Raw genomic sequence first — 56,536 nt, 5'->3', positions numbered from 1 at the left:
ATGAACTGAAATAGAAAGTCCCCAGAGAGACTGGAAAATGTGGAATAATTTAAGGTATAAGAAAGGCAAGTTTCCAGTCATTGAGGGAAAGATGGATTGTTCAATAAATGTTGTTGGGAAAACTGGCTGACCAGAGAGGGAAAGTTCAACTAAATCCTCCTTCCTGCCTTTATACTAAAATTAATTAATTACAATTTATACTAAAATTAATAAAAAAAAAACAGAAAAACTGTAAAAGTACTAGAAAAGGACATGAGTTAATTTTTTCATATCCGATTATGAGAGGAAAAAGCTTTTATAATTCAGACAAATTTTTTTTGTCTGAATTAGACAAATATTGATGAGGCTGACTGTAAAAATATTTTAAAGTTTATGCATTTCAAAAGTACTAAAATGGAATCAAAATACAAAGGAAAGGTTGGGAAATATTGGAAAGACGGGTTATGAACAAAGGACTGAAGAGCTTAGTACAAAAAGAGGACTTGAGAGCCACAAGTAAAAGGCCGTTAATTTTTTTTAATCAGTAAAACATATTTTAAAAATGGTTCACAGAGAGAGCATTAGAAATGGTGAATAAACAAATGCAAAGAAAGAAAAGGCACATTAAAATCTGTAAAATTTTTACTAATTAGGTCAAAAGTGAAAGTGTTAGTCGCTCAGCTGTGTCCTCCTCTTTGCGATCCCCTTGACTGTAGCCCTCCATGCTCCTCTGTCCACAGAATTCTCCAGGCAAGAATATTGGACTAGCCATTCCCTTCTCCAGGGGATCCTCCCAACCCAGGGATCAAACCCTGGTCTCTGCATTGCAGGTGGATCCTTTACTATCTGAGCCATCAGGGAAGTCTTTTAGTAAAGACCAAAAATTTATTAACAAATGTGCCGATTAGGAAGTGGGGGAAACGGGCTTCTCACAACTGTAGGGGGAGTGTGAATAGGTGTGACCTTTTCTGAGGTCAATTTGGTAATAGTTTCTGTCCAGATAAGAATGAACCAGGGCAGCTGCACTCCAGGAATTCACCTTGCTGATGTGCCCCTCGTGTGAGCAGAGACACAGCAGCTCTGCGTCCAGGAACCACCAAATGTCCACTATGGGGAGGCCAGCTAAAGAGCTATATTCATGGTGGACATACAACAACATTACACTCTGCAGCTGCTTAAAAGGATGCGGTGATTCTATGTGCCCAGAGAAACCACCTCCAAGATGGCTAAATGGGAAAAGCACCAAGCAGGACGCTGTGTATTATACAACATGTTGGGGGGGTGGGGGGAGTGTGCTCATGCACGCACATGTGCATTCATTCAGCAAAGCTTTGCCAAGCAGCTGCCTGATATGGAAACTGTTCCAAGAGCCGGGGACCCAGCGGTAAACACAACAACAGACCCTCTGCTCTCCTGAGAATGTATCCTCCTGGGAGAATGACAAGCAGTAAGTAGGTGGGGGGGCTGGCCACCAGGTGGAAAGTGACGTAGAAAAAAACGAAGAGATATGAGGGATGCAGGGGACAGGCTGGAGCTTTACCAAGAAGAGGGTATTTGAGCCAAGACTCCTACGATGCGGGAGAGAAAGAGTGAGGATGGGGTGGGAGCGTTTCAGCCAGGAGGGCGCAGAGAAGCCTGACAGTCCAGGCAGGCTGGAGCTGCCAGTTGGAAGGAGAACGTGGAGAAGAGGAACAGAAAAGAGGCCAGAAGAGCTTGCTGGTTGTACAAAGGATTCTGGTCTCTTACTGAGAGGAGATGTGACATGACCTGACTTCAGGGTTTAAGAGCACACAGAGAAAAATCCCCCAAGGCATGCACACACACACACACAGAAGTTGCTCAGTCATGTCTGATTCTTTGTGACCCCCATGGATTGTAGCCCACCAGGCTCCTCGGTCCATGGGATTTTCCAGTCATGAATACTGGAGTGGGTTGCCGTTGCACATCCACCCGTTAATGGTGGTCACCTCCAGGCAGAGGAACGGCAGGAGGCCGGCAGGGAGGTGGGGGCGGAGAATGATTTCTCATCATATTCCGTGGATGTCTTTTTTGTTTCTTGACCGCAAACATGCACGCCTTGCTTTTTTTTCACGTTTCAAAGAGCCCTTGTGCCCTGAGTGAAACACAAAATAAAGAACTTCCCCCGCAAAGGGCCTCCTTTATTCCTGGGTGGCTGGATAAGCCAGGGGTTGCCTGCATGATGTTTTAGCTTGGGTTCCCCAAAAGCAGACTCTGAGATGAGGATTGGAGAACAAGGAGCCTACTGGGGGGTGTAAACCCGGAGACACAGGCAGGGGAGTGGAGAAGTGGGCAGAGGAAGAACACAGACTGAGGTACAGGGCGTCCTTGAGCAGATGGCCGCTCAAATACTCAAGTCTGTCACCAGCATGGGACTCCCTCACTTACATGCCCGAACTGGGGAGTGGGGGAGGGGTAGGAAGCTGGGCTATTTTTCCTCCCCCTCCTGTTGGCCATTCTGAGGGCATTTCCCAGGACCTTAACTCCTTGTCCCCTCCAGGGCATTGAGAGAAAGCTCCAGGTGGAGAGTTATTGGCGCCTGGAGTGCGGGCAGGGGAGGGGATGTGAATGTTGCCTTTAAAAAGTCCTGGCAGGGGGTTGCCCCATGGGTATTTTCACCCTGTGTTTTGTAAAGGATGCTGGTCTTTAACTCATTCCACATGAAGATGAAATCAGTAAAGGAGAACCAGGTGGGCTTGGAACTGTTTCAGAAAACTCTCCTAGAGCACAAGGAACTAGAACCACCTTGGAAGGAGGGTGTGCACGCAAACACAACTTTCCTGGGGCGCTCTGCTGGGAAAATAAGTTTCAACAAAATCTCTGGGGAAAACTATATTTGGCGATTTTCTTAAGAAAAGGAATTGCAGATAGTGGTCCACTCCACAAAGAAATTCCAGCGGCGCGCTCAAGGCTATCTGGAGAGGCCCCCTTCCCTGATCCATGGCAGACGTCAGCAGTGGATCAGGAAGACCAGGATGGACTGCTTTCAAATCCTCCAGAAATCACTGGGCCTCTCTGACCTTGTCTTCTTATCTTCAGAATGATTGGGGGAGATTAAAGGAGCCACTCTTATAGGCCCTCCCTCATTCTGTGGTCCTAGCGCAGCTGAGTTTTGCTACAGCCCGTGAACTGAATCAGAAAATGACAACGAAAGTGGAGCTCAGAAGGCTCCAAGCAGAGCCAGCTTGTTGAACAGGACACAACTTCTCAGGTTGAGGACACGGCACCACATGGATGACTTGGAGGGGATAGCTCTCACTTGAGAACAAAATTCATGTATATATAATACTCTTTACTCCTCAGAGGTGGGCCTCATATCCCCCTTTTCCTCACCTCTTGATATTTAAGGTGGTTGGTGAGCTCATGTTCATGGTACCAGGCCAGGGAGCCAGGAATCCAGAGTTTAGCCTCATAGATCTCGCTATTTCCCTGCCTGAAACCCTGCTGTAGCTGTTGGTCATTCTTAGGGGGAAAATGGTCTTTCATTTTTGTGTCCTGAGTTGACCCACTCTTACCCCCTTACTTCCCAACTTCTACTTGGATCCCTCACCCCACCCCACCCACTCATACTGGGGCTTCTCAGAATGCATTCTTCAGTCCTCCTTCAAACATTTACATGGTATTATTAGCTATAATCAGCATCCTGTACATTAGGTCTCATCAATCTTATAACTGGAAGTTTTACCCTTGGACTAATATCTACTCCTCCCCCACCTCCAACCCCCGGGGAACCACCACTCCACTCTCCTGTTTCTGAGTTCAGCATTCTTAGATTCTACCTAAGGGCTTCCCTGATGGCTCAGATGGTAAAGAATCTGCCTGCAATGCAGGAGACCTGAGTTCGATCTCTGGGTTGGATAGATCTCCTGGAGAAGGAAATGGCAACCCATTCCAGTATTTTGCCTAGAGAAGTCCATGAAGAAAGGAGTCTGGTGGGCTGTAGTCCATGGGGTCCCAAAAGAGTCAGACATGACTGAGTGACTAAGCACTCACACACTCTACAGTATTTGTCTTCCTCTGTCTACCTTATCAATAGGCCCTTTAATGAGACTGTGTCTTTGCTGGTTTCATAATTGTTCAATAAATAAGGGCTGCACTTTCATAAGTTTGTTCAGAGGTGACGTGGCCTGATGGAGGTGGTGAAGGTGAAAGCGGTGGTGGTGATGGAGATGGTGGTGGTGGTGGTCACGGTCCTGGTGATGGATTTGCAGGTGGAAATGGTGGTGGTGGTGCGGTAGTGTGTGTTCTGCCAGGAGCTCCCCACTCTGGCACATCAGAAGGCAAAGTTTGCCCAAATTCTGCCAGCAGGACCCTAAAGAGGACTAGACAAAAGCCCCCTGCTAACCATTCTGAGCTCTTAATTGCAGTGTGTTCTGTTGAACATTGGGACTGCCTTCTCCAGGTCAGAACTACTAAACCTCTTCTTAGAAATGGGGTACTTGGTATCCTAGCAGCAATTCGGCGATCAAGAGGGAAAGCTATTGATGCAGGAAGGGAAGATGAAGGATTCAGGGGGAACTGGTTCTGGAATCTGAGTTAACGGAGATGCCCTGAGATCCATGTTGGAACTGGAGCTGGTCCTCACTAGGGAATACCACTCAGAATTAGGCTGTGGGCCTCCCAAAATACACACTTCCAGTAGAATTGTAATTTATTCTGTTGAGTTTCTGCCACCCCCAGGCCCCCAGGGCAGATTTACTGATGTGTGTCAACCTGGGGGAGCCATGCCCTGGGAAACCATAGGGGGACCCAGTGGAGAAGAGGGACAGCAGTGGCCTGGCACCTTGGAGCAATGGCCCTGGAGAGAACGGCCAGGGTGACCTCAGGTGACGCACAGTCCTCAGAGTTTCCCAGGGTGCACCTGAGCACATCTCACCTCCTCAGGATGGAGGCTCAGACCCAGGATCTGAGCATAAAGGGACCTGCTTCTCCAAAATTTGTGCAGCCCAGGCCATCTCAGTCACTCCTACCGCAGCGAGACCGTCACAACAAGCATCATTTCATTTTGCAATGACAAAAAAATAAACAATGAAAATCAGATGGAAAGGAAGGAGGAAAAGGGAGGGAGAGAGGCAAGCGGAGAGGGAGGGCTCTGCAGGTATGACCAGGACGACGACGAGGTGGAGCCGGGGACCACGCCTCATCCCTTTGTTGAAGGGCACCCCTCGCCCTGGTCTACAGAGGGGTCCCCCAAAACCCAGAAAGGCAGGTAGAAACCATGGAAAGCCAGACCTGGTCTGGCTTTGCTCTGAGACCTGGGGAAGTTCAGGTGAGGCTCATGTGCCTGGGGGCCCAGATGCTAAGGGCTTGGACCTGACCACCACCCGGTGGGGAAAGTACAGGCACTGGAGGGGGCCCCCCACATCTGAAGCTGCCTTGCCCAGCCCCAGCCCTCCAGCCAGGAAGGTGAGAGGTAAGAGTCCTAGGGCGAGCAGCCTGCAGATGTGGGTGCTGCCTCTGTTCTGCTGTGAGGGGCCGGTCGGGAGAGAGAGGCCACACCCCGGGGACAGCTCCATGGTGCTACAGAAACAAACACGGCAGCGGGGTAAGCGTAAACTGAAGGCAGCTTGGCAAAGCTCAAAAAACTCACCAGGCCGCCAAACTTCAGTTTGGCCAAAAATTCGACATGACCTCACCCCTTTTTATAAGCAGCTGTCCTGATACTAATCCTGCCTCTTCCCTAATCCCTTTCTCATGAGCCTGGGGAGAACACACCAGGTGCTTCAAGCAAGAGCACTCCACAGAACCCCAAGCTTCTCTGTAACATGCAAGGGCGATGGATCAGGGTCTACACCGCCAGACGGAAGACCGAGTGTCTGCCATGCTCACGCTGGGCCCCCATGGGGTCCCTGGCACAAGCCAGCACCCAGCACATATTTGTCAGGTGCCCATTGGATGGCTGCTGATGTCGGAAAGGGAGATGGCGTTAGGTCTGTGAATTTACATCCCTTCTGATAAAGGATGGAGAAAATACATTAACTTGGACTTCCATCAGATTGGCATGGGCTGGTCATTTTAAGAGGACAGAGTAACTAGATGCTGAATTTTGAAAGACTGTGCCTGCTGCTCCTCCATGTCCTTCAGGGAAGGGCACATCCAGGGTACCACCTGGGTCTTTTATTCAAATCACACCATCAGGACCAAAAGGAGCTTTCCAGCAAAGCTGCCTGCCCCTTGCCTCAAACCTTTTACACAACCCCGGCCAAGCAGTTTCTCTAGCCTCTGGACATTACAAAATATACCACCACATTGCAATTCATTCTGTTCCAGGTGTTGGTAACTGCTGTTGAAAATTATTTGTAATTGAGCTCAAATCATGTGTCAGGCCATGGGCCATGTTCTAGGAAAATGACCATGAGCATGGCTGACCTTGTCTGGCTCTCGCGACACTTTCAGAGCCTCCTTCCCAACTTGGCTGGTCCGGTGGCAGGTGAGTTGGCCCTGGGGAATGGGCCATGAAGGATGGGCTTTTGGTAAAGCCACTCACAAGGAAGAGTGCATGCCTTCCAAAAGGATGCCTGGCACTGACGCTGAGGGTCAAAGCCACAGGCCAAGCTCACCTGGCCCTTCTGAGGATACACCAGCAGGACTGCCAGTGATGAAAACAAGGAGGAAGAGAAGGAAGAGGGGGGAAGGGGACCCAGGTACAGGGAAGGTAGCCAGGAATTAGACCTGAGGGCTTGGGTCCAGTCCCAGAAGGGCTCCCTTCTAGCCAGGACAGCAGACAGAAGCCCCCAGGCAGTGAATGGACCTGGACGAGCTGGAACACACAGAAGTGGGCACAGAGGGCCTGGTGCACTCAGGGCCCACAGGGCAATCGTCCTTCCAGTGGTCACTTTCCCTGGGACCAGTTCGCCTCTCTGCAACACCCCTCCCGACTGGTGGACCCACAGAAACCATTCTGACTTGTCTGAAATGCAGAAGCTTCCTGCCTGCCTTGTCTACCAAAAAATGATGGAGGTTACCGGGTGGCTGGAAACTGGACCTGAAGGGGAAGTGTGTTACCTGGAACTTTGCTGGGCCTCAGAACTAGGAGCTTCCTAGAAAGGCCTTGGGTGGGGTGGGAATTCTTTGCCCTGGAACAGAGAGCCTAGGAGAAGAGACGGGGCTCTCGGCACGAAGTCCAAGGTCATCTCCACATCACTGTTTTTCCTGCCTGTCCCATGCGGAAACTGGATCATGGTCGGGACCAAGGCATAGAATGTGGGGGCAGTGGTGGGCTCCACCTAAAACTGGGGTGTTCCCGCATCCCCTGCCTGCCCCCCATGCCCATCCCAATGCCCCAGAGGAAGCCCCCTGCATATGCCCAGCCATGCCTCGCTGGTTTAGGGCAGCACAGTGTGAGTTCCAAGTACCTAAGCAGATGGCACTAGTGGTAAAGAACACGCCTGCCAATGCAGGAGACATAAAAGACACAGGTTCACTCTCTGGGTCAGGAAGAACCCCCGGAGGAGGGCATAGCAACCCACTCCAGTATTCTTGCCTGGAGAATCCCATGGACAGAGGAGCCTGGAGGGCCATAATCCATGGGGTCGCAAAGAGTCGGACATGACTGAAGCAGCTTAGAAGGAAAGCAGGTGGCTGAGGCTTTGGGTCCCTGGTGAGAGTTGGGGCTGGGGAAGGGGGTAGTGAGCAAGGAAGAGGGAAGATTTCCTGATTGTCTGAGCTTCAGTCGAGGCTCAGCGACACTGCTGCTGCTGTTGCTGCCAAGTCGCTTCAGTCGTGTCCGACTCTGTGTGACCCCATAGGCAGCAGCCCACCAGGCTTCCCCGTCCCTGGGATTCTCCAGGCAAGAACACTGGAGTGGGTTGCCATTTCCTTCTCCAATGCATGAAAGTGAAAAGTGAAAGTGAAGTCACTCAGTCGTGTCCAACTCTTCGTGAGACCATCTCTCAAATATAGTCCTGAAGCTACTGCTTATCCAGCATCTCCCAAACTTTGTTAGCCAAATATTACAAACCAACTAACCATCACACTTATTTTTACCTTATTAGATAGTTTTCAGTCCCCTTAAATCCCAGGATCAATGTTATTCTAGCCAGCTCTCTATCATTAACTATGCATCTCTACTCCTTTATATTCAATACCTTATACCTGACTCCATAATAGCCATGTAATTAATATATATCCAAACAAAAACAGAAGACCTACTTACATGAATTCCACTCTATAGGATGGTCATAAAGTCTGAAAACATAGGTATTATGTTAACATATTCTATAACATCAATAAACCATTTATTGTGTATGGTTTTTTATTGTTGTTGTTTCCAGATTTGGTGGCCACCCTGTACTTAAAAAAAAAGCAAGTAAGCAGAGACAGAGGCAGAAAGAGCAACATAAATCAAAAGCCCAACAGCAAATAAACTGAACTAAAATACAAACCTATCACTGAGAAAAAGACTCAAGATGTTACGAGTAATAACATCCTAAACTATCACTAATCCTTAGAAGCCTCTACTTCCCTTACAAACTAGAGTCAGATTTTATAAAACAAAAACAAAATGAAAGTATAACTAAATCTATTATGTCTTAAGCTAAAAGTTACTATTTCACTTTCACATTCTGATTCAAAACACTCCAAAACAGTTGAATAGAAAGAAGCTAAACTCAATTTCCTTACATTTAGGACCTAGAGTCACCAACACTTTATAAAAGATAATTTTAGAAATCAATTAAGGTTATTTTTGCTTCATTTTTCAGTCTAAAATATAGGCACTCAAAGATGTCCAGATGTTGAACAGCTTAATGAACCTTGTCTGAATTACAGTCTTAAATTTAATATATTCAAAAGTTTAAGTTCTGCACATCAGAGTTTTGATAAAAGTGATAAATACAGTTACAAAAATACATTAAAAGTGAAACCAGTACTCTGAAGGCTTATTCGGGTGTTATAAAGGGAGTCTCTTAGGTCATGAATGGAACTAGTGTTCATTTTCATATTGGAGCACTGAAATAAACAGAAGTTGATTTCCTTTAAAATAAAAAAATCATTAAAAAATCTATCTCAATTCACTGCAGCAAGCAAGATCACATGAGACTCTGACGGAATGACTCATAAATGAAAGCAAAAAACAATTATGCATTAAAACAAAAACAAACATCAAAGATCTCTCATGCTTATCTTTAAAAGTGTGCAATGTATTGTGTAAACTCAAGAAGAGACTTCTTTACCAAACTGGATGGTCACTAAAAAAAGCTGTAAACAGAAAGTAGAAAACTAAGCACCTGCTTTGTCTCTTAAGCACAACAGGACATCATGCAGAAACTTATAAGGCAGGAAAACAAAGGCACAACTTCAAGTAATACATAAACAGCTATGGAATTAAGGGATGCAGTTCGATATACAGGGCAATTTGAGGACAATAAACTAAGAGATGGATTGACTCCATCAGCTAACCTCAACAGAACTGTCAACTAACCAGAGACAGATCAGCAGTCACAAATCAGGGACAGTATTTCAGACACTACTGGCCAACCACTAATCTTTCAACTATGTTCACAAAAGAAAAAGAAAAGGGTCTTTTCCAAACACAAATAACATATATTTTATAGGAACATCCCAAGTTACTTAAACCAGACTTGTTAAAAGCCCTGTTTACCCTTCTCCCACTATTCCATCTTTTCTCCCATTCTCCTGTCCAAGAACTCCTCTATCTGAGACTGGACAGTAAATGGTGTTTTCCCCAGCTTCCCACATGCCTAATGTAGGAATCTCTTTTTTTTCATCTTTGGCTCACATTTTAATCTTAGGTACAACACTATTTCCCCCTTCCTACTTCCTCTTTTCATATTCCAGGTTTTGTGCAGTTATAGAAAACCTCCTCTTCCTTCTCTCTTGTTAAAAATAGTAAAGCTCGAATCACAGCTTCTAAGTAAAGTGTAGAAAACATCACACAGGCCAAATCCCACTCATAATTCAAGTCATCCATGAAAGGAGCACAGTTGTAAACTAAGGAAGAGTTTGTTATCAGAACATAAGATCTCTGTGGGCAAGGATTTTGTCTGTTTTGTTGGGCCTCCTGCCTGGAAAGTAGAAAATGGCAACCCACTCCAGTATTCTTGCCTGGAAACCTCCATGGACAGAGCAGTCTGGCAGGCTGCAGACCACGGGGTCGCACAGTCAGACAACACTGAGCACAGAGCACACACAGGGGAGCAGGGCAGCCTACAGACCAAATACTATTAAGTTCTACCGATTTTTTACTTCTCACTGGGTTGGTAACCTAAAGTAAGCAAAAGCAACAGGAAGCTCCTCATATCTATCTTTTTAGAGTCACTTTGAGTTTATTTCCTCTTTGTAAGAGACTAAGAAGGGCCACCTGTGTTCAACAGATAACACCAGTTCGTTAACTCAACTACTGTTTTAATCTGAAGAAGGAAAAACTCTTTGCCAAGACAAGTTTAAGCACCTATGAGTTATATGAACACTCTTAGATTCTCCTACTCATAAGAATATCTATTAACCATCCCTTTTCAAGGTTAGGAGTACACTTATACATAACTGTATCAAGAAAATGCCATTATACTTAAGAATCAGTAACATTGCTCTCAAGCACCAGATCCTGGTAAATCCCAGGCCCTTGTTTACTGCCCCTCCAGCTCTCATTCAGTCTCATCACTGATAAGGTGTGGGTTTTGCACACATGCCCGTCACTCCAGAAGGGTGGGGATTCCAAGAAGCTTCTAGGAGTGACTGACTCAGACAGAGCTGGAGAGAGCCGCAGGGGCAGGACAGGCACATGGGCGCACCCACATCCCACAAAGCACTTTACAATCTTTTCTACCACTTCTGTGGACATGCGGAGTGAGGCTGCAGGGCTGGGGTTCCTGCTGCTGGCTTTCTGTCTCCAGGGACGTGGGGCTGGCCCTTGGTTGGGATTTCTGGGCTGTGTCCCCTCTCCCTCCCAGGGCCCCCACCAAAGCCCAGGGGTCCAAACCCCTACCTCAGGGGACCCATTATTTTATCTCTGTCCTGAAAAAAAAGACTAGGGGGACTGTGAGACATTTATGCCTCCCACACAAGGCCCTCAGGCCCCCTAATGGACCAGAAGGATTTGTAATCACACGCGCTGTCAGTTAAGTCCATGGCTCCACGAAGCCCCTGGCCTTAGGCCCCGCCCTGGCCTCCCTTTCCAATTGGAGGATCCCTGGGCCACCCCCAAACATCTGGCTGGCACACACCAGCTCCAGGAACTGCCAGATCGTCTGTCCTTACAGCCCACCTTCCCCACCCGACCCCTCCCAACCCCTGAATGGCAAGGACCACAGGCTCAGCTGAAGGTAAACGTCAACTGTTTAAACACCAACTGTGGAATCTGCAAACAGACAAAAACCATATCGTGCACAGGAGCCAGAGAATTTGCTCAAAAACAGCTACTCAACGTGTCAGAGGCAGAGGGGTCCTTAGTTACTGAGCAGCACAGAAGGGCTAACAAAAGATACACTCTGGTGTTTCACACACCAACCAGAGTGGGGAGACAAAACAGCTCCCCTGCCAAACAGAACTTTCCAGATGCTGTGGAGATAAAGAGGCGGGAGCTACGGGCTGTGGACTCCCAGCACTGAGTCCAGCACATCCAAGGGAACCTGAGCTCCCCCAGGCCCTCTACTCAGAAGGCGGCTGAGGTTGCACTTGGAAGAATCCACATTCCACTCCAAGCCCCGCCCGCTGGGCCGACTCCAGGCGGCTGGAAGGCTGCTTGCAGGCCCTGGGAGCATGGGGAAGTGTCCCAGCTTCATGAACAAAGCCAGTCCAGTCCTGCCAAGCATCCACTGGGCTCTACAGACCCACAGCTTCGTGTCCACGCCCAGGGCGGGGACCTGCACGTGGGTGCCTTGTGACATCAAGAAGTCTCTCCCCCACTTTTTGTCATTATTTCAGGGCCTCCCAGGATTTTAGCAAGAGTCCTCCACGAGTTTAGCACAAGTTCAGCTCCAGGGCCCCCACCTCCATGCAGTCAGGCATCTGGGCCTGGAGACAAATTTAAGCAACCGCCACTTCGATACTTCAGGGTCACCCTCCTTCCTTCAGTGACGGAGGCTTTTCACTGGTCCAGCTACTCTGTCCATCAGCTGCCTCCCCAGGAGAACCCCTTCCAGGTAGCCCCCTCAGTCCTCAAGCCAACATGGTCAAGTCCTTGAAGTGGCTGGACCCATGAACCCAGTTTGGCCTTGAACAGACTCCTCCCTTTCAAAGCAATTAATAGTTTTTCTTTCTTAAAACAGCCCCAGAAGGCAACACGTCTGGACTGCAGCCACAGACACAAGCCATTCTCATCACAGCATAAGGTGCTTAGCTCCTGCTTGTATGTTATAACAGACTGAGAATTAAATTAATCTAAGCAATGTTATCTATAAAACAACCATTAATTTAGAGAGTATATATTTGTAAAAACTGTGAAACACCTAGAAATTTAAAAAGCAACGGCCACCAAAACCAAAACAAAACATTATGTAACAACTCTGCCTTCAAAGGAATGGAAAGAAATCAGCCCAAACCCCTGCAAACACTGACACAATGAAAATCTATAATCCATCACTTCCCAAGTATACTCCAGCTATGAACTCCCATAAAGGGATAGAGAAAAGAAAATTTTTCATTGGGAATTCATCACTTGCCTCCATGTCTGTAAATGTTCTGTGGACCCAAAAGACGGTCATTCGGATTCACTGTAAATCACATTATTTTTGTAAGAATTCATTCTGGCCAAGAGCTGTGGACCCAGGAATGGATCTGGAGCTCCTAACTTGTGCAGCTCTCTACACAGCTCACGGCAGCCAGAGTGCAGCCAAGTGTTTCTGCAGGGCTCCTGGGTGGAGAGGGCACATTCGCAGGGCAGCTTCCACCTTTTCCAACAACTAACTCATTGCATCTGCTGTGTCTCTGTGAGAAGCTAGGTGAGTATTAACCGTTTCAATAACACAAGCACAGACACTTGAGTGAGGCAAAGAAGAGAGATGCAATCAGTGAAGCCATGCTCAGTGGAGGAGCCCCAAAGCTGAGACTGGGTGGTCTGCCTGTCACATGGGGTCCCCTCTGTGACTAAACACATAGTGTGTCTGCCTCCAGACTGAGGACAGCATAGTTTGCTCTGGGGCCAGCTGGGAATAGCCCAAGCATGGGTGGACCGATTCCAGCTGTCTGACAAAGCACAGCTGGGGGCCAGCTGGAGCTGTCTCCCCGCCAGCTCTGCTCCACAAGCCTCAGAGAAGTCCAGGGGGCAGAATCCCCCATCTCTCAGCAGCAGACACTTGGACCCCCATGGCCACTTTGTAAGCGCTTCCAAGGAAGAAACCTCCCAATACAGGTTCAGGAACCAAGTGGGACGGCAAGGTGGGATCTCTTGGAACCCACTGGACAGGGACTCAAGCTTAACTCCCTGGCTCTAAGTCCATCCTTTCACACTCTGCTTCAAGGTGCAGGGTTTGAGTTGCTGCAAACCACATTTCTATTTCCCTCCCGGTTAGGCTCCGCCTATCAGGAGAGCCAGAGGGAGTGTCAAGGCTGGAGGAGGAAGAAGAGACTTGCTCCAGATTTGGTTCCTGCTGGCTTCCTCTCCTCAGCAATACTCATTCACTTGGGCAGTGTCAACTCCTTCCAAAAACATCTGCCCTCTTGGGTTTCCCCAACACTCTCGGAACCAAGCTTGGGGCGTCCATGAGCAAAGAGGTGGGGGTGCCACCCCACAGGGCTGTCCTCCGAGCTCAGGACACCAGCATCTGCTGAGAAGCATTCGTTAGCCCACCTCAGGAATCAGAGATCAGCCCACCTGCCCGTCACCAAGCGTCTAACTTAATATATTTGCATCTTCCCTGGGTGCATGCCCCAGGCTGCTTCCTGCAGGTGCCTCTCCATCCACGGCCTCTGAACCCTCTTCTTGCCTTTTCAGTGGCCTGCTTAGGGATTCTTTCTATTAATAGAAAGAATCTCTGGTGTGGTTTCTGTCTGCTGCCTGGACCAGAACTGATTCATCCCCAGCTGGGTCCTAAGCATCTACACCAGGAACTGGAGCCTGGTATTCCCAGGCCTACTTAATTGCACTGCCAGAGGGAGCGCACCCGCCCACCCATGGCCCCCATCCCGTGGGGTTGATCTCAGCCAAACTCTGCACCAGCAGGGGCGAGTTCCAATGCAAGGGCTGCCACACAATGTGTGGCAAACGGCGCTTAATTGCCATACAAGCTCGGGGGTCGGCTGCGGGGACTCTGGCTAGAGGCAAAACATTTCCGAAGGCCGCCCGGCCGTGTAAGGGAGCGTCCTCATGGTGGGTGCCCGGGCAAAGATGATCTTGTTGTAGCTGGCGGTGGGACTTGCCCTGGAGTCCAAGTGCAGGTGGAGGGGCTCTGGGACCCCCGAGGGCCCCATGGCCGACATGGTGAGGGGGCCCCACACAGACAGCATGGTTTCGGACCTCAGGTCCTTGAAGGTGGCAGTGCCCGAGGACTTGGAGGACTTCCTCCTCTTTAGCTGGATGAGGCTGGCTGGCTTGCTCTGCTTGCCCACCCGCCGACTCTCCTCCACCGTTTGCAAGCACTCCAGCTCTCTGGCCTTGCTCTTCTCCATGAGTCTCTTCACCATCGGGGAGGTGTATGTGACATAGGCCGGCCACGGGTCGTGTTTCTCAAGCAGATTCACTGGGAGCCCGATGTTCTCAGTGAGTTCTACTGGCAAAAAGAAACACAGGCAATTTAGAGGCACTCACGGCAATGGTTCCATTCTTTAGGGGTCAAAGGAATCAGAGTTTGGATTTCTCCCCATCAGGCATGATAGCCCTTCCACCCCCTGTATTCAGTGGGAATAAAATGGTGCGCTTGAACTCAAATCTAATGGGCTCACACATCCATAAACTTCTCACTCTAGCTGCTGGTCAGAAGTTTTGGGTGTCTGAGGTGGGGGGAACTTTACTGGAAAATCTGTAAAGTTGGGAGACAGAATGACACTCCACGGAGTATATTAATTAAGGAAAACAAGAGTGGGACCTTGGAGTCCAATAGGCTTGGTTTCAAATTTTTGCATACATCAAATTGTTTAACCTATAAAGCTGTGTCATTTCACCAGTAAAAATGGTTACCATAAGGCTATAGGAAGGATGAAATAAAGTAATATAAGTCAAGGACTTGTAACAGTGTAGCTCAGGAGTTGAAAGCATGGGCTTTGCACTTGGACTGCTGCTGCTACTGCTGCTAAGTCGCTTCAGTCATGTCCGACTCTGCGACCCCATAGAGGGCAGCCTACCAGGCTCCCCGGTCCCTGGGATTCTCCAGGCAAGAACACTGGAGTGGGTTGCCATTTCCTTCTCCAGTGCAGGAAAGTGAAAAGTGAAAGTGAAGTCGTTCAGTCGTATCCTACTCTTTGCGACCCCATGGACTGCAGCCCACCAGGCTCCTCTGTCCATGGGATTTTCCAGGCAAGAGTACTGGAGTGGGGTGCCGTTGCCTTCTCCATGCACTTGGACTATCTGAGTTCAAATTCATTCTCCACCCCGTCTTCTTATCTGTGAATCTCAAGCAAGTCTCTGACCCTCCTTAACTTCATCGGCTTTGTGTGCAAAGCAGTGATTAGAAAAAGACCAACCCCAAAGAGCTTTCTTGTGGATTAAAAGAAGCAATATATGTAAAGATTTTATTTAACACAGTACCTGGCATAGAGTAATCAGTGAACAGCAACTATGAACATCTTGGCTGAGTCTCACTGCCTTTTTCATTCAATCCTTGTTACACCTGATGATGGGCGTCATCTCCCTTTAAGAGAGGACAAGCCCACGGCTGTCCATCCTGCACAGCTAGCACATGGTGTGTTTGAACTCGAGTCTCACAGGCTCACACATACATAAGCTTTTCACTTTGGCTGCTGGCCAGAAGTTTTGGGTGTCTGGAGTGGGGGGAGCTTTACTGGAAAATCCACTCATTAGTTTGCCAAGCAGCCCATCCCTCTGTGAATACCAAGTCCTTCCAGGTCAGATCTTCTTTCTTTCCTTTGCAGCTTCACTTGGTCCAGAAGAAAGGCCTCCAAATGTCCCTCCCGCAGCTTCTCCTCCAGTGTTTCCTCAGGTGTTGCCTACTTGCCCTAATTTTATAGTCCTTTGGTCATTTTGATATGAGTTGGAGAGGCAGGGGACTTAAAAGGTTCATCTTGCCATCTCCAGCCTGAATTCAGTGAAAAGCACTATAACTCAAGAGAAGAGGCAGATTCTAAAGTGATTCTCAGGCTCCCTTGTGGGGAAACGAGAGCTCCTCAGAGACAGGGCCATGAGGAAGAGCATCATGGAAGGTTCCAGGTCCTGGCAAGGGTGTCACTGTGCCTGGGGGGAGACAGGATGCATGATGTCACCTCGATCTAGAAGAAGAGCATCCAAGCTTCCAGGCACAGATGTGACCACCCGTCCTTGCCTGCCCAAAGCAGACACAAAACTCCAGGGTCCTGCAGGTTAGGGCAACCACTGTACAGGACAGAGATGAAACTACCCAGAGACCTGCCCCTTCTGTCTCTCCAACCCACCACATCCTCGCACCAGTGTGACAAGAGTGGCCACCTCAGTGTCTCCCCCGTCCCCACCACCCCCCAACCTCGGCCAACCCCGCCCGCTGCGAAGACCTGAGCTTTACCTTCTTCCATCTTCATCTTTCTTGCATCAAGCCTCTCCATGTTTACCAAATTCTTCACAGCAAAGGCCTGGATACCTTTGGAGAAAAACATTTGTAAGCCTGGACTCCCAACAGAGAGTCCTGAAAGAAAGCGACGAGCAGCCTCCCTGGGAGCCTGAGCTCAAGGGCCTCTGTCGTCTCAGAGACAAGGAGGAGCCTCCGGGAGCCGGAGAGAGGGGCTGAGCCCAGGGCATGCTGGAAGGGCAGGCCAGCTCCAGGCCTCCACCTTCTGACTGCCAGCTTTTGAGGACCCAGTGCGGGGCTGGCTTGGGGGCTGCATCAAGGCTGGACTAGGGAAAAGGTGAAGAAAGAAACGCCCCCACTTCAAAACCACGTCTTCTTCTCCACCAGAGCCCAAGTGAGCACGTTACTGCTGTTGGGCGGAATACCTCTCCCCGGCAGCACCCTTGGCCTGCTATCAGGAGAAGGGGCAGCAGAGATGGGCAGCTGCCTGGAGTCAACCTCAGGCCCGCAGGCAGAGGCTGCAATAAGGCTGCCTTCCTGCCCAACATGACCATGTGTATGTGGAAATCCGATGGTAATTGCAGTCTAGGGACTCTCGAACCTGAGGGTCCATCGCCTGGAGGGTTGTTAAAACATCCCTGGGCCCAGATCCAGAGCCACAACTCAAATCTTCAGCAAGGAAGATTGGTGAGGTTTTATTATTAACCACTTAGCAACCTTTTCCGGAGAAGGCAATGGCACCCCACTCCAGTACTCCTGCCTGGAAAATCCCACGGACAGAGGAGCCTGGAAGGCTGCAGTCCATGGGGTAGCTGAGGGTCGGACACGACTGAGCGACTTCACTTTCACTTTTCACTTTCATGCATTGGAGAAGGAAATGGCGACAGTGTTCTTGCCTGGAGAATCCCAGGGACGGGGGAGCCTGGTGGGCTGCCATCTATGGGGTCGCACAGAGTCGGACACGACTGAAGTGACTTAGCAGCAGCAGCAGCAGCAACCTTTTCAGCTCCTTTCTACTTCCAAGCCCCAGAAATGCACATCGGGGAATGGATGACTTTATAGATTCATTCCTTGAGCATTGGGAAGGCCCAGGGAACATGCCCACTGCCTCCTGTCAACACCCAGGGACTAAGAATTTGAGTGGCTCTGAACAAGCTTGAGGGTGAATCTGGAGCTGTGTCCAGGAGACCCTGCTTTGAGAACCATGGGTCCAGGGCAGTGCCACTCCATGGGAACCCTGGCGGGTGGGGCTGGGAAAACACAGCAACAGGGTCCCGCACCAGGGATGCAGGATCTGCCACCTGCTCTGGGGGCCTGAGAATGTGCATGTCTAAGTCATGCCCAGGTGCCGCTGCCAGTGTGAGGACCTACTCTTAGTGGTCCTGTTAGAGGATGAATGACAATTCTAAATCTTTCAGCTGCAACATACACGAGGCTTGGCTTGTGCAGGTAGGAAACGCCCCTCAGGTGAGCAATTCCAAGACTGTCTGCCCCTTTTCCCTCCCCATTGAGGGAAGGCAGGGGAAGGGAGCTCTTGACAGGGCCACCATCAACCCTACTGTAGTTATAAAGTAAATCATGTCCAAGGTCAGAGCTTTATTATGACATGCCTCACAGCCAAAAAAAATAAAAAATAGAAAAATAAAACAGAAGCAATACTGCAGCAAATTCAATAAAGACTTTTTAAAAATTCCACATCAAAATAAAAATCTTAAAAAAATATATAAATTAAGGGCTCTGGAGCATTCCCACCACCACCTGCTAATACTGGGATTAGGAAGAGTAAAGAACCAGTGTCTCAAAGTGGGGGCTAAGGATGGTGCTTTCATGCAGAACTGGTTCACACTCTGTCCATGACCACCAGTTGCATTCTTATTTCAGGAAACCATCCTGCAAAAGGATTTTGTGGGTTCCAGGCAAGACTGATGAATCAGTGGGTACAAATCCACCCCGAACACTCAGATTGTTTGCCCCACAGACACTGTGAAAATGGTGATGTATACACACCCCTGATGGGCAGGACAGTGTCTTAATCCAGTGTTTCCCAAGCTGTGCCCCACAGAATGCAAAAGAAAAAGTGAAAAAAGTGAAAGTGTTAGTCACTCAGTCATGTCCGACTCTTTGTGACCCTAAGGACTGTAGCCTGCCAGGCTCCTGTGTGCATGGGATTTCCCAGGCAAGAACAGGGTTTCTCCAGGCAAGAATACTGGAGTGGTTGCCATGCCCTCCTCCAGGGGATCTTCCTGACCCAGGGATCGAACCCACATCTCTATGTCTCCTGCATTGGCAGGTGGGTTCTTTACCACTAGCACCACCTGGGAAAGGCCAAGCCAAATGGAGGGCTCAGTGCTCCCTGGAAAGTAGACCCGCTTCCTTCCTTCTGCTTGGCCTGCCCCCTGCTCTGCTTCAGCCTGCAGGCATCTTGTCTTGCTTGCATCTCATCTCCCTCTTCTCCCTGAGCCATCTGAGGAGTTTGTCTGATCCCCCTCGGCCCCCCACCCCCACCCCACCCCCCACAGATGGAGAACCTTATTTTCCCCAGCAGGAAGCTGGTGCAGAGTTTCTTTCCACCTCTGCACTTACCCTTCTCAACCTCCGGTCTCCTCCCTGGCCTGCCCGTTTCCTTGTCTGCCTTCTGGTTACTCTGCATTTATTTTGGGCTGAAGAGGAAGCTTCCACTTAGGACAGAAGTGTCCTGGGAGTCTTATCTCTAAGACCTGAACCAGCCTGGTACCACGTGGTGTTCCCATGCTGACCTTCATCCTGAGCGGACCCTCATCTTATAGGCTGGGAACACTCTCTGACGCCCCGCACTTCAGACCTAGGGAAGCTCTGGGCCCCCCAACAGACTTACCATGAGCCAACCGCCCACTTACCAAGACTCCCTCCACCTCTTCATGCTGCCCCATCCCCCACCCAACACTATGGAGCTGACAGGCTCCAGGGGGCATCCAGGAGATCCTGATATGATACTGGGAAGCCCTGAGAATTCCAGAGCTAAGACAGAGGGGACAGGGGTGGGGAGGGGAAAACTGGCCTCCCCTCCCCACTCCCTATGAGACAACTTGCTGGCCACCTTCTCAACCTCAAACACACGCCTACTCCAAGAGAGGAGAAACAAGCCCATCACTGAGCTCTGCTAAAAAGCCTATTTGTACACGATGGGCAGCTTTGGTAGCTGTCAGCTGGTCCTGATCGAGACCATGCCTCTTTCCAGGGCAGGGGATGAGGGGGGTGGGCACCACCCTGGGGCAGGAGGCAAGAGTCTCATCGAAGTGCCCATCTTCTGACACAGGCCTGGCATCACTGACTCATCACAGTGGCAGGAGGGAGAAGGGGGGCACGCTGCTTCTTGAAGACACTTCTGCACATCCATGTTCTCTAATGATTACACGTGGACTTTGAGGGACACCAGAAGTGGAAGCAGAGTTGAACTGCCCACTGCCACGCACAGCCATTCATGCACAGGTGCAGGTGTTCACCAAATCCATCCTGAGCCCCAAACACAGCACTTCTAAGAGGTGTGGGTCCCACCCTCCCCGAGAACCCACAGTGGATTCTCCATGTTCATCTCTTGCTTTCAGGAGGTGAGGGGGAAGGGGTCTATCCTTCGCAGTGCCAAGGGTCCACAAAGCATGTTTGTCTCCCATGCCCATAACACATCAAACACAACCGGCCCACGTCATCCGAGTCATCAAAAATAAAAGAAGAGAAGTTCCTGCAGAGACCAGAAGCAGTCCCCTCAGCCACTCTGCAGATGGGGGTGGGGGGGGGGGTCCACTGTCACCATGCACAAGGCCTGGAGCTTCGGTTCAAGGAACACCCGGCCCATTGAGGAGCCAGACCACAAGCTTCCCAACTAAACCCAGGTCAGGATGGGAAAGCACGAAACAGGTTCAAGAAGAGAAGATGGTTGTGCTGAGTCCTGATGGACTGGCGGGTGGCAGTGAGTCCTGAGGAGTTCAAGTCCTGAGTGAAGTGCGTCTCTACTCGGGCCCACCTTCCTCTCTGGGTGCAGCTCACACAGGCTGCAGGGTTTCTGCCTATGAACCATGATGCTGAATTGGCAGAATAAACATTTGACAGATGTGCTGCAGGAAGCAGAACTGAGCCTTGGGTAAAACTACAAATCTAAATTTCATATTTATCTGAGGACTGTTCCATGATAAATAGTAAAATTCCCAATTTAAATGTAATATGAAGACTCATTCAGCAAACAGCACCCGTGGCCATACTGTCTAGAGATCAAGGTTCAAATTTTTAAATAAAATTTCCAAAATGAGCCAAACAGGCACAATCAGAGGAACACTGTTCAACCTTTTCCTTCCGTGGATGTTTTCGGTAGCCGGGTACACCGACAGGCAAGACGGCTAGGAAAGATGAAAAGACAGGCAGCAGGAACCAGCCCTGCCTTCGTACTCAGGAAATCAGACATGAAAGGCACGAAGCAGTGTATGCCCAGGGACCTTCTCTCTGCCTGACAGCTGGCTCAGGAGTAAAGGGACCATGAAAACATGTGGCTTTGCAGAGTGTAATCAATCAGAGAGAGGAAGCCCTGCTCCACTGGAACAATGGGAGGACAGACTGGCATCTCCAGGGTGGCCGCAATCAGTGGGCCCCACCACCCGATTCTACAGTGCTCAAAGCACCAGGAACCCAGGGTTTGCTTTAAAGATGGTGACTTGCTAACAGCTAACATTGATTACCCTTCAAGTCAGGGACCAGGAGACCAGAGAGTGAAAGAGAGAAATCAAATTTCATTTCATCCTTAATGAACACTGTGAATTTTCAACCTGGCATATATTACTTACATTTAACATATCTTTAAGAAAAAAATAATAAATATCAAGCAAATCCTAGAAATAATGCTTTCTTTTTCAAAAGTTAATATTTTAGATAATAATGATGAGCAAAATTTTATATATCCTTATACAATATTAATTTGATTTTTTTGCCTGTTTACCTGTATATTTTTCATAATTGGAAGATTTTTATAAGGCCATGTTTTACCTGATTTTTTTTTAACTTCACTTTAATCATATTAAAAGGTTAAAATATGAGGAGGCTTCCCTCATAGCTCAGTTGGTAAAGAATCTGCCTGCAATGCAGGAGGCCCTGGTTCGATTCCTGGGTTGGGAAGGTCTCCTGGAGAAGGAAATGGCAACCCACTCCAGTTGTCTGGAAAATCCCATGGATGGAGGAGCCTGATAGGCTACAGTCCATGGGGTCATGAGGAGCAGGACACAACTGAGCAACTTCACTTAATCATATTAAAATCCCTATCTTGTTTTTTTTTTAAAGAAAAATGGTGACTGCATTTGAGACTCTGCCTGGAAGCAAAGAGCTAATGTGGCCACCTTCTTCAGAGGTCAGTTATCCCAACATACACATAACCTATGGGCTTCCCTGGTTGCACAGTGGTAAAGAATCTGCCTGCCAATGCAGGAGAGAGGGGTTCGATCCCTGGGTCAGGAAGATCCCTTGGAGAAGGAACTGGAAACCCACCCCAGTATTCTTGCCTGGGAAATTCCATGGACAGAGGAGCCTGATGAGTTACAGTCCCTAGGGTCTCAAAGAGTCATATATGACTGATCAACTACACAGCATATACATATACATACACATATACATGCATGCGTGCCAAATCGCTTCAGTCGTGTTCGACTTTTTGCAACCCCATAGACCGTAGTCCACCAGGCTCCCTGTCCACGGGATTCTCCAGGCAAGAATACTGGAGTGGGTTGCCATGCCCTTCCCCAGGGGATCTTCCTGACCCAGGAATCGAACTTGCATCTCTTACGTCTCCTGCAAAGCAGCAGAGTGAGGGAGGAGGATATGCCACTAGTGGCACCTGGGAAGCCCTGCCCAGAAATGAGCCCAAGACCCTGGCTTGAAGCCAGCAAGTCCAGGCTTCAGGCTTCACTGAAACCCTGTCTCACACAGAAAACCACAGGGCCCAAACAGACTGAATTCCAACCCCGCTTTTCCTCGGAAGCCGCGTTTCCTTTCCTGTCTGGTCCAGCACGCGCTCCGTCCCCTGCATGCCCACCATACACAGGGATGCTGCTGCTGCTAGATGCGGCCCCGGGCGGCCTCCCATCTGCTCTTAGAGGATGGAGTGGCCTTTTCTTCCCTCCAAACGATGATAAGTTCAGACACCCCTTCATCTCTCCTTCCAGGACTGTTTTGACTCTTTTGGGAGGCCGAGCAGCACCCCCAGCGGCCTTATACCTGCTCTAACCTCTTCTCTCAAGTGTCTTATCTGTGCCTGGTCTACCAGGGCCCTTTGTCCCATTGTGCATGACTTGGTATTGGGGTCTCTCTCCCCAGGTTTGCTCACCTCGCTCTGACCGTCTCTGGTTTCTGTTTCTCCAGCATGCAAGCTTCTGAAAGTCTCTGGTGTGGCTCATTTCAAGAGGTTTCTGAAAAATACAGAATGAGGAAGGTAAACTGATAAAATACACTATCATGTAACTACCATGGATGCTCTAGGGGAAACGGACAGCTGAATATGCAGGAAAACTGTTGCCTGCAGTTAAAAGAGAAAATAGCAAAGATTGAGTACCCAAAGATCAAGAAAGGGGTCTTTGAAATTGGAGAGAAAAACTGAGTTACTCATTTTAAACGAATTTTTCTAGGCACTGATATACAAACAGTCCACAGCGACCCATTACCATATAGGAAATATGTGCGGGTCATGTGCCAGGAAGTTCTGAGGTTCTGACAAAAGGAGTTTTTGTTGAGTCAGAAATCCAATTCAACAAGGGTTTTAATGTGTCTCTCCTTGGCACAGTGGAGGGGTGCACGGAGCACTTTTACTCTCCGGAAACGGGCCCTCCACAGTATGTGTTGGGGAGACATCCTCTCCTGACAGAGGCCCAACCTTCCAGACCCACCCTCGTGCAGCCCTGCATGAGAACCAGCTCTCTCCTCAGTGCTCCCACAGTGTTTCTGTGATCTAACTGTGTTTGTATTTCAACAACTCCAAGAGGCAACATACGAGAATGTGCCTAACGGGACAAAGATACATATGAAGCAGTTGTATGGAGTAAAGTATACAATTAAGGGGCTTCCCTGGTAGCTCAGTTGGTAAAGAATCTGCCTGCGATGCAGGAGACTCTGGTTCGACCCCTGGGTCGGGAAGATTCCCTGAAGAAGGGATAGGCTACCCACTCCAGTATTCATGGGCTTCCCTGGTGGTCCAGATGGTAAAGAATCTGCCTGCAATGCGGGAGACCTGGGTTTGATCCCTGGGTTGGCAAGATCCCCTGGAGGAGGGCATGGCAACACACTCTAGTACTCTTTCCTGGAGAATCCGCATGGACAGGAGTCTCTCATACTACAGTTCATGGGGTCACAAAGAGTCAGACCTGACTGAGTGACTAAGCACAACACAGCATGTACAATTAAGAGCATGAGGGCAGGACAGGACGGCTGCTGCCCAGCTGTGTGACCTGCAGTGGGATCCTTAAACTTCCTGAGGCTCGATGACCTCGTCTGTAAACTAGGGGCAGTAACAGGATTTCTCTGGCTTTGACGGCTCTGTCGTGAGGTACATTATGTGAAGCAGGTGGGAGCCCAGGTTGGACCGCCCTCACCCTCCTTGGGTGACTGTCATGCAGGACTATGACATCCAGGAAGAGGCTGGAGCAGGGGGAGATGAAAGGATGGGCTACGGGAGGGGGGGCACACTTCTGTCCCCAAGTCCCACCCATCCCCCACATCAATGCCACTCTCAGTTCCCAGCAGCCCTGTTTATATCATCTGCTTGTAGAAACGACACCCTCTGGAGGTGACCTGAGCCCAGCAGGTCTGAGGCATCCCAGGCAATCTGCAGCCACTCGAGTCCAAATGTACAAATATGCGCACGGCCCTGATCCCCAAGGTGAAGGGGGGGTTCTATTATCTACACACACACGTGCGCATGCACACGTGCACACACATGCCCCGTGCAACTCCCCGATGTTCCCAGGCATGCGTCTGGCAAACCCTCAGCTTCAACACCCCTGGTCCCAGCTGACCCCGTTTCTCTTCTCCTCAGGCCACTGCAGCTCCAGCCTGCGATGACTTCACGAGCAAACCGGGCCAAAAAGTCTCGCCAGATTCCTGCTGGAAACAATCTGGAGACTTGGGTATGTGAGCAGCTTAAAGGGGACGTGGGCTGGAGGAGAGTTCTGAGACCCAGCTCTGCATCTTTGGTCCAGTCTTGAGTAGGTTACTCGATCCTTCCAAATTTCAGTTTCTCCATGAGAAACACCCTGTCCCATGGATGTTACTCCAATCCAGTTGATTCAGGGAGAAGGATGTCATGATCAGTAAGTTCTAAACTGTCTGCTTTTGTAGAGAGGATCAGGAAGCCTGAACTAATGGCATGAACTTACCTCTCTGATGTGTGACTGGGGCGCGTGTGGGTAGCAAGATGATGACGTAACATGGGCACCCAAGACAAGAACTAGATGAATTCCAGAGAGAGCAGAGGGTGGAGGTGGGACAAGAGGAGAGAGTGGAGGGCAAGTGTAACCAGTTCAGGAGCTCAGAATCACCAGCCCCGGGTGGTCTTCAGAACATTGTGTCTTACTCTCTGGTGACCGCAGAACTCGTTTATCTCTCCCCTCACAGCCACGGGCTTATCAGAACCACCAGGGTTCCAGGGCCCACAGGCTGAACAGACTGAACAGAACTGGGCCCAGAAGCCTTGGCAGGCAGCCTCCCAGAAGGCCCCCAAAGATCCTCTGCCCACCAGAACTAACATCCTCTGAAACCCACCCCCCACCAATATCTAATGTCTCCTTTCTAACAGATAGAATGTGATCAAAGTGATGGGACATTACATGGCGATTAGGTTACACAGAAACCTTAGCTTCCTTCTTGAACTCACTCTCTGTCTCTGTCTTTGTCTGTCTCTCTTTGTCTCTGTACGTCAGAGGGAAACCCTATTATAAGCCACCCTAGGGGGAAGCTAATGGCCAGGGATATTTCTAGCCAGCAAGGAACGGAGGCCCTTAGTTTCACAACCTGTGAGGAACTTGATCTTGCCAATAACCATGCGAGTGAGCTCTGGCAGGGACCCTCCCCAGTTAGCCTCTTGGGTAGCAGCACAGCCCGAGCCAAAACCACAGCTGTCTCCCACAGAGAGGCCTGGAGACAGAGGCACAGTTAAGTCCCACTCAAATTCTCAACCCATGGAGACTGGGAGGTACATGTGTGTTTTAAGAAACTAAATTTGGGGGTATTTGTTACACAGCAAGAGGTAACTGATACAAGGCCCATATCAGACTTCCCAAGGAAGGATCCTACTCCTGATACTGAACAGAGACGTGGACTCTGCCAGCCGTGGGGGTAATTCCCCTACATGGTTCCTCCTTCCACTCTGCTCCCATCTCTGGGGAACAATGCAACTTCTGCTACAAGGGAGCATGTGTATGTAAAGAATTCATGGCTATCAAACACCACAGAAACGAGGCCATCGTCTAACAAAGCCAGTTTGGACAAGGCCATCTTGATGCTGCAGACACTGTGGCTGGAGGGGTAAAGGCAGAGAGGGGACAGGGAGGGGTGGAAAGGGGTGGAGGTGGGGCTCAGAGATGATGCCAGGGTGCTTTCTTCACATGTTCCTTGAGAGGTTCAGAAAGCTGTAGCTTTAGTGGTTTAAGACCAAGTAAAAATGACTTTGGCATCAAAATGGCTTTGTGAAAGCAGCCAGATTATAAAGTCAAGTTCTATCATGCAATTATTTTACGCATACACCCCCTCTACAACATAAATGCTGTTTGGGCTCTGGATCTGGGTGGCTGGCCAGCCACCTTTCTCTCCTGCTGTGTGTACATGAGTGCATGTGTGCAGTTGCACATGCACACACATACACAAACCATGAAAGGGATTCAGAAGTAGGTTTTCAGGGTCTGAGAGCACAGGATAAGAAAACTGGGGGTTTCAAGGCCCCCATCTGCCCCCTGCCTGATGTGGATCTAGGCTGTTCCTATCCAAAAGGCTGAAGGGCACCTGCCCCCAGGGCTGAGGCTTCACCCAGGACCCCACAGAGAGCAAATCATCACCGAGAAAAAACCAGGAACCAGGTTATTGTGTTCAAGGGAAGGGTGCCTTTATCTTTGAATTGATCCCACTGGTTTCCCAAAGATCTCTATATCGTTAATAAAGAGAAGAGGGTCTCAGTGGCCCCGTTGTGTAATCATCCTGCTAAAGGACATCCTATTAAAGGACAGCAACAGTCACAGATCATCACAGGCACCGAACAGCATGGTTCTGAGACCCAACCAGCTATGTTGGGGTCTTTCTGGTCCAACAGTCTAGCCCTCATGTCACTAGATTTCTCTGTGAAAATAGGGTTGTTGTTTTTTTTCCTCTCTGTCTCTCCAGCTCTGACCTCCTCCCCACACAGCAGCCCAGGACCCAGGATGCACGCCAGCTTCCCAGCACCCCACCAAATGAGTTCCATGTGAGCCCAACTTCTGAGTTTATCGCAACCAAGAAAGCGCAGCAAGCCCTGACCTTCAGCACTCGGCCCCCTTTCTGCTGGGTTCCAGAAGAGAAAGCTCACTTTGCCCTCTAGGGTGGGAAATGTGAAAGGCAGGGTGCAGAGCTGGGGTGACCCCCCCCCACCACCACCACCACCAAACAGCCAGCAGTCTTTCCATCCACCCATGGAAATTCTAGACGCACGAGGTACAGGAACCGACCCTGAGTTCCCACCCTTGCCAACTGCCGTAAACCTGTTTCTCTCCCGTTGGAGTTACGATGTGGAGCCAGAAATCTGGAAGAATTTACCGCCCAGTCAGTACAGACAGAGGAAAACATTGTTCGGAATAAACACTGGGATCCCTCCCTCAGCATCCAGGAATGTGGAGCCGGAGGGGTGGAGATCAGCAGCTTCTCAGCACGGCCCTCCTGGGCCACGGCGGGAGGGCCGGCCGAGGCTGCAGTCCAGCCCAGAGCCCAGGCCTGGGGCTTCCCCCTTCCCTCCCTCGATCCTGGCCTTGGCTCCAGAAACCCTGTTTCTGGGCAGGACCCTGCCCACCTGCAGAGGCCGCGCCTCCCTGTCCTTGGGAGGGGCCAGAAGGGGCAAAGGGACCCAGAGGGGCTCATAGGCTCTGTCTGGGACTTTCCACTTCCTTCGACTGCACCGCCCATGAAAGAGTGGCTTCTCCTGGAGGAAGAAAGGAGGCTCTGTATATGCAGCGGGGACGCAGTGCCTGCAACCAGGAGCCGTGAGGGCCGGGCTCGCTGTGACCGCCAGCATCTACCTGGCTTTGAAGGAGTCATGGGCCCGGCCCCACCCCATGTTCTCCAGCCCTGGGGTGGGGAGACGAGGGGCTGGCTTTTCCTGGGGCTATGTGGGGGTCCCAGGAAGGTGTCTTTGGGTCACGGCGTCCCTCTGCCTAAAGTTCCCCTGCCAACAGGTAGGCCTGACCGGAACTGTTGACAGTTTCTGACAGTCACAGTTCAGGAGGAACTCTGCAAGTCAGGAAGGCCTCAAGGAGACGGTGCAGACAGAGCCCGAGGATGGCTGCTTTGCCCCAGGACCTCCAGCGGGGCTGCCAGGCAGGTTAGGGGCAGCAACAGAGGTGCATGGCCACCCTGTGGGCCCTGACCCTCACCATGGCTCTCACCCCATCCTCAGCCCCAAAGGATGCACAGAGGGCATATTTAAGTGGACTTATTGATGCCTCCCACTGGGCTTCCCATGTGGCACTAGTGGTAAAGAAACTGCCTGCCAATTCAGGAGACGTAAGAGACTCAGGTTCAATCCCTGGGTCAGGAAGATCCCTTGGAGGAGGGCATGGCAACCAGTATTCTTTCCTGGGAAATCCCACGGACAGAGGAGCATGGCATACAGTCCACAGGGTCTCCAAGGGCTGGACATGACTGAGCACGCACACATTGATGACTCCCACTGGGACTTCCCTGCTCTCAGTGAGCGTATGACCCGGACTAGAGGTCACCAAGGTGATCCGGGGACCAGCCTAAGCATCACCTGGCTGCTTGTTGGCAATGCTTTTCCTCTGGTCCACCCAGGCCTGCTGCATCGGAAACTCTGGCATGGGGCCGGAACCTGAGTTCAACAAGCCTGCCAGGTGATGCCGGTTCACAGGAGAGCTGTCCTCTGCCATCTCCCCACCGGATAGCAGAGAAAGGCTGAGAGGTTCATGTTGGCTTCCAAGAAGTCACAGAAATGGTGTGTGAATGTCGCCTGGACTAAGAACTGCTGTGCCAAACTCTGGTGTCAGTGGAAATTTTTGACTCCAGCTTCAGAAACACTTTTTCCACCTCAGTGTGGTCACCCTTGACGGGTGGTTTCTAAAACTTTACTTTGAAGCCAAGGGGTGGGCAAGAAAACGGCGAGATTTCTTGGCTCTTGCAGCAGCTGCCAGCCCTGGGCGCATCACAGCTCTGCCTGGAGGCCAGGGCTCCCTCCTCACCTAGTGCTTCAAGGGGCGACGAGGAGAGGATACAGCCAGACTCTGAGCGGATTTGTAAAGAAAAGTACTGACCGAGGAAGTAAAATCTCATTTGTCCCTTTGGCAAATGATGCTGAATATTCATTGCAAGGACTGATGCTGAAGCTGAAGCTCTAATACTTTGACCACCTGATGCAAAGAGCCCACTCGTTGGAAAAGACCCTGATGCTGGGAAAGATTGAAGGCAGGATGAGGAAAGGTGTGACAGAGAATGAGATGATTGGATGGCATCATCAACTCAATGGACATGAGTTTGAGCAAACTGTGGGAGATGGTAAAGGACAGGGAAGCCTGGCATGCTGCCGTTCATGGGGTCACAAAGAGTCAGACACAACTGAGCAACTGACCAACTGCACGTCACCAAACTCCATCTGTTCCATTTGGCTGTCCTGAACTGTATCCTCTACAATAACCTGGTGAACATTTCCTGTAAAGTAACGGTAAAACATTTCCTGAGTTCTGTGAGTTATTCTAGGAAATGAGCAAATCTGACGAAGGGGTGACGGGAACCCCCAAATGTATAGCCAGTGAGAAGTAGAGGAGGCCCTTGGGACTTGAATTGAAATGGGGGCAGTCTTGTGAGACTGAGCCCTCTACCTGATGCTCTCCGGGTAGACAGAAGCTGAATTGAATTCACGTGTAGGCACCCAGCTAGTGGTGGAGGAGGGGAGAATCAGCTGGTGTCAGAAGCTATACATTTGGTGTCAGAAAAAAGATGTCATGGACATGGACGTGTGAAGGCCACAGAGGCGTCAAGAAACTCAAGGACCAAATGAATCCGTTGACATTGACACTAGGAACGTGTATGAGGCTGATTCCATAAAATAATGGGGTGAAAGCCAGAACTGGGAGCGCTACAGAGTTCATGGGGGAGGCGGCTGTGGGGACAGGGATGGGAATAATGTAAATGGAGGCCCGGGAGGGCCAGCACTGCCGTCAGAGGGACCCACTTCATGCCATTCATTCCTTACCACTGTCCACCTATGACACGCTGTCCCCATTCTGTAAAGGGAGTAATGAGCCTCAGAAACACCAAGCAACTGTCTCAAAGCCCTGCAGTTGGCAAATGCTGAGGTTAGAATTCAAAAGCAAGTCAATTTGATTCTAAAACCCGCTTGTAACTAGCGGACAGTTGCCCCTTGGAGCTATAGGTGCTGAACCCGCATATTTGGGACCAACTGTAAGGGATGTGAGCATCTGTGGACTTTGATACCCTCAAAGGGTCCTGGAACAATCCCCCAAGGACACAGAGGGAAGATTCTGACTATATCTGTAGATACCCAAGTGAATCTACAAATAAACTATTAGAATTATCGAGTTTAACAAACTTGTTGGAGGCAAAGACAACATACTACTTCTAAATACCAGCCTGAAAAAAATGTCTGAAAAAGTTACTGTTTAAAATTACTTCAAAAATGCCAAAGTCAGTAAATAAATCCAACAAAATATGTGCAAGTCCTCTCTGCAGAAAATTATACATTATTAAAAAAAACATGTTTCAGTTCAGTTCAGTCACATCTGACTCTTTGCGACCCCATGGACCACAGCACGCCAGGCCTCCCTGCCCATCACCAACTCCCAAAGTTTACCCAAACTCATGTCCACCGAGTCAGTGATGTCATCCAACAATCTCATCTTCTGTGGTCCCCTTCTCCTCCTGACTTCAATCTTTCCCACCATCAGGGTCTTTTCAAATGAAGTCAGTTCTTCACATCAGGTGGCCAAAAGTACTGGAGTTTCAGCTTCATCATCATTCCTTCCAATGAACACCCAGGACCAATCTCCTTTAGAATGGACTGGTTGGATCTCCTTGCAGTCCACGGGACTCTCAATAATCTTCTCCAACACCACAGTTCAAAAGCATCAATTCTTCAGCGCTCAGCTTTCTTCATAGTCCAACTCTCACATCCATACATGACCACTGGAAAAACCATAGCCTTGACTAGATGGACTTTTGTTGGCAAAGTAATGTCTCTGCTTTTCAATATGCTATCTAGGTTGGTCATAACTTTCCTTCCAAGGAGTAAGCGTCTGTTAATTTCATGGCTGCAATCACCATCTGCAGTGATTTTGGAGCCCCAAAAAATAAAGTTAGCCACTGTTTCCCCATCTATTTGCCAGGAAGTGATGGGACCAGATGCCATGATCTTAGTTTTCTGAATGTTGAGCTTTAAGCCAACTTTTTCATTCTCCTTTTCATTTTTATCAAGAGGCTCTTTAGTTCTTCTTTACTTTCTGCCATAAGGGTGGTGTCATCTGCATATATGAGGTTATTGATATTTCTCCTAGCAATTTTGATTCTAGCTTTTGCTTCATCCAGCCCAGCATTTCGCATGATGTACTCTGCATATAAGTTAAATAACCAGGGTGACAATATACAGCCTTGACGTTCTCCTTTTCCTATTTGGAACCAGTCCGTCGTTCCATGTCCAATTCTAACTGTTGCTTCCTGACCTGCAAACAGATTTCTCAAGAGCCAGATCAAGTGGTCTGGTATTCCCATCTCTTTCAGAATTTTCCACAGTTTATTGTGATCCACACAGTCAAAGGCTTTGGCATAGTCAATAAAGCAGAAATAGATGTTTCTCTGGAATTCTCTTGCTTTTTCAATGATCCAGCAGATGTTGGCAATTTGAAGTCTGGTTCCTCTGCCTTTTCTAAAACCAGCTTGAATATCTGGAAGTTCACGGTTCAAGTACTATTAAAGCCTGGCTTGGAGAATTTTGAGCATTACTTTGCTAGCATGTGAGATGAGTGCAACTGTGAAGTAGTTTAAGCATTATTTGGCATTGCCTTTCTTTGGGATAGGAATGAAAACTGACCTATTCCAGTCCTATAGCCACTGCTGAGTTTTCCAAATTTGCTGACATATTGAGTACAGCACTTTCACAGCATCATCTTTTAGGATTTGAAATAGCTCAACTGGAATTCCATCACTTCCACTAGCTTTGTCTGTAGCGATGCTTCCTAAGGCCCACTTGACTTCAGATTCCAGGATGTCTGGCTCTAGGTGGGTGATCACACCATCGTGATTATGTGGGTCATGAAGATCTTTTTTGTATAATTCTTCTGTGTATTCTTGCCACCTCTTCTTAATATCTTCTGCTTCTGTTAGGTCCATACCATTTCTGTCCTTTATTGAGCCCATCTTTGCATGAAATGTTCCCTTGGTATCTCTAATTTTCTTGAAGAGATCTCTAGTCTTTCCCATTCTATTGTTTTTCTCTATTTCTTTGCACTGATCATTGAAGAAGGCTTTCTTATCTCTCCTTCCTATTCTTTGAAACTCTGCTTCAAATGGGTGTATCTTTCCTTTTCTCTTTTGCTTTTTGCTTCTCTTCTTTTCACAGCTACTTGTAAGGCCTCCTCAGACAGCCATTTTGCTTTTTTGCATTTCTTTTTCTTGGGGATGGTCTTGATTCCTGTCTCCTGTACAATGTCACAAACCTCTGTCCATAGTTCATCAAGCACTCTGTCTATCAGATCTAATCCCTTAAATCTATTTCTCACTTCACTGTGTAATCATAAGGGATTTGATTTAGGTTATACCTGAATGGTCTAGTGGTTTTCCATACTTTCTTAAATTTAAGTCTGAATTTGGCAATAAGGAGTTCATGATCTGAGCCATAGACAGCTTCGGTTTTATTTTTGCTGACTGTATAGAGCTTCTCCATTTTTGGCTGCAAATAATATAATCAGTCTGATTTCAGTATTGGTCATCTGGTGATGTCCATGTGTAGAGTCTTCTCTTGTGTTGTTGGAAGAGGGGTTTGCTATAACCAGTGCGTTCTCTTGGCAAAACTCTATTAGCCTTTGCCCTGCTTCATTCTGCACTCCAAGGCCAAATTTGCCTGTTACTCCAGGTGTTTCTTAACTTCCTACTTTTGCATTCCAGGCCCCTATAATGAAAAGGACATCTTTTTGGGGTGTTAGTTTAGAAGTCTGAATAAATGGAAAGAAATGCCATGTTCACTGTAAAAATATCAGTTCTCCTACATTGGGCTGTAGATTCAATGTCACCTCAACCAAGTTGAAAGTGTCTATAGAAACTCACAAGCTGATTGTAAAGTGTATTAATGTAAAGGGGCTTCCCAGGTGGCACTAGTGGTAAAGAACCCACCTGTAAATGCAGGAGCCTCAAGAGATGTAGGTTCAATCTCCCAGCTGGGAAGATCCCGTGGAGAAAGGCATGGCAACCCACTCCAGTATTTTTGTCTGGAGAATCCCATGGACAGAGGAGCCTGGCAGGTTACAGTCTATGGGGTCACAAAGAGTCCATGACTGAAGCAACTCAGCAGACCACATATTAATGTAGAATGTTTTAAGGATGTAAGGATGGCAGGGGCCAGAAAAGGGAGCCAAGAGTGTGGGTAGGAATGGACCAAAACTTGGAAGTGAAAAGAGAGATGAGAGACTGTGGAGACGAGTCAGGGGGACCCTTACATCCCCCACTGTCAGCACCGCTGTAGGGCCACCAGCTGGAGGTGCATCTAGATATGGAGAGGGGATTCTCTTTAGCATCAGAGAGGAGACTTGGTTTGAAGAAGTTGGGAAGAAGAAAAAAAGGATCAGATGTGGTGGAAAAACCAGTGGGCTACAGAATCAGGGAGGGTCAGGGTCTCGATGAGCAAGAGTGAAATGATGGTTCCAGGGTGGCTGGAGAACAATACAGGCTGGGGACATCCTGCAGGTGGCCCCTCCAAGAAACCCTGGCTGACAGCCCATGACTGTGATTAGCTAATTGGCTTCTGTCTCTCTGTGACCAAAAGTCAAGAGTCTAAAAACCAGAACAAAGTCATTCTCTGGCATGTTCCTAAAAACTTGAAGAATTACAATGGTGAAATAAACATTTGTTAGAAATAAGCAACGAAAAATGAAAACCAAAATGGGCCAAGTATTTCCCAGGCTGCTGGCCTGACCTGCTGCACATTCCTGATGCCTAACCTAGACCAGACACTCGCTTGTTGTTGTTCAGTCGCTCAGTCAAGTCTGACTGACCCTGTGGACTGCAGCGTGTCAGGCCTCCCTGTCCTTCAGAATCTCCCAGAGCTTGCTCAAATTCATCATTGAGTCAGTGATGCCATCCAACCATCTCATCCTCTGTTGCCCCCTTCTCCTCTTGCCCTCAATCTTTCCCAGCATCAGGGTCTTTTCCAATGAGTTGGCTTTTCACATCAGGTGGCCAAAGTATTGGAGCTTCAGCTTCAGCATCAGTCCTTCCAAAGACTATTCAGGGTTGATTTCCTTTAGGATGGACTTGTTTGATCTCCTTACAGTCCAAGGGACACTCAAGAGTCTTCTCGTGAGCATCCCTCACAGCAACTTGGCAAACTTTTCCTTCCATTCTGTTGATTTCTGGGCATTTTCCCTTCAGCACCAGCCTCCATGAGCTGAGGAAGCAACTTCCCATCTTCTCTCTGCAGCAGACTGCCCACCACACAGTTTACCAGGTGCCATCAGACCTGACACTGACCCATCCGACTGGAAATGCCCTGTCATCAGCCCCCTCCTCAGAGCCTGACTTCCCGCACACCTGTCTGTCCCATCACCAGAGACCTGGTGGCCTGAGGAAAACGGGAACTGGGAGAAGAAGGTCCTGAGGTCCTGGAGAAGAAACAGGGGCCAGTAGTTGGTGGGAAAGTCGGAACTTGCACATGGACTGGCTGAGGTCTGGACAGTGAAGGGCTGTGCCAGGAGCAGGCAAAATGACAGGAGGTCAAGCAGGCAACAGAGTCAGAGTTCCCAGAGGGGCTGGGAACCCAGTGCTCCACACTCGCCCAGAGCGCGAACACTAGGGTCAGAGGGCGCTGGGTTCCTGTCCTAGTTCTGTTGTTTGCCAGCTGTGTGACTTTGGGCAAATTACCAACCTCGCTTGGCCTCATTTTTCTCTAGTGAAGAGAGGGTGGGGTGGGGGTGGGGCAGGGGTAAGGGTAAGGGTGGCAGAGGAGTGAAGACCCATGGGCCAGGCAAGCCCTCAGGCGCGGGAGACTGATACGTCTTTGTCCCAGGAGATGCTGAGCCTGTTAAAGGCAGAAACCAGCTCCCGGCCTGGGCATGGTGTTTGGCATCTTCTCTCTGCGCCCTTTGCTGGTCAGCGCTCACTGGGGACATCGACAGCATGGATGCTGGGGGTGTGAGCAATCTGGGCGCATGGCAACTGGCCCGAGACAGACCGCAGCAGTGCTGACGTCCACTGTCCACGCTCGGCCCCTTCCGCCCGCCCCACCCATTGGCCTCACTCCTCGCCCCCATCACCAGCATTTTCCAAATGTCCCTCCCTCTCTGCTTCAAACGTTCCCAAGTCTCCCCTCCTCTAGAAAATTCTTCCCTTGACCCCAAGCTTCCCTGACTTCTCTTTTCCTCCTTTTTCTGCCAAAACTCCCCAGGGAGTGGCCTGTACCAGCTGCTATTCCTTCCTCACTCCCCCAGGCCCAGCTGCCTGGCGCCCATCCACCAAGCCCCACAGCCCCACTGAGAGCCTGACGGGGAAGGACAGGGGGCACGGCCATGGAGGGGCTCGAAAGGGCAGGGGTTGGGCCCGTGTGTGCACACACACACATATACACAGATGCACACAGAAACACAAGCACAGACACAAATGCACATAGGAACACAGATAAACACAAATGCACACGAACATGTACACACAGGCACACACACAGAAATACAGACATGCACACACAGACATACACCGACACACACAAGTACGTAGAGGCAACAAATGCACACACAGACACAAATACATACACACATGCACGTGTGCATGCTCAGCCGTGTCCATGGGCGACTGGAGTCCACCAGACACACACAAGTACATAGAGGCAACAGAAATGCACACACAGACACAAATACATGTGCACGCTCAGTCATGTCTGATTCTTGCGACCCCATGAACCATAGCCCACCAGGCTCCTCTGTCCATGGAATTCTCCAGGCAAGAATACTGGAGCAGGTTGCCATTTCCTCTTCCAGGGAATTTCCCCAACCCAGAGATCAAACTCACGTCTCCTGAGTCTCCTGTATTGGCAGGTGGATTCTTTACCACTGAGCCACCTGGGAAGCCCCCAACACACAAACAAGCACATATACACACATGCCCACACAGACACAAAGACACACACACACTAACCCATTCCAATACAACAACCGAGGGCCCCCGCTCTGACTAGGGGAGGAGGAGGGATCCCAGGGCTCCAGACCCCTCATGGCAGCACCAGGAGGGCAAAGAGAAGACACCGGAATGGCTGTCCCGCATCCCAACCCAGGCCATGTGGGCCTGACCATTCATTACTAGGGAGGAAGCATCCCTGTACCCTGCACAGGTCCCAGCTGGGAGCACTCAGAAAACACCCCGAACTAACTCAGCTGAAAAGGAAGGAGGGAAGTGCTGGTTGGAGGCCTGAAGGAAGACTGTGACCTTGGGACACAGCGGGTGAAATGGACAGGACTGGCTCCCTGACCCTAGGCTGGCCAGTGACCCTCTCCCAGACACAGGGCAGTCTGAACTGAACCCAGGACTCTGGCCCCCTCATCCTTGCCCCTCCCTTCCTGCTTCTCCCACAGCAGCTCCTCACACCTCGAGCACATGCAAAACTGCAGCTGCTGGCACAGACGGTGGCCTCTGGGGGCCTGGGTTTGAGCCCAGCCCCACCTCCCTCTTCCCCTCCCCCATCCACACTGTGTCCATGCTGATCAGAAAGCTTATGGACTGCTGTGTTTACGTACTCACCCTTTTTCCTCCTGTTCTTTATTATTCTTCAATAAGCAACTGGAATATTCATCATCACTTTTTCTAAAACCTGCTGTCTGTGTGGCTGTCACGACCTTCTCCCCTCCGGGTTCCTATAGGTCCTTAACCGTCAAGGCCTCCCCCAATCCCAGTGTAGCATGTCCTCGGTGCTGAGCTCCTGGTGGGTGGGGAGGGAACACGATAGGAGCCCCGTCCCCCACCCCTAGGGAGGAAACGGGTGTATTTCGTGTGTTTGTTTTGGTTTCTTTGCCGTTCAAATAGACTTGTTGCCCTGGCTGCCTTGTGGAGTCACCTGACCATTTTAAAAGACAGGCCTAAGTTCCTGCAAAGTTAATCCAGACCTCAGTAGAGTTAGAGTTCAGGGGTGGACGGCAGGGAAGGAGGAAGACTGAGGCTCCGACGTCCAGCAAAAGGGCTCCTGCTACTGTGACAGGCTGGCCTTGCTCCACATTCATCCCTGACTGTTCTCTCTGGAACACCTGGTGCTCCAAGGCAAGACAGGACCTACCCCCGAGTTACCTGAGAGGTTTCTGTGCTTCTCCATGCTACCTTCAGAAGCCTGGTGACTCTCCCTCCCGGGGCTTATTTTCGCCCCCAAATGTCCCCGTGTCCTTGACCCTACTTCCCCGTTGGTCCTCTACTCGCCAGCCATCCTCTCTCCACTGCCCCAGGTGGTCCAGGAGCCTGCGGCCAGAGTAAATGGGCATTGTGATGTCAGCAGGTGTTATGGTCCCCACCCTGAGCAGAAGAGGAGCAGAAGAGGCTCCTGCCCTCTTCTCTTCATCCCCCTGGAGCTCAGCCTGCTGCAGGGTGCTGTCCTCAAACCCTGGTATGGGATCCCCCCACCCCTGGCCCAGTCATAAACACCCGCTGGGTTCTGGGCCTTAGCCCAGGTAGCAGGGGGGTTCTCTGCCCCAGAGAGGCAAATAAACCCCTATTCAGTGGTCACCTGGAAGGTCTATTGAGACCCAGATTGCCAGACCCCACCCCAGAGTTTCTGATTCAGTAGATCTGGAATTCACCTGTCCATATTTCTAGACATTTGGGGGCTCTGAGAATCTGCCCTCTCTCCTGGTGGGTGTAGAGAGACAAGACTGTGGGCACTTGTGTGATATTTGGGGGCTCTGAGAACATTCCGCCTTCTCCTTGGGAGTCTAGGGAGACTGTGGACACTTGTGTGCAAAGGCCTGGGGTGGCGGCTGGTTTGCAGTGTGGAGGGTGGGCAGGTGAGCACAGATTCACAAGAACCTCCAAAGAATCAGCCCGTAAAGCCTTCTGCAGCTTGAGGTGGCTCTTGGAGCCCCTCACAGGCCTAGCGCTGCAGGTAACAGGGACCAGGCCCTTGGACCAACCAGCTAAGGAGCCTTTTGGGAGTGACCTCAGCCCCACCGCCTGCCAGCACACAGGGGGCCGTGATGCTAGTCACGCTGTGTCTGTGTTGTTTTGGCGAGGCTGCAAGCCCCACAGAGAAAACCTACAGCCCAAGTTCTCTTCCTCCCACTGGGCCTGCCTGGCCTCTGATTGTCCCCTCTTAGAGAGGTGCATTTTTCCCTCCTCTGTGGGCAGAAAATTCCCCGAGAGTCAGGGTGCTGTGCCTCTGCAGTCACCCACCCACTGCCATTACCTCAAGAGCGACCCCTAAGGGAAAGTGCAGGGCGAGCCATGGGCCTCCCGGTGCCCCAAGGCTTCCTGCGTCCCCCCATGCGGGAGGGCCAGCCTCATCCCTGGCTCCCCCGTGATTGCCCTGCAGCACGTGCTCAGCCCCACCCTCCCTCCACCGGGAGCACAATGAGTTAGGACGCCCAGGGGTCAAGCGCCGGCTCCGGGTACATGCCCCCCGTGCCAGGGACTGTCCTCAACTCACCAGGCCCTCCCCGATCCACCGTTCAAAATCTTCTCCACATGCTAACAGGCAGGTTTCACTACTTCAATCCCCATTTTACAAGTGAACACAATGAGGCACAGAGATGGTAAGTGAGTTGTCCATGGACACACAGTCTGTAAGAAGAATCAACTCCAGAACATACATGGATAAAGGCTATGTGATAGTCATAAAAGACAGTATATGCTGATTCCATTTATATGAAACATCCAGAAGAGATAAATCCATAAAGACAGAAAGTGCTGTGTACAGTGCTCCAGACCAGGCAAGCCTGCAGGAATTTCTTTTCTCCTTGAAACACTACATAATTTATTTCACAAGAGATCCACATACCTAATTCCACCTCTTACTGTATGTAGTCACTCAGTCGTATCCGACTCTTTGCAACCCCATGGACTGTAGCTTCTGTTCATGAAATTCTCCAGGCAAGAATATTGGAGTGGGTAGCCATTCCCTTCACCAGGAGATCTTCCCAACCCAGGGATCAAACCTAGGTCTCCCGCTTTGTGGGCAGAGTCTTTGGGTGTCTATTAATAGGAGCTCCCGCTGCTCCCAGGTGAAACTCTGGAGCTACAACGGGTGCAGATGGAGGGGACGGAGGAGAGATAGGGAGGGAGCCGAGTCCACAGTGGGAGTCCTGCAGCCCTGACAGCAAGGGACTCTGGCCAACCTGATGTCAGCTATGGACCCTGAGTGACCCATCAACTACAGACACCCACCATCCAACAGCCCCCCACAGTAGAGCAGGAGGAGAGACTCAAAAGCTTCATGATGGGTTGAGGGCATGAAAGCAAAATCTTGCCCTGGAGAAACCAAGTGGAAATTTGCGGGGGGCTTGCTTCCTTTTGAGCTGAGCCAGTGAAGCTCCAGAATGCTCCCCATTCCCAGCTCCATCAGGTGTGTTCATGCTGGGCCCTGCACCCAAAAAGCCCTCTTCTGTACGTGCAAAACCACTCATTCTTCAAGGCTCACTTCACCTCTACGAGGCCTCTCATCCCACCAGGCAGAGCTCCTAATTCCCCCTTGGAGGTTCCCGATGTGCCACGCATACGTGTCTCACGGTAACAGCATCACTTCTTCACATGCATCTTTACCCCCAGTGGGTCAATGGCTTCTTCCTCTTTTCTTTCTTTTTGGCCATTATGTATTCATTGGTCTTGCAGAAGGAAATAGCAACCCATTCCAGTATTTTTGCCTGGAGAATTCCATGGACAGAGGAGCCTGGAGAGCTACAGTCCATGGGGTCACAAAGAGTCAGACACAACTGAGCAACTAACACACACACATATTCGTTGGTATATTCAGTTCAGTTCAGTTCAGTCGCTGTCGTGTCCGACTATCTGCAACCCCATGAATCGCAGCACACCAGGCCTCCCTGTCCAACACCAACTCCCGGAGTTCACTCAGACTCACGTCCATCGAGTCAGTGATGCCATCCAGCCATCTCATCCTCTGTCGTCCCCTTCTCCTCCTGCTCCCAATCCTTCCCAGCATCAGAGTCTTTTCCAATGAGTCAACTCTTCGCATGAGGTGGCCAAAGTACTGGAGTTTCAGCTTTAACATCATTCCTTCCAAAGAAATCCCAGGGCTGATCTCCTTCAGAATGGACTGGTTGGATCTCCTTGCAGTCCAAGGGACTCTCAAGAGTATATTAGATTTGAGCAATTCCCTCCTAATAGTTACAGAAATGTGCAAATAAAAATAAATTACACATAAACAAAAAAAATAAAGGCATGAAAACAATATTGTAAATATCATCAAAGTGTTTACTACACAATAATATTTATCAGAGATGTTAATTTTGCCTTTATCTTTTTAATTAACTTTTATTGGCGTATAGTTGCTTTATAATGTTGCATAGGAAACTCTTCTCAATGCTCTGTGGTGACCTAAATGGGAAAGAAATCCAAAAAAGAAGAGGCATATGTGTACATATGGCTGACTCACTTTGCTATAAGGTAGAAATGGTCTGGCTTCTTGAGGGTAGCAGCTGTGTTTTAGTTGGCGGCTGCATCTGAGCCATAAAGGGCTGGCGATGTACCTGGCACACCTCCTGCTGTACATTACTGAACTACTATTTCTTAGAACCCTGGAGAAGGAAATGACAACCCACTCCAGTATTCTTGCCTGGAAAATCCCATGGACAGAGAAGCCTGGCGGGCGATATTCACAGGGTCACAAAGAGTCGGACATGACTAAATGACTGAGCTCAATTTTTGGAAATCCTATAATTTAACATACTGCAATTGTATTGTACTGGGATTTAAGCATATTGAAAAGCATTACCTCTTTTAAGATTAATGTATGTATTTTAATTGGAGGCTAATTACTTTTCCAGTGGTCATGTATGGATGTGAGAGTTGGACTATAAAGAAAGCTGAGCACCAAAGAATTGATGCTTCTGAACTGTGGTGTTGGAGAAGACTCTTGAGAGTCCCTTGGACTGCAAGGAGATCCAACCAGTCCATCCTAAAGGAGATCAGTCCTGGGTGTTCATTGGAAGGACTGATGTTGAAGCTGAAACTCCAATACTTTGGCCACCTGATGCAGAGAGATGACTCATTGGAAAAGACCCTGATGCTGGGAAAGATTGAGGGCAGGAGGAGAAGGGGACAACAGAGGATGAGATGGTGGATGGCATCACTGACTCAATGGACATGGGTTTGGGTGAACTCCGGGAGTTGGTGATGGACAGGGAGGCCTGGCGTGCTGCAGTTCATGGGGTCGCAAAGAGTCGGACACAACTGAGTGACTGAACTGAACTGAACTGAATTACTTTACAATATTGTGGTGGTTTTTGCCATGTATTCACATGAATCAGCCACGGGTGTACATGTGTTCCCCATCCTGACCCTCCCTCCCACCTCCCTCCCCATCCCATCCCTCTGGGTAGTCTCAGTGCACCAGCTTTGAGTGCCCTGTTTCATGCATCAAACTTGGACTGGTAATCTATTTCACATATGGTAATATACATGTTTCAATGCTATTCTCTTAAATCATCCCACCCTCGCCTTCTCCCACAGAGTCCAAAAGTCTGTTCTTTACAACCTTGTCTCTTTTGCTGTCTTGCATATAGGGTCGTTGTTACCATCTTTCTAAATTCCATATATATGCATTAATATACTGTACTGGTGTTTTTCTTTCTGACTTACTTCACTCTGTATAATAGGCTCCAGTTTCATCCACCTCATTAGAATGCAAATGCATTCCTTTTAACAGCTGAGTAATATTCCATTGTGTATATGTACCACAGCTTTCTTATTCATTTGTCTGTCGATGGACATCTAGGTTGCTTCCATATCCTAGATATTGTAAACAGTGCTGTGATGGACATTGGGGTACACGTGTCTCTTTCAATTCTGGTTTCTTCAGTGTGTGTGCCCAGCAGTGGGATTGCTGGGTTGTATGGCAGTTCTATTTCCAGTTTTTTAAGGAATCTCCACACTGTTCTCCACAGTGGCTGTACTAGTTTGCATTCCCACCAACAGTGTAAGAGAGTTTCCTTTTATCCACACCCTCTCCAGCATTTATTGTTTGCAGAGTTTTTGATGGCAGCCATTCTGACCAGCATGAGATGGTACCTCATTGTGGTTTTGATTTGCATCTCTCTGATAATGAGTGATGTTGAGCATCTTTTCTTGTGTTTGTTAGCCATCTGTATGTATTCTTTGGAGAAATGTCTGTTCAATTCTTTGGCCCATTTTTTGCTTGGGTTGTTTATTTTTCTGGTATTGAGCTGCATGCTGCAGCTGCTGCTAAGTCGCTTCAGTCGTGTCTGACTCTGTGCGACCCCATAGACGGCAGCCCACCAGGCTCCTCTGTCCCTGGGATTCTCCAGGCAAGAACACTGGAGTGGGTTGCCATTTCCTGTTCCATGAGCTGCACGAGCTGCTTGTATATTTTTGAGATTAATTCTTTGTCAGTTGCTTTGTTTTCTATTATTTTCTCCCATTCTGAAGGCTGTCTTTTCACCTTGCTTGTAGTTTCCTTCATTGTGCCAAAGCTTTTAAGTTTAATTAGGTCCTATTTGTTTATTTTTGCTTTTTTCCATTACTCTGGGAGGTGGGTCCTTTTTAAATACATTTTTTCATTTTTATTTCATTGGAGTTGCTTAAAACTAAAAAGCAATGCTTTTTATTGCTTAAAGCTATAAAGCAAAGTGAATCAGCTATACATATACGCATATCCCCTCTTTTTTGGATTCCATTCAGTTTAGGTCACCAGAGCGCACTGAGTAGAGTTCCCTGTCCTGTATAGAAGGTTCTTACTATTTTATACACAGTAGTGTATATGCGTCAATCCCAAGCTCCCAATTTATCCCACCCCTTCTTTCCCCCTTGGTATTCATAAATTGGTTCCCCACATCTATGTCTTTATTTCTGTTTTACAAATATGATCATCTATACCATTTTTCTAAATTCCACATATATGCATTAATGTACAATATTTTTTTTTCTCTTTCTGACCGACTTCACCCTGTATGTATGTGTGTGTTTGTGTTGTCCCTTCAGTCATATTCACCTCTTTGCGACCCTGTAGACTATAGCCCACCAGGCTCTTCTGTCCATGGAATTCTCCAGGCAAGAATGCTGGAGTTGAGTTGCCATGCCCCCTCCCCCAGGGAATCTTCCCCACCCGGGGATGGAACCCATATCTCTTAAGTCTCTTGCACTGGCAGGTTCTTTACCAATAGCACCACCTGGGAGGCCCTCTGTATAAGGACTTTATTTTCTAGCATGATTTCCTGTTTAAACACACTGGCGGTAGAGTTCCCATACACCCCCAGCCCCCACATATGCACAGCTTCCGTATAATCAGCATCACCCTCCAGAGTGAGACATGCTTCACCCAGGATGAATCTACACTGAGACATCAGAATCCCCAAAGTCCATAGTTTACCTTAAGGTTCATTCTTGACACTGCACGCTGGGTTTGGACAAATGTATAGAGGACCCATGTCCATCATTATAGTATCATACAGAATGTTTTCACTGCCCTAAAAATACTCTATATATTCACCTCACTCCCCAAGCCCTTGGAAACCTCTGATCTTTTCATTGTATCCATAATTTTGCCTTTTCCAGAGTATCCTATAGTTGGAATCATACAATATGAAGCCTTTTCATGTTGGCTTCTTTCACTTAGTTATAGGCACTTAACATTCCTCTGTATCCTTTCACGACTTGATAGATCATTTCTTGTTAGCACTGAATAGTATTCTATTGTCTGGATGGACCACAGTTTTCCCATCCATCTACTGAAGGACATCTTGGTTGCTTCCAGGTTTTGGCAATTATGAATAAAGGTGCTGTAAATGACCGTGTGCAGCTTTTTATGTGAATGAAGATCCAAGTTCATTGGGATAAATACCAAGGAGCACAATGGCTGGAGGATGAGATGGTTGGATGGCGTCACTGACTCAATGGACATGAGCCTGAGTAAACTCTGGGAGTTGGTGATGGACAGGGAAGCCTGGTGTGCTGTAGTCCATGGGGTCGCGAAGAATCAGACACAACTTAGCAACTGAACAACAATGTCACAGCAAAAGTGTTCCATTCTGTAAGAAACTACCAAATGTCTTCCAAAGAGGCTGCGCCACTTTGCATCCCCACCAGCAACCAACGAGAGTTCCCTTGGCTCCACATCTTCCCCAGCCCCTGTTGTCTGTGTTCTGGATTTTGGCCGTCCTAATAAATGTGTGTTTTAATTCACAATTCCCCTGGATGACATACCATGCAGAGCATAAAATCTTACTTTTTCACATAAACATGAAAATTCTCAGAATGAATCTAGAAACTTGCTTTTTCATTTCTGCTTTTTATAAGTCCAGGAACCTGGAAGTGGCCTGTGGCTCTCCTGACCTCCAATGGACCTTGTACCCACATCAAAGTCCATGCAGAAGATGTTCAGGAAATCAATGCTGATCATTGGCTACTTTATTGCAAACTTGGGTGAGCTGGACAACCAGAAGGTGGTAGCTTTCCACAGGAAGACAAACTTGATATTATTGATTTGCCTTATGGAACTTGATTTGCTTCATGAAACATTAAGTGTGTAAAGCTCTCAGCTGCAAGAGATGAGCTAAGGGCTGAATCGTGTCCCTCCCCACCCCCCCAGAAAATGTTGAAGTTCTAAGCCCTAGTACCAGTGTATGTGACATCATTTGCAAATACAGTCTTTACAGAGGTAATCAAGCTAGAATTAGGTCATTAGGGTGGGCCCAAATCCAAAATGCCTGGATCTCTAAGCCAACCAGTTTGAGGCACTTTGTTATGACAACTCTAGAAAACTAATACAGATGGACACTAGCGGAAGCAGAAAAAGCAATGTCATCAGAACTCAGTGATTCTCAGTTTCTCTAAGCTCTGCCAGCCTCAGTCTGGGCTCCACTCCCAGGCAAGCGGTCGCTACATGGTGGCCCCAACAGCGACAGCCTTCCCATTTCACGTCCTCTGTGGGGAGAGATTCTCCTCCTAGGAAATCCAACAGTAGACCTGGGATCCAATCTTAACAGCTTGAGTCTTAGGGGTAAGATTAGCCTTCTCCCTTGGGACTTTTCTTGTGGCCCAGTTATTAAATACCTGAGCTTAAGAACCCACAAGAGGCACAGGTTCAATCCCTGGTTAGGGAACTAAGACCCCACATGACATGTGGTTCAGCCAACAACAACAACAAAAAGATTAGTCTCTTTCCACACCCTAGAGTCTGAAAGTGAGAGGATTTTTCCTCATGGAAAACTAGGGTTCTCGTCCCAAGTGGCAGTGGCGGGGGCGGGGTGGGGGGCATAGATGCTGAGTGCTAGACAGGTAAAACACAGGAAGGTGCCTAGAGCATATTTTTTTAGTTTATTTTTGGCTACATCAGGTCTTAGTTGCAGCACGTGGGCTCTTTATTGCAGTGTGCTGGCTTCTCTCTAGCTCTGGCGTGTGGGCTTAGTTGCCCTGCAGCATGTGGGATCTTAGTTCTGCAACCTGGGATCGAACCCAGGGCCCCTGCATCGCAAGGTGGATTCTTAACCACTGGACACCAGAGAGGTCCCTGGAGCACATAGTAACATGCATCCATTCAGTCAACAGTCTTTCTTGAGTGCAAGGTGTTATTCTATGTCCTTAAGGTGTGTCAGTGAGCAAAGTGGACAAAGATCCTGGCCCTCCTGGAGCTTACACTCTCGTAAGAGGGAGACTAAGTCATCAAAGGCCAAGGAAATCACTGTGGCAAATTTGGAGCCAGTCATCCATCCTGTGGGCTCTGAGTGTTTGCTGAATGAATAAACGAAGGGAAATGAGAACAAGTGACTCTGCCAAGTGAATGCTGGCTATGTCTGAAGGCCCACGGAGACGGGGTTATAAGGTTCCCACAAGCTAAGTGGGAGGGGACTTCTGTCCACAAACAGGCAGGTCAGAGATGAAAATGCTTAACTTCACCCAAACTGGAGAACCCAATGCCTGGTGCTGTGGCGTTCTGTGATAGACACATGGAAACATGATAAACGTGAACACAAACACACACACACAATGAAAAGCCATGTTACAGTGGTCCTTTTACGGCGTGAAAACAGGATGCTTCTGAAACACTATTTTTCTGTTCTTTCGGGGAACCCTTGCCAGGCCTCCCCAGTGTGAAGAGAACTGTGCTTCTGAGGGGAAAAAAGAAGAGCGTGAAGTCACCCTGTTTTGCAATCAGGGTTCTTCAACAGCCAAACGTGTTTAAATCCAAAACACTCCCTCCCTAATGAGATCACGGAGGGAGTGAGAACCGGCAGCTGGGTCGGTGAGCTTTCAGAAAAGGCAGAACTCTAAAATAACGGCCCCACCACACGCAGCTCCTGCTGAAATTCTGAGCCACTGAACCAGGTCCTGCTCCCCGAGAGAAGGACACAGTCTCTTTGTTTGCTTTAAGCCAAGGGCAAATGGTGCCACTTGAGGCAGCTTTAGTGGAATCCACCACCTTTCAAACTGTCCGTGGCATTTTACTCATTTATGTATTTGCTCATCAACAGCTTTTTCTGAGCACCGTGTTCCAGCATGCTGAGCAAAAACAGACCCAGTCTACCCCCACGGAGCTTACGACCTACCCTGACTTACACTGTGTACAGCCTATAGACTCACACCAACCCATCACAAGGAAACATACAATCTCAAGTTGCATGGGGCATAAATGTGGAGATGTGAACCAATCAAAGGTGTCAGAGAAGATGGCTCTGAAGAAGTGATAACCGGACTGAAATGCAAAGGATGGAGTGGAAGATCCATGATGACAAGAAAGGAAAAGCAGTCATTCCAGGATAAGGAACAAAATGTCCAAAGTTAGTAGTGAAAACGAGGGGCCTCAGTCTGCCTGAAACACACACGAGGGTGTGGGGGTAAATGATCTGGAAAAGCAGGGAAGAGCAGACGTTGGAGAGAAGCCACATGAAGAAGCTTTGTCTCCCTCCTAAGAGTGACAGGAGGGCGTCAAAGAGGGACGCATACGCTCAGATCTGTGTTTTGAAGCAGTGAGGGATGCAAAAAGGGAAAGACTGCAGGGAGTGAAGATGGAAGCAAGCAGAACTTGAAGAGGCTCTCGAAGTTTTCTACAATGAATATGCATTACTTAGGTAGTCAGGGGAAATGTTATATAAGGGGGAAAAGAATCCTGCCACTGCCTTCCACGGTTCAGAGGATGAAATCTCCAGCTCCTCAGGAGATCCTGGTTTTTCTAAAAGGCCCCTCCCCTCCCCTCCGCCACTTGAGGCTGGGATGTGTCTGCATGGCTCTGGTTTCCCCGAGATAAAAGTAGATGTTTTCTGGGACTTCTCTGTTGGTCCAGTGGTTAAGAATCTACCTTGCAATACAGTGGACATGGGTTTAATCCCTAGTCGGGGAACTAAGATCCCACCCACATGCCTCGGAACAACTAAGCCTGTCCACCACAACCAGAGAGTCCATGAGCCTCGATGCAAGATCCCGCATGACATAACGAAGACCCCAAGTGTTGCATATAAGATTCAATCCAGCTAAATTTTTCTTTTTTAAGAAACTAAGAAGTCTGAACATGGTAGAATTGATGCCTTTGAATGGTGGTGCTGGAGAAGACTCTTGAGAGTCCCTTGGACTGCAAGGAGATCAAACCAGTCAGTCCTAAAGGAAATCAATCTGTTGCTGAAGCTCCAATACTTTGGCCACCTGATGTGAAGAACCGACTCATTGGAAAAGACCCTGATGCTGGAAACGATTGAAGGCAGGAGGAGTGACGGAGGATGAGATGGTTGGATGGCATCATCGACTCAATGGACATGAGTTTGAGCAAACTCTAGGAGATAGTGAAGGACAGGGAAGCCTGGAGCACTGCAATCCATGGGGTTGCAAAGAGTCAAACACGACCTAGTGACTGAACAAAGACCAGAGTTATACAAAGTTTGAATAAAATAAAACAGCCAAGAATTATTTTTTTAAAGTAAATGCAAAACCAATACAATATTGTAAAGTAAAAAAATAATAATAATAATAAAATAAAGTAAATGTTTTCTGAAACAATAAAGGGAGGCTCCTTTGCTTACAAACAGTTAAACAGGTCGTGTCTCCTTTCGTTTGTTTTGCCAAGAGGCTTCCATTCACTTCCGTGTGTGGTGGAACTTGTGACCATGTGCCTCTTTGGTGGGGGGAGGGGAGGTGGTGGAGGGCTTCCAAGGATGAGTTCCAAGGAACAAGCCTTAGAGGCACCACCCTAGGCGAGGCAAGCAGGGCTTCTGCCATCCAGAAGCATCTCATGGTCTCTCAGGAGGATGCTGTGGGAACCCTGATGACGGTACACAACTGTCTCATGCTCCGTGGTCTCCACCACCATCAGTAAGAAAACTCAGATGGGATTTTCACCCCCTTCTCTCTAGCCCTTTCCAGGATTGACTTTGAGGAGGGGTGCAGTCGTCCTTTACCTGGTGGGACACAGGTGGTCGGGTTGGAGAGCTGGGCTACGACTTGCACCCACCCTACACTGCCTCCCTCTGGGCAAACCGCATCCAGAGAACCCATCCAGGAGACTAATTTTCAACATCTGTGGTCATATCATCCCTTCAGCACCCTTTCTCCATCCAGGCATCCTGTCCTGATTGAGTCTGGAAGCTAATGGTTGCTATAGCAATGGCTATGTCCCTCCCACGGCCAAGAGCTCATGGGCAAGTGAGTCAGCTCTTCCCGGACTTCCAGCAGCCTCCGAGCATGAGGGAGGAGGACAGGGAAGCAGAAACAGAAATCCTGGGGAGATAGTCACTATGCCTCGTCCTGGGGGCACTCCTGGCAAACCCCGGCTTTGCCTCCTTTCCTTGATGCTGACCTGGCTGGGGGAAGAGGTGACGCCTCTTGGTGATGTCGTGGGCGAGGAAGGCACAGATGTCCTTGCTGGCAGCGATAAGTGGCTTCTCAGGAAGCCTGAGTCACCTTGGGCAGAGTGTCTCTGGAAGCAAGGGGACCGCCAAGCTTGTGTAGCCTGGGCTTCCTCCCAGCCTAGGGGCCCCGGGAGGCAGCACTTCCTGTTGGTATCCCTTGATCTGGGCAGCCACCACCCCTGGGAAGTTTCCAGCCACCCTCACCCTGGCACTATGAACCTAGTGCTCGGAGGTCTTTGTCCCTCTGCTCATCTTGTGTTTGTTTCCTCTGGAATGTTCCAGGCCCCTGGAGTGCTCCTTGACAGGAATCTGAACATTCCAAAAGTGGGGAGCGGCTTCAGGGTATTCATCTGTGTATGGGATTTCCCAATGAGGAACCAGAGAACTGAATTCTGGTCCAGGTCTGCAAAGTCCTGATGCTCACAGTCAAGCCCCCCACCCCTACACCCCGCCTCTGCAAAACCTTCTTTCCTCATTTACCTAACTGGGGGTGTGGGGCAGGATGGGACAATCCGGGGACTTTTAGCAGTGGGGTGATACTAAGACCCTTATGCCTCCGGCAAACTCGCTACCTGCTGGCTGGTAGCTGTCATTCCATCACTGAATGGAAAAGAAATACTTGAAGCTGTTTTCCTTCATGGGTTCTTTTTATTTTATTTACTTGGCTGGGGCCTTAGTTGCAGAGCTAACGGGCTCAGTATCTGTGGCGTGCAGGCCTAGTTGCCCCAAGGCATGTGGGATCTTAGCTCTCCGACCAGGGATTGAACCCAAGTGCCCTGCATTGCAAGGCAGACGGACTCTTTACCACTGGACCACCGGGAAAGTCCCTCCTTCATGATCTCTGATGGAAGCAGGAGTAACTAAATTCCACAAAGGCACTGGTTCCTTGCCCCTCCATGGATGCAGGAAGCCCTGGGGAACACTGGGGAAGGAAGGAAGCTCAGAAAGAAGAGTCTGCTTCATGCATTTCTTAGAGTATGGCCCAAGGAAAGGGACTTTCAGAAATTAGGACATAAGGGAATGTGTGTAAGAGCAAAAAAAAAAAGTCACTGAAGGTCAACTAACCCACCCTAAATTTTCCAAGTAGGAGACCATGACGTCAGTCTTAGGAAAGTTCCCAAAGCCGGGAATAGCACCCAGCAGCTCAGCTCAGCAGCTCAGGACTCTGGGCCAACACTCAACCTGCCAGGTGGCAGTCTGCTCAGCTGTCCAGTGAGAGTGACAGCAGGATCGGGGGGTAAGCAAGACACGGCACGCCGCATCGGGCAAGTGTCAGCGCAGCGAGCTCTGGCGGGACGACAACAACAGCAATAGCAGTGAACAACGCCACCCGGCTCTCCTGACAAGATCTCCCTCCAGAAGCATCCTCCTTCTGATCCTTCAGTAAGTTTTTTTTTTAATGGAGGTAATACGAAATTGAAGCTGAAACTCTAATACTTTGGCCACATGATGCGAAGAACTGACTCATTGGGGGGAAAAAGACCATGATGCTGGGAAAGATGGAAGGCAGGAGGAGAAGGGACGACAGAGGATGAGATGGTTGGATGGCATCATGGACTCAATGGACATGAGTTTGAGCAAGCTCCGGGAGTTGGTGATGGACAGGGAAGCCTGGTGTGCTGCAGTCCATGGGGTCGCAAAGAGTCAGACACGACTGGGCAACTGAACTGAACTGAATAGGAAATTGTTCTTGGGACTTGACTGGTGGTCAGTGTCTAAGGCTCCTCACTCCCAATGCAGGGGAACCAGGTTCTATCCTGGTCAGGGACCTAGATGCCATGTGCTAAGACCCAGCACAGCCAAGCAAATAAATAATTGTTCTTAATGAACCTAACTTCATTGTTTCACATCCCCCACCCAAGTCTGGTCCTGGCACAAAAGCGGGGGGACTGCTGGGGGGGGGAGACAGCCTGGTGCCTCCAGGACCCCGGGAGCAGGGTGCGGGTCCAGCGCCCGCCCTCGGTGGCAGTGGAGGCACTGCTGGGGCCAGCCACTGCTGCTGAGCGGTCCTGCAGTCCAGAGCGCTGGTCCTTGTCAAAAGCAGGGATTTGTGCGGGGAAAACCCCCCGGGCCTGGCATTGTGGAGCTGTCCAACTGCATTTCAGCCCTGGGCTTCACCCTCTGCTGAAACCGATCCCCTGTCACCACACATCCAGAGAGGAAACAACAGCCTCACCCTTTTCTGCCAAGAGTTTTGTGTGATCTGGGGTGGGGTGGAGTCGGGGGCGGTGCTCCCAGAACTGGACACCTACCCCTGCCCACAGGTCTTGCTGTCCCACCCGGAGAAGGACCCCTGGGCATCTGGAGTCTATCTCCCTCTACCAGCCTCTGAATGCGGAGAAGGCAATGGCAACCCCCTCCAGTACTCTTGCCTGGAGAATCCCATGGACAGAGGAGCCTGGTAGGCTACAGTCCATGGGGTCACTAGGAGTCGGGCACGACTGAGCGACTTGACTTTCACTTTTCACTTTCATGCATTGGAGAAGGAAATGGCAACCCACTCCAGTATTCTTGCCTGGAGAATCCCAGGGACAGAGGAGCCTAGTGGGCTGCCATCTATGGGGTCACACAGAGTTGGACACAACTGAAGCGACTTAGCAGCAGCAGCAGCCTCTGAATGAACGCTGCTGATTCAAGCTCAGTCTTCCCTAAATAGGGCTGAAATCCACCTGTCCCCGGAAGCACCTGGAAGGAACCTGAGGGTGGGAATGCCAATGCTGCTCTTCTGGGAAAACTCTGATGCAAGCCTCCTTCACTGCATGTCACACATTTGACAGGTGACTCTAACATAAGGGTGTTCTCCTAGTTGATGTTACAACCGAAATCACTACAGGGAAGTCTGAAGACAAGTCACACCATGGCTAGGTCACACCAGGTCACCTGTCCTGGCTACCTCTCACCTGGCAAGGTGTGGTGTACCTCAACCAACATTTTCTCATTATTTGCAGGTTATTTCTCATAATGCTTAGGTTTCCTTTCTATTGCGGTTTACAATTGTCTCATGCAATAGTCCCAAAGTACAAAATAGATCAAGGGTCCAAAAGCAATTCATGATGGGATAAAGGCAGGACTGAAAGCAGAGCACGGAGTATACTCAGAATAACGTAATAGGAACATGGACCACATCTCAGTATAACATGATAGTCAAGCATCGCAAGCAGGACCTTGGTGAGAATACAGATGGAGAATCTATAAGCATTGTGACCAGTAAATCTGCAAATTCACTAATTCCCAACAGATTGCCAAAAAAAAGAGAAACACATCAATAGGAATTAATCTCATAATTGAATGCTTTGGGACAATGTTTCAGCCAATTTCCAGCAGACTGGCAGTCAAAAACACTCTATTAAATCACTTCCAGGTAAATCAATTAATTTTTTGTAGAAAAAAATGTGAGATCATGTTTCCCAAAGAAAACAAACTTATTTCACTCATGGTAGAGACCCAAAACACAGAGACATCGTTCTGAGTGATACTAGAGTAGCAAAAAACAGTTTGCACTACTTCAAAGATGCTGAGGGAGGAGGACAGGGAAGACCAGAAGATCATGACAGATGTTGGGCTTAGAATAAAAGCATGCTTTTATCAATAAATTCCTTTATCGGATGATCCTACTGGACACAAAAATGTCAGTGATTATGTGTAAGAGCAATTACTGCTGAGTGTGACAGCAGATACTCCCATCTGTGATTTGTCTAAACTGGTGGTTCTCAACTGGGGGTCAGTTTTGCACACCTCCCCCTCCCCAGGGGAACATTTGGCAATATCTGGAAATATTTTGAGTTGTTATCGCTGGAGAGGGGAGAAGGCGTGCCACTGTCACCTACACGTAGAGACCAGGGATGCTGCTAAAATCCTAGGATGCAAGGATGGTCCCCACGACGAAGAACTATCTGCCCAAATGTCAGTAGTGCAGATAATTTAGAAGCTCTAGTCTAAACCCCTAATATGCAGAGAGGAGGGTCAGCTATGTGGGCAGATGACGAGAGCGGAGGAGAAAGGAGATGATGGAGGGAAAGAGGGAGGGGAAAGGGGGAGGGGAAAGGGGAGGGTACAGGAAGAGTTCAAAGACTCTTGGTTCTGTCTTTTCTTGCAAATCCATCCTCCAGACAGAGCGGTGTTGTTGCTAAGATGATTCTGTCCTGAGCCACAATGCTCCGCTGCAGGGGCAACCTCTGCTGGGTGAGCGTCCTCCCACCACGACTCAGTAATGGACATAAAATCATGAGTATGGTCACCTTGTGGCCACTGAGAGCTCACCTTTCCAGCACATCTTGTGAGAAGATGAGCCCAAGTACAAGGTCCTCCTTGTGCATCCTGCAGAATGAAGGCACTCAGGGAGGAAGCACTTTCCTGAGGTTTTGAAAGGAGTTTTTGCTGTTCTGTCACTAACTCGTGTCCCACTCTGCGGCCCCATGGACTGCAGCACACCAGGCTTTCCTGTCCTTCACTATCTCCCAGAGTTTGCCCAAACTCATGTCCATTGAGTCTGTGATGCCATCCAACCATCTCACCCTCTGTCGTCCCCTTCTCCTCCTGCCCTCAGTCTGTCCCAGCATCAGGGTCTTTTCCAATGACCAAGACTTGAGCATCTTCTGGTAACAGAAGGAAGGTGCTGAAAGCTGCTCAAGCATTTCTGTGGGGGTTTTCTCAATGTGCCTCCCTGGTCATCACTGATCCATCCCCAGTGACTCATTTTAACTTGGCACTCACTGCGATCACTGGATCCTTTTCTTCTGTCCTCTATTCTGCTTGGAGTTCATTCTGACCACTTGGAGATTATTTAATTCCACAGACATAAAGCCTTCCTCCCCAGTCTTGGGCTGACTTTAGTGACCTATTAACGGTAGTTCCTATTTCATTCAGCGTGTCACCTGGGGACATCACATTTGTGTGCATAGGCCTCCGATCCGAAGCCTCAGGCCACTTCCTTGGGGAGCCCTTGGGGAAGCGGGGCAGAGAAGAGTCTCACAAGAAGCCAGGTTGGCCCGGCCTGGGGCTCTGCTCAGAGTTTGGAACACCCTTTCACACGCCTCCGCCAAAACACAGCCTTCAGGTGCAGGGAGGGAACCTTGAGGCTGTGCACTGAAGTGAGCAGCCAGCTGCAGGGGGCTTCAGCTGGAAACCACCTGGATTAGGTGAGAAAGGATGCAATGACCTGATTCAGGGGGCCACGGCCTCCTGAGAGCAAGCGCATCCCCTCAGTGGGCAGGATTTTAGATGGAGCTCCTGTCCACCTTAGCCAGGAAGGCTTCTCTGACCCCCGGGAGTGGGAGAGAGAACTGGACCTGACAGCCTACCTCACTGCCACCACGTCCATCCTCCTGGGACCCCCACCCCCAACCCATCACCACTGGCCAGTGGATCACACGGCCTGTTAGCTGCTGAGCAGTAACCACTTGTCACCATCACAGCCCAGAAAACAATAAGTGGGGAAAGCAACTGGGAGGAGGGGTGACTGAGGGACAGGGATCGTTTCTGGAATTGGACCCCTCAACCATACCCATTAGTCACCCTTAGATGCGAGGGTACGTCCGGCAGGGGAGGAAGGTGGCCGGCCTCCACCCTTCCCTCTGGGTCCCCTCCTGGGAGGGTCAGCCGTGCCGGGAAGAGGGGGGTTGGCAGGCCCAGCGCTCTGAGACCCTGTCTTGTCATCCTTTGTTTGGAACCCTCTAGCTCACCGCTTCCTTCCTCCAGCCGTGCCCCCCGTGCCCCCTGTCCACCCCGAGCGGACGTGCGGGGGTAAGGGGGGCCGCTGGATGGCCCAGCGAGGGCAGGGCCAAGCCCTTCCCTCCACTACGCAGCCCTCCGTCTTCCTCTCCCCAGCGTCTCCGGCCGTGTCCCTCTCTCTCTCTCTCTCTCCCCGCCAAGAGATGAGAGGCAGAGCCAGGGCGTCGGCAATGCGGTCCAGATTGCCGGAAGAGTCCCGGGCGCAGCCTCAGCAGCCCGGTCTTCGGGCCTCCCCCGGCCCCACGCCGGGCGGCTAGCGCCACCTAACGTCCGCAGCCTGAAGCTCGTGGAGACGAGGGGGACCTTAGGGTGGGGCCGGGGGTTCGGGTAACCGGCTCTTGTTCACGCGTCCTGGGTGAAGAAGCGCGCTTATCTGAGGATAGGTCCTCGAGGCAGAAGATCACAGAAATTATTAACAGAATGCCTCAGTCCTTAGAAATGAGCAGTGAAGAGCATTGAAAATGTAGGGTCCGGCGGGGGGCGGGGTGCCCAGACAGCTATCTTTGCCTCCTTTTGCAGCCCCCTTAGTTCTATTTGGCTTCCCCGGTGGCTCAGAGGTTCAAGCCCTGGGTCGGGAAGATCTCCTGAAGGAGGAAAGGACAACCCACCCAGTATTCTTGCCTGGAAAAGTCCATGGACAGAGGAGCCTGGCAGGCTACCGTCCATGGGGTCTCGAAAGAGTGGGACCGGACTAAGCGACTGAGCACTGCACACTGTGTAGAGTTAATGAGAGTAGTTTGTACCTGTCTTACCCCATGTCCAGGGCAGTGTTTTGCATGCAGTAGGTGTTCAGTAAGTCACTTTGTGCTCCGTCAGAGGTTCTGGCATCGAATTGCAGAGAAGGGAGTGGTGGAGCAGAGCGTGGGTAAAAGAAACGGAGGAAGCCAGATGAGGGGAAATCTGAGGAGCCCTCCCCACATGAGACGTGTCTGCTCCCCGTAGCTCAGAGAGAGAGCTCAGGGCTGAGGGCCCAGTCACCCCAACCAGAGCTGCAGCTCTGTGATGGCATGGCTGTCCCTAGAAAACCACTTCATTCCTCTGTCATGCCCCACGTTGAGTGATGACAAGTTAGTAACCACTAAACTTTACCAGGGCTTCCCAGGTGGCAGTAGTGGTAAAGAGCCTGCCTGCCAATGCAGGTTCAATCCCTGGGTCGGGAAGATCCCCTTGAGAAGGGCATGGCAATCCACTCCAGTATTCTTGCCTGGAGAATCGCAGGGACAGAGGAGCCTGGCGGGCTGCAGTCCATGGGGTCGCACAGAGTCGGACACAACTGAAGCGACTTGGCACACACAACCTTTACCAAATCTTAACTACAGCAGTGCTTTTTCAGATATTAACATAGTTTCCTTAAAAATGGAAACAAGGGTCACTGGCCCTTTTCATTTTAAGAAGGGAAGATCCCCTGAAGGAGGAAATGGCAACCCACTCCAGTATTCTTGCCTGGAGAATTCCCTGGACAGAGGAACCTGGCAGGCTACAATCCATGGGGTTGCAAAGAGTCAGAGTCAGACATGACTGAGCCACTTAAACGACAACAAAAAATGTGCAGGGCAGCCCACAGATTACCTGACCTTGAACAAACCACCTCCTGTGCTTCACACCTAAGGAAATGGGATGAAAGTGAAGTTAAAGTTGCTCAGTCGTGTCCGATTCTTTGCGACCCTATAGACCATACAGTCCATGGAATTCTCCAGGCCAGAATACTGGAGTGGGTAACCATTCCCT

General features: G+C 49.5%; 1 protein-coding gene across 3 annotated transcripts; it reads right to left on the bottom strand.

Moving 5' to 3' along the window:
* Positions 1-8,826: 8,826 nt before the first annotated feature.
* Positions 8,827-37,471, bottom strand: CDRT4 (CMT1A duplicated region transcript 4). Of its 3 annotated transcripts, none has more exons than XM_025280520.2 (4): positions 37,353-37,471; positions 22,948-23,029; positions 16,605-16,679; positions 8,827-14,663 (listed from the first exon to the last, which is right to left on the bottom strand). In XM_025280520.2, exons 2-4 carry the CDS (start codon positions 23,015-23,017, stop codon positions 14,209-14,211), a joined length of 600 nt encoding a protein of 199 aa, XP_025136305.2. In that variant the 5' UTR covers positions 23,018-23,029; positions 37,353-37,471; the 3' UTR covers positions 8,827-14,208. The 3 variants fall into 3 exon arrangements, with proteins under 3 accessions (XP_025136305.2, XP_044795174.1, XP_044795175.1); XM_044939239.1 differs by lacking the exon at positions 37,353-37,471 and adding an exon at positions 36,813-37,336; XM_044939240.1 differs by lacking the exon at positions 37,353-37,471 and adding an exon at positions 36,813-37,336 and having other exon boundaries at positions 8,827-14,660.
* Between the last annotated feature and the right edge of the window lie 19,065 nt (positions 37,472-56,536).

The sequence above is a fragment of the Bubalus bubalis genome, chromosome 3 (assembly GCF_019923935.1).
Source record: "Bubalus bubalis isolate 160015118507 breed Murrah chromosome 3, NDDB_SH_1, whole genome shotgun sequence".
NCBI classification, from domain to species: domain Eukaryota; kingdom Metazoa; phylum Chordata; class Mammalia; order Artiodactyla; family Bovidae; genus Bubalus; species Bubalus bubalis.
Note: the sequence above shows the minus strand (reverse complement) of the source record. Positions and strands in the feature narration are given on the sequence as shown.

Excerpts from the sequence above, each read along its gene's own strand:
- CDRT4 (XM_025280520.2), bottom strand. The coding sequence starts at position 23,017 with ATGAGCCACACCAGAGACTTTCAGAAGCTTGCATGCTGGAGAAACAGA. Across the intron at positions 16,680-22,947 it reads CCAGAGACGGTCAGAGCGAG|GTATCCAGGCCTTTGCTGTG; the intron begins GTGAGCAAACCT and ends TTTTCTCCAAAG. Across the intron at positions 14,664-16,604 it reads AAAGATGAAGATGGAAGAAG|TAGAACTCACTGAGAACATC; the intron begins GTAAAGCTCAGG and ends TCTTTTTGCCAG.